General features: G+C 50.0%; 2 protein-coding genes across 2 annotated transcripts in view; both read left to right on the forward strand.

Annotated features, from left to right (window-relative positions):
• The first annotated feature begins 3,058 nt into the window (after positions 1–3,058).
• RBP5 (retinol binding protein 5) lies at positions 3,059–34,301 on the forward strand. The gene is made up of 4 exons (XM_077467140.1): positions 3,059–3,286; positions 14,317–14,495; positions 30,694–30,795; positions 34,159–34,301. The coding sequence occupies exons 1-4, from the start codon at positions 3,214–3,216 to the stop codon at positions 34,210–34,212; spliced, it is 408 nt and encodes a 135-aa protein (XP_077323266.1). The 5' UTR covers positions 3,059–3,213; the 3' UTR covers positions 34,213–34,301.
• Positions 34,302–65,615: 31,314 nt separating this feature from the next.
• LOC143956968 (complement C1r-A subcomponent-like) overlaps positions 65,616–71,741 on the forward strand; it is a 105,230-nt gene continuing 99,104 nt past the window's right edge. The window contains 1 exon segment of the mRNA XM_077467143.1: positions 65,616–65,713. Coding sequence (XP_077323269.1) covers positions 65,712–65,713 — 2 coding nt within the window. The 5' untranslated portion in view covers positions 65,616–65,711.

Below are 71,741 nucleotides of genomic sequence, written 5' to 3' on the forward strand. Positions count from 1 at the left end.
GCCTGCACTCTGGGAACAATATGAACAATATGGTAACAATATGAAAAAAGTGAATGTGACAGCGCTGCATTAACAGATGAGGCCACGAGGTAGGTAGCATAACTAGTAGAGGTCGAGCCTGGCGGTGGAACCCTTTCGCAACAAGTGAGATCTGTTTCATGGAAATTGTATCAATGCTTTTATTTTTTCAATAAATGTAAGTTTAATTTTTATATAATGCTGTCCAAATACACCAAGGTGTATTGCCGAGGTGGGCATAGAAGATCTGGTTCTGCCAAGTGGCCACAGCTCAAGGAACACCTAACGACCTTTTGAGGAACCCGCGGGGGGGGGGGGGGGGGGAGCGGCGCAAAATCGCTGCTAAAATGAGCAGGGCATTATCGCTAACAGCTGGTGCTTTATTGTGAAAGTAGCCTTAGGCCAGGTTCACACTGCTGCGGGGGGAGATCCGGATGTGATTCGCACCGCAAATCACATCCGATCTCCGTAGCGATGCGAGTTCAGCCATACAGATAGTATACAGATAGTATACAGATAGTATACAGATAGTATGGCTGAATTCGCATCGCTCCCGCAGGAAAAACTCGCACGGGACGCTTTTTTTGGTCCGCAACAGAATCGGATCGCATGGGGGTTCACACCATGCGATCCGATTCCTGTGCGAGTCAGCAGATCGCACTGCGATATGCGGACGGATCTGGGGGTGTCATTAACATATCATTGACACTCCCAGCCGTCCGCATAGGGCAGTGTGAACTGCCGGCGGGAGGTATGCGATGCGGGAAAACGCCGCGGATTCGCGGTGTTCCCGCATCGCAGCGGTGTGAACCCGGCCTTAGAGAGTAAAAAACAGCCTGCGCTCGGGAAAGATGAGACTCCCCATAAGTACTAAAGATGACAATGCTGTCCAAATACACCAAGGTGTATTGCCAAGGTGGGCATAGTAGATCTGGTTCTGCCAAGTGGCCACAGCTCAAGGAGCACCTAGCAACCTCTTAAGGAACCCTAGGATTCCATGAGACCTTGGTTGAGAATTGCTGTCCTAAATTGACAATCCCTGGTATAGGAACAACCCAATAGTAGTACCCAACAATGGCCAAAAAAGCTCTGACCTGTTTTTTGGGAATGGAGCAAGGCCAAGTCTGACAAGTCACCTTAATCTGGGGTTTCACCAAACTCCTACCTACAATGTATTGCCGAGGTGGGCATAGTAGATCTGGCTCTGCCAAGTGGCCACAGCTCAAGGAGCACCTAGCAACCTTTTGAGGAACCCTAGGATTCCATGAGACCTTGGTTGAGAATTGCTGTCCTAAATTGACAATCTTTGGTATAGGAACAACCCGATAGTAGTACCCAACAATGCCCAAAAAAGCTCTGACCTGTTTTTTGGGAATGGAGCAAGGCCAAGTCTGACAAGTCACCTTAATCTGGGGTTTCACCAAACCCCTACCTACAATGTATTGCCAAGGTGGGCATAGTAGATCTGGTTCTGCCAAGTGGCCACAGCTCAAGGAGCACCTACTGACCTTTTGAGGAACCTTAGGATTCCATGAGACCTTGGTTGAGAATTGCTGTCCTAAATTGACAATCCCTGGTATAGGAACAACCCAATAGTAGTACCCAACAATGCCCAAAAAAGCTCTGACCTGTTTCTTGGGAATGGAACAAGACCAAGTCTGACCATCTGCCAATTGGCCACAGCTCAAGGAGCACCTAGCAACCTTTTGAGGAACCTTAGCATTCCATGAGACCTTGGTTGAGAATTTCTATGCTAAATTGACAATCCCTGGTATAGGAACAAACCAATAGTAGTACCCAACAATGCTCAAAAAAGCTCTGACCTGTTTCTTGGGAATGAAAGGCCAAGTCTGACCAGCCACCTTAATCTGGGGTTTCACCAAACTCCTACCTACAATGTATTGCCGAGGTGGGCATAGTAGATCTGGTTCCACCAAGTGGCCACAGCTCAAGGAGCACCTAGCAACCTTTTGAGGAACCTTAGCATTCCATGAGACCCTGGTTGAGAATTTCTGTCCTAAATTGACAATCCCTGGTATAGGAACAAACCAATAGTAGTACCCAACAATGCTCAAAAAAGCTCTGACCTGTTTCTTGGGGGTGGAACAAAGCCAAGTCTGACAAGTCACTCTAATCTGGGGTTTCATCAAACTCCTACCTACAATGTATTGCCAAGGTGGGAATAGTAGATATGGTTCTGACAAGTGGCCACAGCTCAAGGAGCACCTAGTAACCTTTTGAGGAACCCTAGGATTCCATGAGACCTTGGTTGAGAATTGCTGTCCTAAATTGACAATCCCTGGTATAGGAACAACCCGATAGTGGCACCCAACAATGCCCAAAAAAGCTCTGACCTGTTTCTTGGGAATGGAATAAAGCCAAGTCTGACCATCTGCCAAGTGGCCACAGCTCAAGGCGCACCTAGCAACCTTTTGAGGAACCCTAGGATTCCATGAGACCTTGGTTGAGAATTTCTGTCCTAAATTGACAATCTTTGGTATAGGAACAACCCGATAGTGGTACCCAACAATGCCCAAAAAAGCTCTGACCTGTTTTTTGGGAATGGAGCAAGGCCAAGTCTGACAAGTCACCTTAATCTGGAGTTTCACCAAACCCCTACTTACAATGTATTGCTGAGGTGGGCATAGTAGATCTGGTTCTGCCAAGTGGCCACAGCTCAAGGAGCACCTAACAACCTTTTGAGGAACCCTAGGATTCCATGAGACCTTGACTGAGAATTGCTTTCCTAAATGGAAGATGAGACTCCCCATAAGTACTAAATGCTGTCCAAATACTCCAAGGTGTGTTTCTAATGTAGGCACAGTAGTGCTGGCTCTGCCAAGGGTCCACAGCTTAAGGAGCCACTAGCAACCTCTTGAGGAAACGTAGGAACCTTGGTTGAGAATGGCTGTCCTCAGTGGACGATCCCTGGTGCAGTGCTCCTCCCGGGTAAGGCAGAGGTTAATATTGTTGTTATTGTGGTTGGTATAATCAGAGATTATATTGCGGCATGGGCCTGACTGACACATAATGGGGATTACTGGGAACATTAAAGGCAGGCGGAGAGAGAAGATCAGTCACTCAGCAGAAGACGATACGTTGTCTACACGGACACAGTCCGGGCCAGAAGATGAGTTAGAGCGCACCGGTGGAAGATAACCAATCATCCCGAAGAAGACGGACTTGCCTCACACCATGGCCGGGGACCTGACCGGAAAGTTCCAGCTGATAGCCCAGGAAAATCTGGAGGAATATCTCAAGGCGTTGAGTAAGATTTTTCATTTTCAGCAGCTTAAAGTTCAAGTCAAGAGGAAACTTTTCACAAGAAAAAAAAGGTTTTGCCTATAAATACACTTTAAAGGAATCCTGCCGGGAGGGAAAACGTGAGCCGCCACGGCTGCCTTATCAGAAAAATGCTGCTTTTCTGGCTGGTATCAGGCATCGGGAATTCACTTCAATACAACTTGTTACATTGTTGCAAAGATAGAAAGTATTAAAAACAAAGGCAGCCGTGGCAGTAGGAGGTCAGTATTAGCAATAGATTCATATAGTCAGTAGCAGGTCTTTCGTTTCACAGAAAATAGGCGCAGGTCAGTGGTGGTGGTTTTTTGTTTAGGGGGGGTGCGACAAACAACCACCCCCCCCCCCCCCGTGGAACCCCAACCCCCTCCCCCCTCACTGTCTGCCGGTCCACTGGCACTTACCCCATCTAGGTGTCTGGCACATCGGGCAGTGGCGGGGATCAGGCATCGGCGGGCACATCAGGCAGCGGCGGCGTTCGGGCAGCATTGGGCACATCAGGCAGTGGCGGGGATTGGGCATCGGTGGCCACATTGGGCAGTGGTGGGGATCAGGCATCGGCGGGTACATCAGACAGTGGCGGGGATCAGGCATCGGTGGGCACATCGGACAGTGGAGGGGATCAGGCATCGGCGGGCACATCAAGCAGCGGCAGGGATCGGGCAGCGGTGGGCACATCGGGCAGCGGCAGGGATCGGGCATCGGCGGGTACATCAGACAGTGGCAGGAATCAGGCATCGGTGGGCACATCGGATAGCGGCGGGGATCAGACATCGGTGGGTACATCAGGCAGCAGCGGTGATTGGGCAGCGGTGGGCACATTGGGCAGCGGCAGGGATTGGGCATCGACGGGCACATCGGCAGCACCGGGGATCGGGCAGCAATAGGCACATTGGGCAGTGGCGGGGATCAGGCATCGGCTGGCACATCAGGCAGCGGCAGGGATCAGGCATCGGGGGGCACATCGGACAACGGCGGGGATCAGGCATCGATGGGCACATCAGGCATCGGTGGGGATCGGGCAGCGGTGGGTACATTGGGCAGCGACAGGGATCGAGCATCGTAGGGCACACCGGGCAGTGGCGGGGGATCAGGCATCAGCGGGCACATCAGGCAGCGGCAGGGATCGGGCATCAGCAGGCACACAGGACAGTGGCAGGGGATCAGGCATCGGCGGGCACATCGGGCAGCGGTGGGGATCGGGCATCAGCAGGCACACAGGGCAGTGGCGGGGGATCAGGCATCGGCGGGCACATCAGGTATCGGTGGGGATCGGGCATCAGCAGGCACACAGGGCAGTGGCGGGGGATCAGGCATCGGTGGGCACATCAGGCAGCGGTGGGGATCGGGCATCAGCAGGCACACAGGGCAGTGGCGGGGGATCAGGCATCGGCGGGCACATCGGACATCGGCGCGGACATTTCTGCCGTATGTCTCCTCCTCTCCTCCTAGGCATCCAATAGGATCACCTGTCTTTTCAGCCAGTCAGGTGATGGGTATCACGATTGGCCGGGAGAAGGATCAGTGTTGCAACAGCAAATATTCATTCTCAGTTGTAACACCTGGGTGGGCTCCGAGCGCAATGCTCTGCGCCACAAGCCCACCCCATTTTTGCCTTTGGTTCTAATCAGGTGCTTCAAAAAACACCACCCACCATTGCTGTAATTCATGCGCCCGGCATCCTGAAAGGGGCCGGACGCATAAATTGGGGGTGGCGGCCGTGGTGGTTGCTGATAGAGGGGGGGTGGCACCCCTAACAGACGGGCCACCACTGGTGCAGGTACTCCCCCCTTCCAAGTCACCCTTTGACTCTTGCACCCCACCCACGTCTGAGCACCGTCCCTTGGATCCACCCTCTACCCACCTTCCAGAACTGCCCCATTTACAGAAAACAGAACCAAGTATCATTTTGTAATGAAAAGTAATTCGTATGGTATTTGTTAGCCCCCAGAGCAACAATAGATCCCCCACAGGAACAATAGAATCCCGTCTGCCAGGAACAAAAGATCCTTTCCTTAAAAGTAAATCTCTTCAAGCAACAATCCCCCCCCCAGCAACAATAGACCCCCTGCAACAAAATACCAGCACAGCAACAATAGATTCACCCCAGAAACAAACCCCCCACCAGCAACAATAGATTCACCCCAGAAACAAACCCCCCCACCAGCAACAATAGATTCACCCCAGAAACAAACCCCCCCCACCAGCAACAATAGATTAACCCCAGAAACAACCCCCCCCCCCCACCAGCAACAACTGATTCACCCCAGAAACAACCCCCCCCCCCACCAGCAACAGTAGATTCACCCCAGAAATAAACCCCCCCACCTCCATCAGCAACAATAGATTCTCCCCAGAAACAAACCCCCCCTCCACCAGCAACAATAGATTAACCCCAGAAACAACCCCCCCTCCACCAGCTACAATAGATTCACCCCAGAAACAACCCCCCCACCAGCAACAATAGATTCACCCCAGAAACAAACCCCCCCCCTTCCACCAGCAACAATAGATTCACCCCAGAAACAACCCCCCCCCCCACCAGCAACAACAGATTCACCCCAGAAACAACCCCCCCCACCAGCAACAGTAGATTCACCCCAGAAACAAACCTCCCCCCTCCATCAGCAACAATAGATTCACCCCAGAAACAACCCCCCCCACCAGCAACAATAGATTCACCCCAGAAACAACCCCCTCCCCCCACCAGCAACAATAGATTCACCCCAGAAACAATAGCCCTCCCCCCACCAGCAACAATAGCTCTCCCAGCAGCCAGGAGCTTTAGATCCCTCCTTCAACAGTAGATTCCTCCGGGGCAACAATTGGCCCCACCAGCAACATAAGACCCTCTTAACAACAATAGACCACCTTCCAGATATTCCCAGGAACAATAAATACCCCAGCAGCCACCATCAATAGACCCCCCAGCACCCCGCCCCCAACCCCTTGTCATTACATACATTTAATGCTGGATGTGCCAGAACTGCATTCCCCCCACGTTCCCTCTCGCCCCCCCCCCCCCCCCCCCAAAAAAAAGAAGCCCTGATCTGTAATTCTTTAGAATAAACTTATCAGGGATAATGGCCATTCTGCCATTTACAATCTGCCCCTGAAAATGCTTGTTGCCTGGCTTTCCTAATTTTTTTTTGACTACTTGAAATAAAATAAGGTAATAAATGTTTAGCCATGAGACCCAGCAACTTGCTGACTCAGCAAGACCCACAGGCAGTTTTCAACTCACCAAGAAGCCAAACCCAATGCCGTTATTCCATTTGGGAACATTTCAGAAGAAGGTGTTTTGTCTTCTGTGTTTCTAAGAGGTGAAAAGACAATCCTGTTTAGATTTCTCCTTCCTTTGTCAGTTAAAATAGAAGTAGGGATTGTATCCTAAATGGAGATATAGGAAGGGGCAAAAGAAAGCACAGGCACATAATACGTCAAAATGTTACAATGAAATGTTTAATTGATTAATTAATAAAGGCTGAGCCTATATTCTGATGGGGCTGATCTATAAATTGGAAATGTATATTTATTATGCTAGTTATTACACATTGATGGACTCCAGATACAGAGAGAAGGACTTCCTTTGGGGAGAAACAAAACCTAATGAAGAATAGATGGAGCCCCCTGAGGTTCAGTCAGGGGGCTCCTCACAAATTTACTTTGCCAGGATAAGTTATCCTGGATGATTAATAGAGATCTGTTGATTTCTCCCCAAGTTTGGCCTTGTTGCACTTTTCTCTTCTACCACTAGGTGGCCGGGTACTTGGTGGTACTGAGAAGGACAACCCAAGGTCAGCTTATTATGGGTATATGGGGTATCTCAGCCAATGGGCAGGGGTTTTCTTGAATCCCTTGGCCTGCTGGGAGAACCTATATATTTGGGTGGAGTCAGGTGATCCGGGTTCTGTGCCACCTGGACGGCTGTCTGGGTGGACGTGTGTTGTATTGCCCCGGGCTGCTAGGCCGGAGATTGGGCCTATCCTGGGGACATCTGGCTGTCTGGGGGCCTATCCAGAAGCAAGAGAGCAGCGGAGGGTTGGGATTGCAGCTTGCAGTCCAACCAGAAGTCACGGTTCTGCCGGCCGGAGAACCAGTTGTGGTCGGAGGTAGAGGGGGAAGCTGTCGCCACTAAGGGACCAACCACCTTGTTACTGGAGATCACAGTAAGTAAGCTGAGGCCAGTACCAGAGCCAGACTTCTGGGACCGGTAAGAAGTGGGAAAAGAAACTGAAGCAGTATTCTCACCGAACGGGCACGGTGAAGAATCGGGAAACTTCAGGCGGTGATCAAGCCAGGGAGCCAACCAGCAGAGGTGAGGCTTGCAGAGAAGCCTTGTGTGTCAAGCCAGGACCCAACCAGTGGAGGTGAGGCTTGCAGAGCAGCCTTGTGTGTCAAGCCAGGGACCCAACCAGCAGAGGTGAGGCTTGCAGAGAAGCCTTGTGTGTCAAGCCAGGGACCCAACCAGCGGAGCTGAGGCTTGCAGAGCAGCCTTGTGTGTCAAGCCAGGACCCAACCAGCAGAGGTGAGGCTTGCAGAGCAGCCTTGTGTGTCAAGCCAGGGACCCAACCAGCGGAGGTGAGGCTTGCAGGACAGCCTCGTGTGTCAAGCCAGGGACCCAACCAGCGGAGGTGAGGCTTGCAGAGCAGCCTTGTGTGTCAAGCCAGGGACCCAACCAGCAGAGGTGAGGCTTGCAGAGCAGCCTCGTGTGTCAAGCCAGGGACCCAACCAGCAGAGGTGAGGCTTGCAGAGCAGCCTTGTGTGTCAAGCCAGGGACCCAACCAGCGGAGGTGAGGCTTGCAGAGCAGCCTTGTGTGTCAAGCCAGGGACCCAACCAGCGGAGCTGAGGCTTGCAGAGCAGCCTTGTGTGTCAAGCCAGGACCCAACCAGTGGAGGTGAGGCTTGCAGAGCAGCCTTGTGTGTCAAGCCAGGGACCCAACCAGCGGAGGTGAGGCTTGCAGAGCAGCCTTGTGTGTCAAGCCAGGGACCCAACCAGCGGAGGTGAGGCTTGCAGAGCAGCCTTGTGTGTCAAGCCAGGGACCCAACCAGCGGAGGTGAGGCTTGCAGAGCAGCCTTGTGTGTCAAGCTAGGGACCCAACCAGTGGAGGTGAGGCTTGCAGAGCAGCCTTGTGTGTCAAGACAGGGACCCAACCAGCGGAGGTGAGGCTTGCAGAGCAGCCTTGTGTGTCAAGACAGGGACCGAGCCGGTCAGTGTGGGTAAAGCTTAAGAGGTATCTAGAGTGCCAAGCTAGGGACCCAACCAGCGGAGGTGAGGCTTGCAGAGCAGCCTTGTGTGTCAAGCCAGGGACCGAGAAGGCCAGTGTGGGTAAAGCTTGAGAGGTATCTAGCATGCCAAGCTAGGGACCCAGCAGAGAGGTGGGGGTGAAGCTTGAGGAAGATACCACCGTGAAGATTAGAGGAGCTCAAGGGATTCAGTGGAAGTAAATCAGAGGGTCTAGTGAGAGTGAGAGACCAGGAGCTCAGTGTATGGGAAAACTACAAGGGGAGAAGTTGTAGCGAAGGTGAAAGAACTGTTAAGCTCTGTGTTAGGAAGTGCTAAAGACCGTTGCCATAGGAGACAGCATTCCTGCACGTGCAGATGTGGCTTCTTGTTGGAGGCCTTTCCCTGCATGGCTGTCCTCCTATTGAAGTCTCAGCGTCTGCCAATTGAACTTGCAACTATACAAGGGTGTCCTGGCCCTAACCCTCTCTCCCCCCCAAAAATACAAAAAGGACTGTTAAGAGAAATAAAACCTTTTTTGCATCCAAGAAGTGTCTGGCGCCCAATAACTTTATCCATCTTGAACCCACAATGCCTCACAACCCACCACATAAAGAATGATGTCAGCTGTCTCTGGCCCTGGAGGTTCTCATCAGACTGAAGGAGGCCTGGGCCCTTGCTACACAGAAAAAAAAACTACTATAATGTATATTTTTATATCTTGTCATGGTCTGTGTGGCCAGGGAACCTAGTGGGGGTGTGTGCATTGTCTCCATGCCTTGTACCATAAGGTGCCTCTTTTTTTTATCTCAGAAAGTTGGGTGGTATGGGGGCAGAACGCACTGGCATCTTCACTAAAGTGTAAAGACATCCAAACCAAAGAAAAGTCGGCAACAAGGTGAAAGTAAAAGTTCTTTTTTATTAATTACAATTAGCAAAATGTTCCATAGGACAACCAACACGGATGAGTTTCATGAGCTATGAATAAGGTCTTCATAGACTGAACCGCGTCAGTGTTGGTTGTCCTACTGAACATTTCGCTTCTTGTGATTAATAAAGAAGAGGGATTTCTGCTTTGGCCTTGTTGCTGACTTTTTGTGGTTTGGGTGTCCATAAACAAGTGGATGGAGACTGATAGTCTGGCATGGTGATGGATAACCTTTGGCCTGGGAACTGTCGGATTTGGGTTGTAGCACCCAACTTTGGTCTTGATCTTTACTCAAGACTTTGTCCCATCACTGTGTAGGGCTGCATAGGACCACTGTAATGTGGACCAAGCTTCTCTGCCTTTTGGTCTAGACCAAGTGTAGCATCCATTTTTCTTCAGTGTCCAGTATGGGTGATCCATCGTCAGTCTGGCTGGAATGGCCGGCTGTATAGCACCCCTGTTGGCATGATGGCGGTCTTGAGGGACCTTCCTCATGGTAAAGAAACTGAATTAGGTACCCACTTGGTAAGGCGGGGGTCGGAGCCCAGCGGCTGCTGATTTGAGTGGTGCTACTTGGCCTGGTTGAAGACTGGAAAGGCAGAGAGCCCACGGAGTCAAGTACCCTCTGGGAAAGGTGACCCAGGGGTATTAAAACTATGGATTTGGAATCTCACTGTGTAAAACTACATTAGGCCGTGACACCACCTACATTTTTTTTTCTGCAATTTGCCTCATGGGGACTTTGGGCCAACACCAGAGCAATTTTGTTATCAAGGCCTTACCATTGTCTAGCACATTGGCGCTTTTTTTCTTTTTTCACTATTTTAAGTGTCTTTTTTCACTCCACAAGGTAGGGTGCGGGCTTGTAGGTCTCTAGGGGGATGATGTGTGGTCCTTAGGTTCCTTCCTCCCCTGTTTGGGGCAAGTCACTCTTCTGGAAACCCCTAACTTAATACTTAATGGTCAACTTCGGCTAGTCATGTGAAGACGATCCTCCCAGCTCTCTTGGTTAAGGTGGACCAGAATGCCTTGCCCTATCAGGAGTAGGGAAGGGTGTGGGTCTTTAGGTCTCTAGGGGGAGATTGTGTTGTGCTTAGGTTCCTTCCTCCCCTGCCTGGGGCAAGTCCCTCTTCTGGAAACCCCTAATCTAGTACTCAATGGTCGACTTTGGCTAGTCATGAGAAGACGATCTTCCCAGCTCTCTTGGTTAGGTGGACCAAAATGCCTTGCCCTATCAGGAGTAGAGGAGGGTGTGGGTCTTTAGGTCTCTAGGGGGAGATTGTGTGGTGCTTAGGTTCCTTCCTCCCCTGCCTGGGGCAAGTCCCTCTTCTGGAAACCCCTAATACCCCTAGTACTCAATGGTCGACTTTGGCTAGTCATGAGAAGAGGATCCTCCCAGCTCTCTTGGTTAGGTGGACCGGAATGCCCTGCCCTATCAGGAGTAGGGGAGGGTGTGGGTCTTTAGGTCTCTAGGGGGAGGATGTGAGGTGCTTAGGTTCCTTCCTCCCCTGCCTGGGGCAAGTCCCTCTTCTGGAAACCCCTAACCTAGTACTCAATGGTCGACTTCGGCTAGTCATGAGAAGACAATCCTCCCAGCTCTCTTGGTTAGGTGGACCAGAATGCCTTGCCCTATCAGGAGTAGGGGAGGGTGTGGGTCTTTAGGTCTCTAGGGGGAGGATGTGTGGTGCTTATGTTCCTTCCTCCCCTGCCTTAGGGCAAGTCCCTCTTCTGGAAACCCCTAACCTAGTACTCAATGGTCGACTTTGGCTAGTCATGAGAAAACCATCTTCCCAGGTCTCTTGGTTAGGTGGACCAGAAGGCCTTGCCCTATCAGGAGTCTAGGGTCAGGGAAAGGTCCTTCCTCTTCAGGAGGGAACCAAAGTCACACCAAGGGGCTGAGGAATTAAACAGCTTTTTCTCACGTTTTGAAGTAGCAGTACCCCAGAAAACACAACTTTCAAACTCGGGTATGGGAGATGCTGCACCCGTGGTACACGTACACGAGGTGCATCAGGCATTCAAGTCCGTTAATGTTAGGAAATCAACGAGTCCAGATGGGGTCCCAGGGAGGGTTATTAAGGCCTCTGCCCACCAACTTGCAGGGGTCTACACTAATATATTGATTTGATCGTTATCATTGGCTGCGGTTCCAACCTGCTTAAAATCTTCTGTTATTACTCCGATACCCAAAAAAGCAAATATAGATACAGTAGCTTGAAGCACTACGGGCCTTTTGCACTCACCTCGGTAATAATGAAGTTCTTTGAGGGACTGGTTTTACAACGTATCAAAACAGCCTTACCAGGTAGTTTTCACCCTCACCAATTTGTGTACAGAGCCAATAGAAGCACCAAGGACGCTGTTGCTCTTGCACTACACGTGGCTTTAAGTAATTTGGAACACACTGGCAACTAAGTAAGAATGTTGTTCATTGACTAGAGCAGCCTTTCTCAACCTTTTCAACACAGAGGAACCCTTGAAATAGTTCTCTGGTCTCGGGGAACCCCCTGCTAAAAATTAGAAATCTACAACTCATGATACATTAGTGTGATGGCCAGTGGGAAGAATGGTCCTTACACTTGTGGTCATTGGGAAGAATGGTCCTCGCACTTGTGGTCAGTGGGAAGAATGGTCCTCACACTTGTGGTCAGTGGGAAGAATGGTCCTTTACACTTGTGGTCATTGGGAAGAATGGTCCTCACACTTGTGGTCATTGGGAAGAATGGTCCTTACACTTGTGGACATTGGGAAGAAAGGTCCTCACACTTGTGGTCATTGGGAAGAATGATCCTTACACTTGTGGTCATTGGGAAGAATGGTCCTTTACACTTGTGGTCATTGGGAAGAATGGTCCTTTACACTTGTGGTCATTGGGAAGAATGGTCCTTACACTTGTGGTCAGTGGGAAGAATGGTCCTTTACACTTGTGGTCAGTGGAAAGAATGGTCCTCACACTTGTGGTCAGTGGGAAGAATGGTCCTTACACTTGTGGTCATTGGGAAGAATGGTCCTCACACTTGTGGTCATTGGGAAGAATGGTCCTTTACACTTGTGGTCATTGGGAAGAATGGTCCTCACACTTGTGGTCATTGGGAAGAATGGTCCTTACACTTGTGGTCATTGGGAAGAATGGTCCTTTACACTTGTGGTCATTGGGAAGAATGGTCCTTACACTTGTGGTCAGTGGGAAGAATGGTCCTTACACTTGTGGTCAGTGGAAAGAATGGTCCTCACACTTGTGGTCATTGGGAAGAATGGTCCTCACACTTGTGGTCAGTGGGAAGAATGGTCCTCACACTTGTGGTCAGTGGAAAGAATGGTCCTCACACTTGTGGTCATTGGGAAGAATGGTCCTCAAACTTGTGGTCATTGGGAAGAATGGTCCTCACACTTGTGGTCATTGGGAAGAATGGTCCTTACACTTGTGGTCATTGGGAAGAATGGTCCTCGCACTTGTGGTCATTGGGAAGAATGGTCCTTACACTTGTGGTCATTGGGAAGAATGGTCCTCACACTTGTGGTCATTGGGAAGAATGGTCCTTACACTTGTGGTCATTGGGAAGAATGGTCCTCACACTTGTGGTCATTGGGAAGAATGGTCCTTTACACTTGTGGTCATTGGGAAGAATGGTCCTCACACTTGTGGTCATTGGGAAGAATGGTCCTTACACTTGTGGTCATTGGGAAGAATGGTGCTTACACTTGTGGTAATTGGGAAGAATGGTCCTCACACTTGTGGTCATTGGGAAGAATGGTCCTTACACTTGTGGTCATTGGGAAGAAAGGTCCTTACACTTGTGGTCATTGGGAAGAAAGGTCCTTACACCTGTGGTCATTGGGAGGAATTACCTCCTTACAGAGAGCTAAAAAGGTCAATGGAGTCAGTAGGAACTTATCCGAGCCGCAGAAATGGCCCAAAGCTGAAGGAACCCCTACAACCTCTGGAGGAACCCTAGGGTTCCACGGAACCCTGGTTGAGAATCACTGGACTATAGTTTGGCTTTCAACACCTTTGTCCCAGATTTACTGGCGGAGAAGATGTTGAAGCTGAATTTTCCCCTCATCCCTTTGTTCTTGGATAAAGGACTTCCTGGTAGACTGTCCATAGATGGTCAAACTTGGTAGGCATGTTTCTTCCCAGCGTGTGGATAGCACAGGTGTACCACAACGTTGTGTACTGAGCCCCCTTCTTTACTCTCTATACACTTGTGATTGTATTCTGCGCTTTCCTACAGAGACTATCATCAAATTTGCAGAAGATACCACCATAGTAGGTTGCATCACAAGAGGGGATGAGAAGGGAAGAGGTGGCTAATCTAGTGGAGTGGTCTGACATGGTTCCACTCTATATATCAGAGGAGAGTTGGAATGGGTTCCCGTTTTTAGGTTTTTGGGTATTAATATTTCGGAAAATCTATCCTGGTCATTGAACGTGATCGCTGTTACCAAGAAGTCTCATCAACGTTTATATTTTCTTAGACTTCTCAGGAAAAGTGGCCTAGGAATGGCTCTTGGAGTCCTTCTATCGCTCCTCCATTGAGAGCTGACAAAGTATTTATCTTATCTTGATTTACTAAAGCTGGAGAGTGCAAACTCTAGTGAAGCTCAATCTAGAAGCCAATCAGCTTCCAGTTAGAAGCTGATTGGCCACCATGCACAGCTGCGCCATATTTCTCACTCTCCGGTTTTAGTAAATCAGCCCCCCAAGTCTACTTTTTTTCCACATTCACCTTTTTTGGTCCAGTTGGTGTTTAGTTATTGTAATGTGGACTGAGCGCTAAAGTTACTGCACCCCAGAGAATCTCAGGTACCCCTAAATTAAGTCCGACTTTGTCTCTCATTCTAGATGTTAATATGGCCTTGCGGAAAATCGTGCTTCTGCTGAAACCGGAGAAAGAATTTGTGGTGGACGGGAACCACATGAAAATCAAGACGCTCAGCACCTTCAAAAACTACATCATGGACTTCACCTTGGGCGAGGAGTTTGAAGAGAACCTGGCCATCATTGATGGGCGAATCTGCAGGGTAAGATACACGGGAGGGGACCATTCACACCTTCTACGAAGATGATAGTTGGCCAATCTGCCTAATTCTTGAAAGATTAGTCAACAATCTCATTTTTAGTAGATGGTGGAGGACGCCTCCTGACCAACTCCTCTCAAGTGGATTGCCGTACTGACTCCGCCTCCAGAAACCCCACCTCTCAGAAGGCGGGCTCTGTGAAATGTGTGACACAGCAGTGCCCACTCACAGGGCATAGTGACCAGTGCCGCCGGGACAAGGTCATCTAGAGCCCTGGGCAAACATGCCAAACTGCCCCCCCCCCCAAGATGTATGAGTATTATATGTCAGCAAAAATTCCCCCCCAAAAAATGTAACACAAATCTGCTTGCTTACCCCCTAAGCATTAATTCCCCCCCTCCCAAGAACAAATCTTTGTCCCCCCCAAAACAAAGGCCCCCCTCAAAAAAAACACTCCTCCTAGCACAAATCTTCTACCCCTCAAATGTCCCCTCCAAGTACACATCCTCTCCCCCCCATCCCAAATCCCACATCCCAGCACAAATAAATTTCCCCCCAATTCCCTCTCCTAGCACAAACGCCCCCCCCCCCCCCAAAAAAAATAGTTTCCCTTACTAGCACAAATCTCCACCCCTCCCCCCCACCATATCACCTCATCTAGCACAAACTCCCCAAATCCCTCTCCTAACACAAATCCTCTTCTCCCATCCCCCTCCCAACACAAATCCCCCCAAATCACCCAGCGCTTTCACCCAAATTTACCCTCCTAGAATGATTCATACCCCTTACCACCGCCCCTCCAAACACAAATCCCCTCCCCTCCAATCTCCTCACAGCACCCCCCCCACCTCACATGATGTGCCACAGAGCCCAGGGCAGCCGTCCCTCCCGCCCGCCCCTTGCTCCTGCCCTGGTAGCGACTACGGGTCCCACAATTCAGGGAAGTAAATGTACAAAACTTCAAGATGCTTCAGATTAATAGAAGGAGAAAGAAACAATTCCAATACAACATGGGAATGGGGATATGATTTTATATTGTGACCAAAGATATACTCAGCACTGCACATGATTAGGCTCTTTATGAATATTAGCAGTGGCGGCCCATAATGCAGGGCGCACGGGCACCACCCCCCTAATCCATGCGTCCGGCCTCCTAGTTTACATGAAGGACGCACAGGCACCACCCCCCTAATCCATGCGTCCGCCCCCCAAATCTACATGAAAGATGCACGGGCACCACCCCCCTAATCCATGCGTCCGGGCCCCTAGTTTACAAGAAGGACGCACAGGCACCACCCCCCTAATCCATGCGTAAGGCCCCCAAATCTACATGAAAGATGCACGGGCACCACCCCCCTAATCCATGCGTCCGGGCCCCTAGTTTACATGAAGGACGCACAGGCACCACCCCCCTAATCCATGCGTCCGGCCCCCTAGTCTACATGCAGGGCGCACGGACACCGCCCCCCTAATCCATGCGTCCGGCCCCCTAGTCTACATGAAGGACGAACAGTCCCACCTCCCTAATCCATGCGTCCGGGTCCCTAATCTACATGAAAGACGCATGGGCACCGCCCCCCTAATCCACGTGTCCGGCCCCCTAGTCTACATGAAGGACGAACAGTCCTACCCCCCTAATCCATGCGTCCGGCCCCCTAGTCTACATGAAGGACGAACAATCCCACCCCCCTAATCCATGCGTCCGGCCCCCTAGTATACATGAAGGATGCATGGGCACCGCCCCCCTAATCCATGCGTCCGGCCCCCTAATCTACATGAAAGACGCACGGCCACCACCCCCCTAATCCATGCGTCCGGGCCCCTAGTTTACATGAAGGACGCACAGGCACCACCCCCTAATCCATGCATCCGGCCCCCTAATCTACATGAAGGATGAACGGTCCTTCATGTAGGGCCTGTGATGGTGTGGGGGATGGGATATCACCGGTTCAGGCTGGTGGTGGGGGTGTAATGGTGTGGGGGATGGGATATCACTGGTTCAGGCTGGTGGTGGGGGTGTAATGGTGTGGGGGATGGGGTATCACCGGTTCAGGCTGGTGGTGGGGGTGTAATGGTGTGGGGGATGGGATATCACTGGTTCAGTCTGGTGGTGGGGGTGTAATGGTGTGGGGGATGGGATATCACCGGTTCAGGCTGGTGGTGGGGGTGTAATGGTGAGGGGGATGGGATATCACCGGTTCAGGCTGGTGGTGGGGGGTGTAATGGTGTGGGGGATGGGATATCACCGGTTCAGGCTGGTGGTGGGGGTGTAATGGTGTGGGGGATGGGGTATCACCGGTTCAGGCTGGTGGTGGGGGGTGTAATGGTGTGGGGGATGGGATATCACCGGTTCAGGCTGGTGGTGGGGGTGTAATGGTGTGGGGGGATGGGATATCACCGGTTCAGGCTGGTGGTGGGGGTGTAATGGTGTGGGGGATGGGATATCACCGGTTCAGGCTGGTGGTGGGGGTGTAATGGTGTGGGGGGATGGGATATCACCGGTTCAGGCTGGTGGTGGGGGTGTAATGGTGTGGGGGATGGGATATCACCAGTTCAGGCTGGTGGTGGGGGTGTAATGGTGCGGGGGGTGGGATATCACCGGTTCAGGCTGGTGGTGGGGGGTGTAATGGTGTGGGGGATGGGGTATCACTGGTTCAGGCTGGTGGTGGGGGTGTAATGGTGTGGGGGATGGGATATCACCGGTTCAGGCTGGTGGTGGGGGTGTAATGGTGTGGGGGATGGGGTATCACTGGTTCAGGCTGGTGGTGGGGGTGTAATGGTGTGGGGGATGGGGTATCACTGGTTCAGGCTGGTGGTGGGGGTGTAATGGTGTGGGGGGATGGGATATCACCGGTTCAGGCTGGTGGTGGGGGTATAATGGTGTGGGGGATGGGGTATCACTGGTTCAGGCTGGTGGTGGGGGTGTAATGGTGTGGGGGATGGGGTATCACTGGTTCAGGCTGGTGGTGGGGGTGTAATGGTGTGGGGGGATGGGATATCACCGGTTCAGGCTGGTGGTGGGGGTGTAATGGTGTGGGGGATGGGATATCACCGGTTCAGGCTGGTGGTGGGGATGTAATGGTGTGGGGGGATGGGATATCACCGGTTCAGGCTGGTGGTGGGGGGTGTAATGGTGTGGGGGATGGGATATCTCCGGTTCAGGCTGGTGGTGGGGGTGTAATGGTGTGGGGGATGGGATATCACCGGTTCAGGCTGGTGGTGGGGGTGTAATGGTGTGGGGGGATGGGATATCACCAGTTCAGGCTGGTGGTGGGGGTGTAATGGTGTGGGGGATGGGATATCACCGGTTCAGGCTGGTGGTGTCATGTAATGGTGTGGGGGATGGGGTATCACCGGTTCAGGCTGGTGGTGGGGGTGTAATGGTGTGGGGGGATGGGATATCACCAGTTCAGGCTGGTGGTGGGGGTGTAATGGTGTGGGGGATGGGATATCACCGGTTCAGGCTGGTGGTGTCATGTAATGGTGTGGGGGATGGGGTATCACCGGTTCAGGCTGGTGGTGGGGGTGTAATGGTGTGGGGGATGGGGTATCACCGGTTCAGGCTGGTGGTGGGGGTGTAATGGTGTGGGGGATGGGATATCACCGGTTCAGGCTGGTGGTGGGGGTGTAATGGTGTGGGGGATGGGGTATCACTGGTTCAGGCTGGTGGTGGGGGTGTAATGGTGTGGGGGATGGGGTATCACCGGTTCAGGCTGGTGGTGGGGGTGTAATGGTGTGGGGGATGGGATATCACCGGTTCAGGCTGGTGGTGGGGGTGTAATGGTGTGGGGGATGGGGTATCACCGGTTCAGGCTGGTGGTGGGGGTGTAATGGTGTGGGGGATGGGGTATCACTGGTTCAGGCTGGTGGTGGGGGTGTAATGGTGTGGGGGATGGGATATCACTGGTTCAGGCTGGTGGTGGGGGTGTAATGGTGTGGGGGATGGGGTATCACCGGTTCAGGCTGGTGGTGGGGGTGTAATGGTGTGGGGGATGGGATATCACTGGTTCAGGCTGGTGGTGGGGGTGTAATGGTGTGGGGGATGGGATATCACCGGTTCAGGCTGGTGGTGGGGGTGTAATGGTGTGGGGGAGGGGGTATCAGCGGTTCAGGCTGGTGGTGGGGGTGTAATGGTGTGGGGGATGGGATATCACCGGTTCAGGCTGGTGGTGGGGGGTGTAATGGTGTGGGGGATGGGGTATCACTGGTTCAGGCTGGTGGTGGGGGTGTAATGGTGGGGGGGGTGGGGTATCACCGGTTCAGGCTGGTGGTGGGGGGTGTAATGGTGTGGGGGATGGGGTATCACTGGTTCAGGCTGGTGGTGGGGGTGTAATGGTGGGGGGGGTGGGGTATCACCGGTTCAGGCTGGTGGTGGGGGTGTAATGGTGTGGGGGATGGGATATCACCGGTTCAGGCTGGTGGTGGGGGTGTAATGGTGTGGGGGATGGGGTATCACCGGTTCAGGCTGGTGGTGGGGGTGTAATGGTGTGGGGGATGGGGTATCACCAGTTCAGGCTGGTGGTGGGGGTGTAATGGTGTGGGGGATGGGGTATCACCAGTTCAGGCTGGTGGTGGGGGTGTAATGGTGTGGGGGATGGGGTATCACCGGTTCAGGCTGGTGATGGGGGTGTAATGGTGTGGGGGATGGGGTATCACCGGTTCAGGCTGGTGGTGGGGGTGTAATGGTGTGGGGGATGGGGTATCACCGGTTCAGGCTGGTGGTGGGGGTGTAATGGTGTGGGGGATGGGGTATCACTGGTTCAGGCTGGTGGTGGGGGTGTAATGGTGTGGGGGATGGGATATCACTGGTTCAGGCTGGTGGTGGGGGTGTAATGGTGTGGGGGATGGGGTATCACCGGTTCAGGCTGGTGGTGGGGGTGTAATGGTGTGGGGGATGGGATATCACTGGTTCAGGCTGGTGGTGGGGGTGTAATGGTGTGGGGGATGGGATATCACCGGTTCAGGCTGGTGGTGGGGGGTGTAATGGTGTGGGGGATGGGATATCACCAGTTCAGGCTGGTGGTGGGAATGTAATGGTGTGGGGGGATGGGGTATCACCGGTTCAGGCTGGTGGTGGGGGTGTAATGGTGTGGGGGATGGGATATCACCGGTTCAGGCTGGTGGTGGGGGTGTAATGGTGTGGGGGATGGGATATCACCGGTTCAGGTTGGTGGTGGGGGTGTAATGGTGTGGGGGATGGGATATCACCGGTTCAGGCTGGTGGTGGGGGTGTAATGGTGTGGGGGATGGGATATCACCGGTTCAGGCTGGTGGTGGGGGTGTAATGGTGTGGGGGATGGGATATCACCGGTTCAGGCTGGTGGTGGGGGTGTAATGGTGTGGGGGATGGGATATCACCGGTTCAGGTTGGTGGTGGGGGTGTAATGGTGTGGGGGATGGGATATCACCGGTTCAGGCTGGTGGTGGGGGTGTAATGGTGCGGGGGATGGGGTATCACAGGTTCAGGCTGGTGGTGGGGGTGTAATGGTGTGGGGGATGGGGTATCACCGGTTCAGGCTGGTGGTGGGGGTGTAATGGTGTGGGGGATGGGATATCACCGGTTCAGGCTGGTGGTGGGGGTGTAATGGTGTGGGGGATGGGATATCACCGGTTCAGGCTGGTGGTGGGGGTGTAATGGTGTGGGGGATGGGATATCACCGGTTCAGGCTGGTGGTGGGGGTGTAATGGTGTGGGGGATGGGATATCACCGGTTCAGGCTGGTGGTGGGGGTGTAATGGTGTGGGGGATGGGATATCACCGGTTCAGGTTGGTGGTGGGGGTGTAATGGTGTGGGGGATGGGATATCACCGGTTCAGGCTGGTGGTGGGGGTGTAATGGTGCGGGGGATGGGGTATCACAGGTTCAGGCTGGTGGTGGGGGTGTAATGGTGTGGGGGATGGGGTATCACCGGTTCAGGCTGGTGGTGGGGGTGTAATGGTGTGGGGGATGGGATATCACCGGTTCAGGCTGGTGGTGGGGGTGTAATGGTGTGGGGGATGGGGTATCACCGGTTCAGGCTGGTGGTGGGGGTGTAATGGTGTGGGGGATGGGGTATCACTGGTTCAGGCTGGTGGTGGGGGTGTAATGGTGTGGGGGATGGGGTATCACCGGTTCAGGCTGGTGGTGGGGGTGTAATGGTGTGGGGGATGGGGTATCACCGGTTCAGGCTGATGGTGGGAGTGTAATGGTGTGGGGGATGGGGTATCACCGGTTCAGGCTGGTGGTGGGTGTGTAATGGTGTGGGGGATGGGGTATCATCGGTTCAGGCTGGTGGTGGGGGGTGTAATGGTGTGGGGGATGGGATATCACCAGTTCAGGCTGGTGGTGGGGGTGTAATGGTGTGGGGGATGGGATATCACCAGTTCAGGCTGGTGGTGGGGGTGTAATGGTGTGGGGGATGGGGTATCACCGGTTCAGGCTGGTGGTGGGGGTGTAATGGTGTGGGGGATGGGGTATCACCGGTTCAGGCTGATGGTGGGAGTGTAATGGTGTGGGGGATGGGGTATCACCGGTTCAGGCTGGTGGTGGGGGTGTAATGGTGTGGGGGATGGGATATCACCAGTTCAGGCTGGTGGTGGGGGTGTAATGGTGTGGGGGATGGGATATCACCGGTTCAGGCTGGTGGTGGGGGGTGTAATGGTGTGGGGGATGGGGTATCACCGGTTCAGGCTGGTGGTGGGGGTGTAATGGTGTGGGGGATGGGGTATCACTGGTTCAGGCTGGTGGTGGGGGTGTAATGGTGGGGGGGGTGGGGTATCACCGGTTCAGGCTGGTGGTGGGGGGTGTAATGGTGTGGGGGATGGGGTATCACTGGTTCAGGCTGGTGGTGGGGGTGTAATGGTGGGGGGGTGGGGTATCACCGGTTCAGGCTGGTGGTGGGGGTGTAATGGTGTGGGGGATGGGATATCACCGGTTCAGGCTGGTGGTGGGGGTGTAATGGTGTGGGGGATGGGATATCACCGGTTCAGGCTGGTGGTGGGGGTGTAATGGTGTGGGGGATGGGATATCACCGGTTCAGGCTGGTGGTGGGGGTGTAATGGTGTGGGGGATGGGGTATCACTGGTTCAGGCTGGTGGTGGGGGTGTAATGGTGTGGGGGATGGGGTATCACCGGTTCAGGCTGGTGGTGGGGGTGTAATGGTGTGGGGGATGGGGTATCACCGGTTCAGGCTGGTGGTGGGGGTGTAATGGTGTGGGGGATGGGGTATCACCAGTTCAGGCTGGTGGTGGGGGTGTAATGGTGTGGGGGATGGGATATCCCCGGTTCAGGCTGGTGGTGGGGGTGTAATGGTGTGGGGGATGGGGTATCACCAGTTCAGGCTGGTGGTGGGGGTGTAATGGTGTGGGGGATGGGGTATCACCGGTTCAGGCTGGTGATGGGGGTGTAATGGTGTGGGGGATGGGGTATCATCGGTTCAGGCTGGTGGTGGGGGTGTAATGGTGTGGGGGATGGGATATCACCGGTTCAGGCTGGTGGTGGGGGTGTAATGGTGTGGGGGATGGGATATCACCGGTTCAGGCTGGTGGTGGGGGTGTAATGGTGTGGGGGATGGGATATCACCGGTTCAGGCTGGTGGTGGGGGTGTAATGGTGTGGGGGATGGGATATCACCGGTTCAGGCTGGTGGTGGGGGTGTAATGGTGTGGGGGATGGGGTATCACTGGTTCAGGCTGGTGGTGGGGGTGTAATGGTGTGGGGGATGGGATATCACCGGTTCAGGCTGGTGGTGGGGGTGTAATGGTGTGGGGGATGGGGTATCACCAGTTCAGGCTGGTGGTGGGGGTGTAATGGTGTGGGGGATGGGATATCACCAGTTCAGGCTGGTGGTGGGGGTGTAATGGTGTGGGGGATGGGGTATCACCGGTTCAGGCTGGTGATGGGGGTGTAATGGTGTGGGGGATGGGGTATCACCGGTTCAGGCTGGTGATGGGGGTGTAATGGTGCGGGGGATGGGGTATCACCGGTTCAGGCTGGTGGTGGGGGTGTAATGGTGTGGGGGATGGGGTATCATCAGTTCAGGCTGGTGGTGGGGGTGTAATGGTGTGGGGGATGGGATATCACCGGTTCAGGCTGGTGGTGGGGGTGTAATGGTGTGGGGGATGGGGTATCACCAGTTCAGGCTGGTGGTGGGGGTGTAATGGTGTGGGGGATGGGGTATCACCGGTTCAGGCTGGTGATGGGGGTGTAATGGTGTGGGGGATGGGGTATCACCGGTTCAGGCTGGTGGTGGGGGTGTAATGGTGTGGGGGATGGGATATCACCGGTTCAGGCTGGTGGCGGGGGTGTAATGGTGCGGGGGAGGGGGTATCAGCGGTTCAGGCTGGTGGTGGGGGTGTAATGGTGTGGGGAATGGGATATCACCGGTTCAGGCTGGTGGTGGGGGGTGTAATGGTGTGGGGGATGGGGTATCACTGGTTCAGGCTGGTGGTGGGGGTGTAATGGTGTGGGGGATGGGGTATCACCGGTTCAGGCTGGTGGTGGGGATGTAATGGTGTGGGGGATGGGATATCACCGGTTCAGGCTGGTGGTGGGGGTGTAATGGTGTGGGGGATGGGGTATCACCGGTTCAGGCTGGTGATGGGGGTGTAATGGTGTGGGGGATGGGGTATCACCGGTTCAGGCTGGTGATGGGGGTGTAATGGTGCGGGGGATGGGGTATCACCGGTTCAGGCTGGTGGTGGGGGTGTAATGGTGTGGGGGATGGGGTATCATCAGTTCAGGCTGGTGGTGGGGGTGTAATGGTGTGGGGGATGGGATATCACCGGTTCAGGCTGGTGGTGGGGGTGTAATGGTGTGGGGGATGGGGTATCACCAGTTCAGGCTGGTGGTGGGGGTGTAATGGTGTGGGGGATGGGGTATCACCAGTTCAGGCTGGTGGTGGGGGTGTAATGGTGTGGGGGATGGGGTATCACCGGTTCAGGCTGGTGATGGGGGTGTAATGGTGTGGGGGATGGGGTATCACCGGTTCAGGCTGGTGATGGGGGTGTAATGGTGCGGGGGATGGGGTATCACCGGTTCAGGCTGGTGGTGGGGGTGTAATGGTGTGGGGGATGGGGTATCACTGGTTCAGGCTGGTGATGGGGGTGTAATGGTGTGGGGGATGGGATATCACCGGTTCAGGCTGGTGGTGGGGGTGTAATGGTGTGGGGGATGGGGTATCACTGGTTCAGGCTGGTGGTGGGGGTGTAATGGTGTGGGGGATGGGATATCACCGGTTCAGGCTGGTGGTGGGGGTGTAATGGTGTGGGGGATGGGGTATCACCAGTTCAGGCTGGTGGTGGGGGTGTAATGGTGTGGGGGATGGGATATCACCGGTTCAGGCTGGTGATGGGGGTGTAATGGTGCGGGGGATGGGGTATCACCGGTTCAGGCTGGTGGTGGGGGTGTAATGGTGTGGGGGATGGGGTATCACCAGTTCAGGCTGGTGGTGGGGGTGTAATGGTGTGGGGGATGGGGTATCACCGGTTCAGGCTGGTGATGGGGGTGTAATGGTGCGGGGGATGGGGTATCACCGGTTCAGGCTGGTGGTGGGGGTGTAATGGTGTGGGGGATGGGATATCACCGGTTCAGGCTGGTGGTGGGGGTGTAATGGTGTGGGGGATGGGGTATCATCAGTTCAGGCTGGTGGTGGGGGTGTAATGGTGTGGGGGATGGGATATCACCGGTTCAGGCTGGTGGTGGGGGTGTAATGGTGTGGGGGATGGGGTATCACCAGTTCAGGCTGGTGGTGGGGGTGTAATGGTGTGGGGGATGGGGTATCACCGGTTCAGGCTGGTGATGGGGGTGTAATGGTGTGGGGGATGGGGTATCACCGGTTCAGGCTGGTGGTGGGGGTGTAATGGTGTGGGGGATGGGATATCACCGGTTCAGGCTGGTGGCGGGGGTGTAATGGTGTGGGGAATGGGATATCACCGGTTCAGGCTGGTGGTGGGGGGTGTAATGGTGTGGGGGATGGGGTATCACTGGTTCAGGCTGGTGGTGGGGGTGTAATGGTGTGGGGGATGGGGTATCACCGGTTCAGGCTGGTGGTGGGGATGTAATGGTGTGGGGGATGGGATATCACCGGTTCAGGCTGGTGGTGGGGGTGTAATGGTGTGGGGGATGGGGTATCACCGGTTCAGGCTGGTGATGGGGGTGTAATGGTGTGGGGGATGGGGTATCACCGGTTCAGGCTGGTGATGGGGGTGTAATGGTGCGGGGGATGGGGTATCACCGGTTCAGGCTGGTGGTGGGGGTGTAATGGTGTGGGGGATGGGGTATCATCAGTTCAGGCTGGTGGTGGGGGTGTAATGGTGTGGGGGATGGGATATCACCGGTTCAGGCTGGTGGTGGGGGTGTAATGGTGTGGGGGATGGGGTATCACCAGTTCAGGCTGGTGGTGGGGGTGTAATGGTGTGGGGGATGGGGTATCACCGGTTCAGGCTGGTGATGGGGGTGTAATGGTGTGGGGGATGGGGTATCACCGGTTCAGGCTGGTGATGGGGGTGTAATGGTGCGGGGGATGGGGTATCACCGGTTCAGGCTGGTGGTGGGGGTGTAATGGTGTGGGGGATGGGGTATCATCGGTTCAGGCTGGTGGTGGGGTGTAATGGTGTGGGGGATGGGGTATCACCGGTTCAGGCTGGTGGTGGGGGTGTAATGGTGAGGGGGATGGGGTATCACCGGTTCAGGCTGGTGGTGGGGGTGTAATGGTGTGGGGGATGGGATATCACCGGTTCAGGCTGGTGGTGGGGGTGTAATGGTGTGGGGGATGGGATATCACCGGTTCAGGCTGGTGGTGGGGGTGTAATGGTGTGGGGGATGGGGTATCACCAGTTCAGGCTGGTGGTGGGGGTGTAATGGTGTGGGGGATGGGGTATCACCGGTTCAGGCTGGTGATGGGGGTGTAATGGTGTGGGGGATGGGATATCAACGGTTCAGGCTGGTGGTGGGGGTGTAATGGTGTGGGGGATGGGATATCACCGGTTCAGGCTGGTGGTGGGGGTGTAATGGTGTGGGGGATGGGATATCACCGGTTCAGGCTGGTGGTGGGGGTGTAATGGTGCGGGGGATGGGGTATCACCGGTTCAGGCTGGTGGTGGGGGTGTAATGGTGTGGGGGATGGGGTATCACCGGTTCAGGCTGGTGATGGGGGTGTAATGGTGTGGGGGATGGGGTATCACCGGTTCAGGCTGGTGGTGGGGGTGTAATGGTGTGGGGGATGGGGTATCACCGGTTCAGGCTGGTGGTGGGGTTGTAATGGTGCGGGGGATGGGGTATCACCGGTTCAGGCTGGTGGTGGGGGTGTAATGGTGTGGGGGATGGGGTATCACCGGTTCAGGCTGGTGGTGGGGGTGTAATGGTGCGGGGGATGGGGTATCACCGGTTCAGGCTGGTGGTGGGGGTGTAATGGTGTGGGGGATGGGGTATCATCAGTTCAGGCTGGTGGTGGGGGTGTAATGGTGTGGGGGATGGGGTATCACCGGTTCAGGCTGGTGGTGGGGGTGTAATGGTGTGGGGGATGGGATATCACCGGTTCAGGCTGGTGATGGGGGTGTAATGGTGTGGGGGATGGGGTATCACTGGTTCAGGCTGGTGGTGAGGGTGTAATGGTGTGGGGGATGGGGTATCACCGGTTCAGGCTGGTGGTGGGGTTGTAATGGTGCGGGGGATGGGGTATCACCGGTTCAGGCTGGTGGTGGGGGTGTAATGGTGTGGGGGATGGGGTATCACCGGTTCAGGCTGGTGGTGGGGGTGTAATGGTGCGGGGGATGGGGTATCACCGGTTCAGGCTGGTGGTGGGGGTGTAATGGTGCGGGGGATGGGGTATCATCAGTTCAGGCTGGTGGTGGGGGTGTAATGGTGTGGGGGATGGGGTATCACCGGTTCAGGCTGGTGGTGGGGGTGTAATGGTGTGGGGGATGGGGTATCACCGGTTCAGGCTGGTGGTGGGGGTGTAATGGTGTGGGGGATGGGGTATCACTGGTTCAGGCTGGTGGTGGGGGTGTAATGGTGTGGGGGATGGGATATCACCGGTTCAGGCTGGTGGTGGGGGTGTAATGGTGTGGGGGATGGGGTATCACCGGTTCAGGCTGGTGGTGGGGGTGTAATGGTGTGGGGGATGGGATATCACCGGTTCAGGCTGGTGGTGGGGGTGTAATGGTGTGGGGGATGGGGTATCACCGGTTCAGGCTGGTGGTGGGGGTGTAATGGTGTGGGGGATGGGGGATGGGATATCACCGGTTCAAGGGGGGACCTAATAAAGGGGCTGGTGAGTGAATATACAATATATTATATAAAAATATAAAGATAGAACAATACAAATTCATGTCTTCTTTTTATATAATGTATACATATAATGAATGTGTGGATATTTGTATCTATATTATATTATATATATTGCCATACATCTCATGCCGCGCTCGCTCTGCACACATCTATGGAGAGCCGTGTAAGAAAACGACCTTCCTGTGGAATATAAATATACATCTTTATCAATATAATATCCCCTCCCCCTCCCCCACCCCCCATTATATCCTTCCAGAGCAACAAGACTGCACTGCAATCCTTCCCTTGTACTACACTGACCCCTGCTGGCGACGATCAGAAATCCCTCCGGAGTCCTTTTTTTTATAAAGGGCGGAATTAATATCTGGCCATCTTTTCATTGGAAGCATCGTTCCCCATTGTGCCATCTACAGATATAGAATAGCAACCGATAAAAAGCCACACACACGTTACAATCTGATTGTACGATCCCCTTTAGATCCGTCAAGCGCAGGGCCTGGTGGCCTGCCCGACTGGATACAAATCGATTGGACTAGGTGAGTCATTACATCGTTTTGATGGATCTAAATTTGAATGATTGGCCAGATTGTAGCAATCATGTAATGACCCACCTCGTCCAATCAATTTGTATCCAATCGGGGCACTTGGGGTCACCAAGTTCTCCATCAAATCTGAGAATAATAAATATTGTCTAAATCCATTCATCGTGAGTCTTCTTCCCGGGATTTCGGTGATCTTTGTGTATTTCCCCCCAGATCTGTGCCGTCATCCAGTGTGATAAAGACCGCCCACAGCTGCTCCCTATCCTTGAGATGGGTGACTGGTCTTGTCTCCGCCCCTCCTGTAGTTTTCTGTAGTGGGTGGAGCCTGTTGGGCCCCTCCCACAGCTGCTCTCTCTCCTTGAGATGGGTGACTGGTCTTGTCTCCGCCCCTCCTGTAGTTTTCTGTAGTGGGTGGAGCCTGCTGGGCGCCTCCCACAGCTGCTCTCTCTCCTTGAGATGGGTGACTGGTCTTGTCTCCGCCCCTCCTGTAGTTTTCTGTAGTGGGTGGAGCCTGTTGGGCCCCTCCCACAGCTGCTCTCTCTCCTTGAGATGGGTGACTGGTCTTGTCTCCGCCCCTCCTGTAGTTTTCTGTAGTGGGTGGAGCCTGCTGGGCGCCTCCCACAGCTGCTCTCTCTCCTTGAGATGGGTGACTGGTCTTGTCTCCGCCCCCATCCTGTAGTTTTCTGTAGTGGGTGGAGCCTGCTGGGCCCCTCCCACAGCTGCTCTCTCTCCTTGAGATGGGTGACTGGTCTTGTCTCCGCCCCCATCCTGTAGTTTTCTGTAGTGGGTGGAGCCTGCTGGGCCCCTCCCACAGCTGCTCTCTCTCCTTGAGATGGGTGACTGGTCTTGTCTCCACCCCCATCCTGTAGTTTTCTATAGTAGGTGGAGCCTGCTGGGCGCCTCCCACAGCTGCTCTCTCTCCTTGAGATGAGTGACTGGTCTTGTCTCCACCCCCATCCTGTAGTTTTCTGTAATGGGTGGAGCCTGCTGGGCGCCTCCCACAGCTGCTCTCTCTCCTTGAGATGGGTGACTGGTCTTGTCTCCGCCCCCCTCCTGTAGTTTTCTGTAGTGGGTGGAGCCTGTTGGGCCCCTCCCACAGCTGCTCTCTCTCCTTGAGATGGGTGACTGGTCTTGTCTCCACCCCTCCTGTAGTTTTCTGTAGTGGGTGGAGCCTGCTCGGCCCCTCCCACAGCTGCTCTCTCTCCTTGAGCTGGGTGACTGGTCTTGTCTCCGCCCCCATCCTGTAGTTTTCTGTAGTGGGTGGAGCCTGTTGGGCCCCTCCCACAGCTGTTCTCTCTCCTTGAGATGGGTGACTGGTCTTGTCTCCGCCCCCCTCCTGTAGTTTTCTGTAGTGGGTGGAGCCTGCTGGGCGCCTCCCACAGCTGCTCTCTCTCCTTGAGATGGGTGACTGGTCTTGTCTCCGCCCCCATCCTGTAGTTTTCTGTAGTGGGTGGAGCCTGCTGGGCCCCTCCCACAGCTGCTCTCTCTCCTTGAGATGGGTGACTGGTCTTGTCTCCGCCCCCATCCTGTAGTTTTCTGTAGTGGGTGGAGCCTGCTGGGCCCCTCCCACAGCTGCTCTCTCTCCTTGAGATGGGTGACTGGTCTTGTCTCCACCCCCATCCTGTAGTTTTCTATAGTAGGTGGAGCCTGCTGGGCGCCTCCCACAGCTGCTCTCTCTCCTTGAGATGAGTGACTGGTCTTGTCTCCACCCCCATCCTGTAGTTTTCTGTAATGGGTGGAGCCTGCTGGGCGCCTCCCACAGCTGCTCTCTCTCCTTGAGATGGGTGACTGGTCTTGTCTCCGCCCCCCTCCTGTAGTTTTCTGTAGTGGGTGGAGCCTGTTGGGCCCCTCCCACAGCTGCTCTCTCTCCTTGAGATGGGTGACTGGTCTTGTCTCCACCCCTCCTGTAGTTTTCTGTAGTGGGTGGAGCCTGCTCGGCCCCTCCCACAGCTGCTCTCTCTCCTTGAGCTGGGTGACTGGTCTTGTCTCCGCCCCCATCCTGTAGTTTTCTGTAGTGGGTGGAGCCTGTTGGGCCCCTCCCACAGCTGTTCTCTCTCCTTGAGATGGGTGACTGGTCTTGTCTCCGCCCCCCTCCTGTAGTTTTCTGTAGTGGGTGGAGCCTGCTGGGCGCCTCCCACAGCTGCTCTCTCTCCTTGAGATGGGTGACTGGTCTTGTCTCCACCCCCATCCTGTAGTTTTCTGTAGTGGGTGGAGCCTGCTGGGCGCCTCCCACAGCTGCTCTCTCTCTTTGAGATGGGTGACTGGTCTTGTCTCCACCCCCATCCTGTAGTTTTCTGTAGTGGGTGGAGCCTGCTGGGCCCCTCCCACAGCTGCTCTCTCTCCTTGAGATGGGTGACTGGTCTTGTCTCCACCCCCATCCTGTAGTTTTCTGTAGTGGGTGGAGCTTGCTGGGCCCCTCCCACAGCTGCTCTCTTTCCTTGAGATGGGTGACTGGTCTTGTCTCCACCCCCATCCTGTAGTTTTCTGTAGTGGGTGGAGCTTGCTGGGCCCCTCCCACAGCTGCTCTCTTTCCTTGAGATGGGTGACTGGTCTTGTCTCCACCCCCCTCCTGTAGTGGGTGGAGCCTGTTGGGCCCCTCCCACCACTGCTCTCTCTCCTTGAGATGGGTGACTGGTCTTGTCTCCACCCCCATCCTGTAGTTTTCTGTAGTGGGTGGAGCCTGCTGGGCCCCTCCCACAGCTGCTCTCTCTCCTTGAGATGGGTGACTGGTCTTGTCTCCGCCCCCATCCTGTAGTTTTCTGTAGTGGGTGGAGCCTGCTGGGCCCCTCCCACAGCTGCTCTCTCTCCTTGAGCTGAGTGACTGGTCTTGTCTCCGCCCCCATCCTGTAGTTTTCTGTAGTGGGTGGAGCCTGTTGGGCCCCTCCCACAGCTGCTCTCTCTCCTTGTGCAGGGTGACTGGTCTTGTCTCTGCCCCCTCCTGTTTTCTGTAGTGAGTGGAGCCTGCTTGGCCCCTCCCACAGCTGCTCTCTCTCCTTAAGATTGGGTGACTGGTCTTGTCTCCACCCCGCCTGTAGTTTTCTGCAGTGGGTGGAGCCTGTAGACAAGTGTCATTTCTTCAGTGTTGTCACATGAAAAGAAAAGATTTCCGCAAATGTGGGGGTGTACTTACTTTTGTCAGATACTGCATATGTATATATATATATATATATAATGTATACTGTAAATATAAAATGTTTGGGGGTAATTTTCTCGTGATAAATACCGATTTCAACTTTTAAACATAAAGTTCCAGAAAAGGGGCGGGACTTCCGGTGGATATATGGGGAAATGTCCATGTATTGTAGCGATGCACTGCGTTTTTTTTTTTTAGGTATCCCCCAACTCTCTAGTTACCCTTTTACCCCCCTCTCTCTCTCTCTCTCTCTCTATCAGACCACCGTGTTTTGGGAGGGTAACAAGCTGGTGTGCGTTCAGAAAGGCGAGGTGCCGAATCGCGGCTGGAAACAGTGGCTGGAAGGCGACTTGCTGCACGTGGTGAGACCAACTTTATACAAGACATTAAAATAATCCTTTACTATATTTCTACCTAAAGATTCCGAGAACCCTTGAGAGAAGAGAGTTGGGAAAATTCCTAGAGAAGAAAAGAAAGAAAAAAGAGTTTTGGGAGAGGAAGATTAGGAAATGTGAAAAAGGGGTAAAGGCGAGATTGGTAAGGAACAGGATTTGGGGGGAGCTAGGACATAATACTGGGGGGGGCTACACATGTTTCAGGCTGGAGGGATTCAAGGCTTGGAAAGGTGAAGGTTGGCCATGGTTCCCACATTAAGGGGTAAAGGCGAGATTGGTAAGGAACAGGATTTGGGGGGACTAGGACATAATACTGGGGGGCTACATGTGTTTCAGGCTGGAGGGATTCAAGGCTTGGAAAGGCGAAGGTTGGCCATGGTTCCCATATTAAGGGGTAAAGGCGAGATTGGTAAGGAACAGGATTTGGGGGGAGCTAGGACATAATACTGGGGGGGGCTACACGTGTTTCAGGCTGGAGGGATTCCAGGCTTGGAAAGGTGAAGGTTGGCCATGGTTCCCACATTAAGGGGTAAAGGCGAGATTGGTAAGGAACAGGATTTGGGGGGACTAGGACATAATACTGGGGGGCTACACGTATTTCAGGCTGGAGGGATTCAAGGCTTGGAAAGGCGAAGGTTGGCCATGGTTCCCATATTAAGGGGTAAAGGCGAGATTGGTAAGGAACAGGATTTGGGGGGAGCTAGGACATAATACTGGGGGGCTACACATGTTTCAGGCTGGAGGGATTCAAGGCTTGGAAAGGCGAAGGTTGGCCATGGTTCCCATATTAAGGGGTAAAGGCGAGATTGGTAAGGAACAGGATTTGGGGGGACTAGGACATAATACTGGGGGGCTACACGTGTTTCAGGCTGGAGGGATTCGAGGCTTGGAAAGGCAAAGGTTGGCCATGGTTCCCATATTAAGGGGTAAAGGTGAGATTGGTAAGGAACAGGATTTGGGGGGACTAGGACATAATACTGGGGGGCTACACATGTTTCAGGCTGGAAGGATTCAAGGCTTGGAAAGGCGAAGGTCGGCTATGGTTCCCATATTTTTCAAAATGTTGTTTGTGAATCATTTGAGATACCAGATAATTTCTCATTAACCAGTATCACGTTCATCCACTCTTTGACCACGCGGAAACAGTTCATGGGCTTCTTCCAAGCTTTGGCAATCACTTGGGTAGGGTTCAAAATGAAGTTATGTTGCCAGTTTCTGTTGAAGCATGAAAAGACCCGTGACTGTATGGTGCAGAAGAAGCCATCTTTGCACTCTCTGGGACAACTATGTGGAATAAGGTTTGGAAGAGGCCAAACTTTTGGATCTTTAATGACTTTCAGTCCCTGTGACAATGCCCACCATGACTGATAGTGGAGGTAATTCTACAGACAGCCAATAGTTGGCAGGTTATTTAACCTTCATCTACTCTAAAATTAAAATAAAAGGTTTGGCTTTAGATGCACTCTTACGACATTAGCCCAAAGCTTCATCTTGGTAGGAAGAGGAGAAGGTTACATGTTCCACCATACCTGACGGTAGTAGATATCTCCAAGGGTTTCATTGCACGTGATTTCCCCACCACTGATACTCAACTCCTCTCCTCTTCATCGCGTCCATTTAAACCCTTGGAGATATCCCTTACCTCCAAGTATGGTGGAGCATGTAACCTTCTCCCCTTCCTACCAAGATAAAGCACTGGGCTAACTGTGTGGGATAAGGTTTGGAGGAGGCCAAAGCTTTTGGATTTCTCATGACTTTTGGTCCATGTCATGGTCACCATGACTAATAACAAGGATAATTCTACCCAGAAAGGGACACAGACAGCCAAAAGTTGGCAGGGTTTATAACCCTTCTCTACTTTAAAATTAAAAAAATAATGACTTTAATGACCTTAGCCCAATGCTTCATCTTGGTAGGAAGGGGAGAAGATTACATGTTCCACCATACCTGAAGGTAGTAGCTATCCCCAAGGGTTTCAATAGACGTGATTTCCCCACCATTGGTACTCATCTTGTCTGTTCTCCATCACATCCATTAAAACCCTTGGAGATATCCCTTACCTCCAAGTATGGTGGAACATGTAACCTTCTCCTCTTCCTACCAATATAAAGCACTGGGCTAACTGTGTGGAATAAGGTTTGGAGGAGGCCAAAGCTTTTGGATTTCTCATGACTTTTGGTCCCTGTCATGGTCACCATGACTAATAACAAGGATAATTCTACCCAGAAAAGGGACACAGAGAAAATAATTGTCAGGGTGTATAGCCCTTCTCTACTCTAAAATGAAAAGATTTGGCTTTAGGAAGGCTTTAATGATCTTGGCCCAATGCTTCATCTTGGTCGAAAAGGGGAGAAGATTATATGTTCCACCATACCTGAAGGTAGTAGCTTTCCCCAAGGGTTTCAATGGACGTGATTTCCCCACCACTGGTACTCATCTCGTCTGTTCTTCATCACATCCATTAAAACCCTTGGCGATATTCCTTACCTCCAAGTATGGTGGAGCATGTAACCTTCTCCCCTTCCTTCCCTTCTCTACTTCTTTACCCTTCTTTACTCTAAAATGAAATGAAATTGAAAAGATTTGTCTTTAGGAAGGCTTTAATGATCTTGGCCCAATGCTTCATCTTGGTCGAAAGGGGAGAAGATTATATGTTCCACCATACCTGAAGGTAGTAGCTTTCCCCAAGGGTTTCAATGGACGTGATTTTCCCCCCACTGGTACTCATCTTGTCTGTTCTTCATCACATCCATTAAAACCCATGGCGATATCCCTTACCTCCAAGTATGGTGGAGCATGTAACCTTCTCCCCTTCCTTCCCTTCTCTACTTATCTACCCTTCTCTACTCTAAAATTAAATTACATTTAAAAGATTTGTCTTTAGGAAGGCTTTAATGATCTTGGCCCAATGCTTCATCTTGGTTGGAAGGTGAGAAGGTTACCTGCTCCACCATATCAGGAGGTAGTGGATATCTCCAAGGGTTTCAATGGACGTGATGGAGAGCAGAGGAGATGAGTACCAGTGGTCAACTATGTGGAATAAGGTTTGGAGGAGGCCATAACCTTGGAATTTTTCATGACTTGGCTTTAGGTTACACTTTAATGACCTTAGCCCAATACTTCATGTTTGGAGGAAGGGAAGAAGGTTACACGTTCCACCATACCTAAAGGTAGTGGCTATCTCCAAGGGTTTCAATGGATGTGATGGAGAGCAAAGAAGATGAGTATCAGTGATGGTGGGCTTTCAAGAGAACGTATCACTTGCCATGATAACCTGTAAGTCTTAAATTATGAAGTGTGCTACCCAATGACATGATGTTCTCTTTACAGGAACTCACAGCTAGGAATGTGGTGAGCACACAGACCTTCCGGAGGGTCTCGTGAAGAGGACCTGAACCACTACCTCCGTTGTTTTTAATGCATTTATGGATAATTGGCTCTGGAATTGTATATTAAAGTCTAATTTTACTCTATCTGGTGTATCTTCTTTATGATCTGCAAAAAGACCTCAAGAATGAACTAACCCAAGTCCTTATCTACCTTTCCCACAACTAGTAGACTTCTAAAGCCCAAATCCAGCCATGTGGTTCTTTTTTTTTTTTGGAGAGAGCAGGGAAGAGTTACAATGTCTATCTGTTTTTCAATAGTCTTTGAATCTGTTGGAGAGATATTCCCTCACTTCCTGTTTCTGTGATACCAGAACAAGACATAGGAGGGTGCAGTTGTCACCTGAACAGGATGGGGCAGATGTCAAAGAAACATTGTCAGATGAAGACTGTCTAAAAACGGGGTTTGTGTGTTTTCACTGGAGATACTTCCGAGCATTTCATGTATACTTACCAAAATCTCAGCCCTGACAACAGTCTGCCTCAAGCCAATGACAGGGCAGCCTCACTCAGACCCCCACCCACTTGTGGAAGTAACCTACTCACACCCCACCTGTAATTATGTGGGGACCACACATTCATAGTTAAGTTACTCTGCATGAGCAGAAACTCAAACAAAGGTCATGCTGTGATCCCAGGACACAGCCCGGGACACGGCACCATCAGGGCAGAAGGCCAACATGCAGGGCATTCCTGGCAGATTCAGGCTAGCTGACATTTATGCTTCCTGTCCTGACAGGAAAAGAGAGCAAATCTCTTTTTTAAGGAAATTAGATGGAAATTAAAACCTGAGAGAGTCTAACCCTACCCTGCCCATCTATGTCCCCAATGGGAAGGTTTCCCCTCACTTCCTGTTTGAGGAAAAGCTGCCACTGGGACGGAAAGGGGACAGGAAATACAAAAGTAGTCACCAAAGCATTGAGGGAGGGTTAATCACCCAAAAGTGGTGTACTCTGTCCAATGACCTCTATCAAGTCAGGGATTTTTCATCATCCTGGAGAGATTAAATGTAGTGTGGTCTGTTCTGTCTCTAGGACAGAGAGCTAAACCTTCCTGCTCCATAAACCCCAGATACCATATTTCTTTGATCTTAGATTTATTGGAACAAGCCAGGTGAAATTAGAAATTGATAAAATACACTTCGATCAGTACAATTTTGTGTGATGGTGAGAAATCGAAGAAAACACGCCTTCCTGCCCCTGAAGATTCTTAAAATGGAAGCTGAGTCACTTCCTCTAGAGGATTCTCCCAGAATGCACTGGCCCCTAACAACTTTTTCGACACATTCTAAGGGAATACAATAAGTAACTTCTACAAACAGCAAAGCTATACCAGAAAGGGAACAGTAGGTGGCGCCTGCGCTCTGCATATAACTAGCTTGGTGTACATCTAGAAAACTCAAGATGTTATTTCAAGCACATAAACATAAGTAAGCTGAATTGAAGCCCGGTGGGCAGAACATGGCCAGGACGGGTCCTTGAGAGGGGTTCCCCTATGGATAGGAGGCGGTGCACCCCCTGAAGCAGCCACCAGGAGCTGAAGAATCAGGCACATGGCTCTTAGAACAATTAAAATGGAAGCTTTTCAGATTTGGAAAAAATATACACACAATTCTATTTATTTTACAGTATGTTTAGTTTACTAATATATTAAAAACAGCACTCCAGCTAAAAATAAAAAAGCTTATTTTAAAAAAATCGAACAAAAAAAATAGCAAAGACGGCTTTTGCTTCAATAGTCACCCCCAATCCAGAGAGTTGCCTGCCACTAGATGTCCTCAGTCTGATGGCCAGCATCATTCAATTCACTTCCTCTGAGCCCAGGTCATCCTGGACCTCTCCCCTAGCCTGTGATTGGACAGTGAATGGAGAAGCAGCACAACTATGATCTTACTGCCACTAGATGTCCTCAGTCTGATGGCCAGCATCATTCAATTCACTTCCTCTGAGCCCAGGTCATCCTGGACCTCTCCCCCAGCCTGTGATTGGACAGTGAATGGAGAAGCAGCACAACTATGATCTTACCATATACTTTCTCCAACCCCATAAACATCAGAGGCAAAAGAGGGCCTGTGCCACGAAGGTGAGATGTATCCAAAAAAATCAGAAAAAAGTCCAACAACTTGATTGTACATAAATATGTGCAATAAATAAAATATATAAATAATTTGCATATTGTAAATAAAACATCATTAAAATCACAAAAAAAATAGTTGCCCGATGTGGTTGTATATAGTTGGCGCATATGTATCATTCCAATACGGCATGATGGATCGACGCGTTTCTCCATAGGGAGTGGATCCCGAAGAAGTGAGAAAGTGGGTGCCCTCCGGGTGTTTGACGAACTACAAGTCCCATGAGGCATTGCAAGGCTGACAGTTACAAGCATGACTTCTAGACATGTGCAATTTTTTTTTTTTCGACAAATTCGTTAATTTTGGAAATATTCAAATTAACGAAAAAAAAAAACCCTTTAACAAATTGTTCCAAAATTCGAAAATCCAAAAATTTGGAAATTCGAAAATCCCAAAAAACGAAAATTTGAAAATCTGAAAAAAAAAGAACGAAAATCCAAGAATTAGAAAACTAGAAAATCTGAAGTAATAACTAATTAACTAATACTAGCGATTACTACCAATTAATTTTATAGGTATTGGAATTTCCTTTCAAATTTGGCTGTTAGTGAACGTAACGAATACAAATTGATCAGAATTTACGAATTATCCGAAATAACGAATGCCGCGTCTAAACGAATGGAACAGAACGGAATTATTAATAATAAATAACAATAATAAAAACTTTTTATTATTACTTATTATTATTAATTAGTTGCGTTCCATTCATTTAGATGCGGCATTCGTTATTTCGCATAATTCGTAAATTCGGATAAATTTGCATTCGTTACTTTCACTAACAGCCAAATTTGAAAGGAAATTCCAATACCTATCATTTAATAGTTAATTATTATTAGTTAGTTATTATTTCGGATTTTAGCATTTTTTGGATTTTCATTCTTTCGGATTTTGTTTCCGCTTTTTCGGATTTCTAAATTTCCAGATTTTTAATATCCTGATTTCCGAAAGCACTCGAAATAACAAATTTCGATCATAACCCCTTCTTGACCCCTTTACAGTCTGGCTTTCGGTCGCAGCACTCCACGGATTCTGCCGTACTAAAGCTCACTAACAATGTACTAACTGCTAAAACCAACGCCCACTACTCCATACTCCTGACCTCTCTCCAGTCTTTGATACTGTTGACCCCTCCGCTCCTTCTCAATAAACTCCATTCCCTTGGTCTCCAAGATTCTGCTCTATCCTGGTTCTCCTCGTACCTATCACAGCGCTCCTTCAGTGCTCTACAACTTTGTCTCCTCCTCTCCATTTCCTTTTTCTGTAGAGGTCCCCCAAGGCTCTGTTCTTGGACCCCTTAGGGTTAGGTTTATCTACACCTCCTCCCTTGGTCACTTGATAACCTCCCATGGCTTCCAATACCACTTATACGCCAATATACAACTTCTATTCTAGACTCTGACTTGTCCTTTCAGCCTCAAATCCAATGGTTGTCAAAAGCTTGTAGACTTCACCTCCGTAACATCTCGAAAATTCACCCCTTCTAAACAAATGGAACCCCCAAACTCCTCATTCACTCCTCTTCAGTCTATCATGAGTGCTGCTGCCAGGCTTAGCCACCTTACCAACCGCTTAGTGTCTGCCAACCCTCTCCTCCAATCCCTACACTGGTCTCCATTCAGTGTCTGACAACCCTCTCCTCCAATCCCTACACTTGTCTCCATTCAGTGTCTGACAACCCTCTCCTCCAATCCCTACACTGGTCTCCATTCAGTGTCTGACAACCCTCTCCTCCAATCCCTACACTGGCCTCCATTCAGTGTCTGCCAACCCTCTCCTCCAATCCCTACACTGGCTCCCAATCAGTGTCTGCCAACCCTCTCCTCCAATCCCTACACTGGTCTCTATTCAGTGTCTGCCAACCCTCTCCTCCATTCCCTATACTGGTCTCCATTCAGTGTCTGCCAACCCTCTCCTCCAATCCCTACACTGGCTCCCAATTAGCGTCTGCCAACCCTCTCCTCCAATCCCTACACTGGCTCCCAATCAGTGTCTGCCAACCCGCTCCTCCAATCCCTACACTGGCTCCCAATCAGTGTCTGCCAACCCTCTCCTCCAATCCCTACACTGGCTCCCAATCAGTGTCTGCCACCCCTCTCCTCCAATCCCTACACTGGCCTCCAATCAGTGTCTGCCAACCCTCTCCTCCAATCCCTACACTGGCTCCCAATCAGTGTCTGCCAACCCTCTCCTCCAATCCCTACACTGGCTCCCAATCAGTGTCTGCCAACCCTCTCCTCCAATCCCTACACTGGCCTCCAATCAGTGTCTGCCAACCCTCTCCTCCAATCCCTACACTGGCTCCCAATCAGTGTCTGCCAACCCTCTCCTCCAATCCCTACACTGGCTCCCCATCACCCAGGGAATTCAATTCAAAACACTAACCACAACATACAAAGCCATTCACAACTCTGCCCCGAGCTACATCACCAATCTTGTCTCCAAATATCACCCTCTCTGCTCCTCTCAAGACCTCCTACTCTCAAGCTCTCTCATCTCCTCCTCCCATGCTCATCTCCAGGATTTCTCCAGAGCCTCTCCCATCCTCTGGAACTCGCTACCTCCACCGGTCCCGGCTATCCCTCTACTCTTGCTACCTTCAGGCGATTCCTGAAAACTCATCTCTTCAGGGAAGCCGATCACGTCTCCAACTCATCTCCTACCACTTCCATCGGCTCATCCCCCACAGTTACAACCATTTGTACCACCTGCCCCACCCTACTAGATTGCAAGCTCTTCTGAGCAGGGCCCTCTTAATCCTCTTGTATTTTATTGTATTGTAACTGTATTGTCTCCCTTTTATATTGTAAGGTGCTGCGTAAACTGTTGGTGCAACATAAATGCTGTATAAACATAATAATAATAATAATAAAAATAACAACGAATGACCCGAAAAAAACAAAAAACAAAAAAGAACAAACAAATGAAATGAAAACGAACACATTTTTGGGCAGTGCTCATGTCTAATGACTTCCAAAGGCAGAGGGATGATGGGACTTGTAGTTTGGCAACAGCTGGAGGGCGGCAGGTTGAGCGCCCCATGTGTTATGTTCTCACTTCCTCAGGATCCACCCCTTGTGAAGAAACGCGTCGATCCATCATGCCAAATTGGAATAATACATATGGGCCAACTTTTTTTTATTTAATGATGTTTCAATTGGACTTTTTAGTGATTTTTCTGGACACTTTGTCCTCTTTGTGGCACATTTAGCGCCCCCCCCCCCCCCCCCAGTTGACCTCTTCGGTCTCCAGTGTTTATGGGGCTGGGGGAAGGGTACTGTATAATGTTCAGATAATAGGGGGCGGTGCCCCCAAGGGAAATCGTAGGATGGCTCCGCCCATTACATAATTGGTAACACAGTTATGATCATAAAAACTAGATTAGCTTCAAGGTTGGGACTTGAACCACTTGAGCTCTGGAAGGTTTTACCCCCCCCCCCCCCCCCCCACCCTTCATGACCTGGCCATTTTTCTTTTGCTATTCAGCACTGCGCTACTTAAACTGACAATTGCGCGGTCATACAACGCGGTACACAGATGACAGTTATATCATTTATTTTCACACAAATTGAGTTTTCTTTTGGGGGTGTTTGATCACCTCTGAGGGTTTTTATTTTTTGCGCCATTAACCCCTTGCCGCCCGCCCTATTACAAATTGACGGCGGCAAAGTGGTTTCATAATCCTAACCGGACGTCATATGACGTGATTAGGATTATGAGCCGCTGCGCGCCCCCGGGGGCGCGCATCACGGCGATCGTTGTTGCGGGGTGTCAGTCTGACACCCGGCAACTATGATCTCGGTAAAGAGTCTCCGACGGAGACTCTTTACCACGTGATCAGCCGTGTCCAATCACGGCTGATCACAGTGTAAATGGGAAGAGCCGGTGATCGGCTTTCCCTCACTCGCGTCTGTCAGACGTGAGTAGAGGAGAGCCGATCGGCTGCTCCTCTGACAGGGGGGGTCTGTGCTGATCGATTATCAGCACAGCCCCCCCGAGGATGCCCACACTGGACCACCAGGGACACCACTAGACCACCAGGGAAAAGGTAATAAAAATCCATAATCCTCCCTAGACCACCAGGGTGCCAGTCAGCACAATGGGTGCCAATCAGTGCCCATAATGGATGCCAATCAGTGGCCACAATGGGCATCACTGATTGGCATGCATTATTGTTTGGCACTGATTGGCATCCATTACTATAACACCGATGCTGCCTATGAGTGCCCACCTGTGCCGCCTATGAGTGCCCACCTGTGCCGCCTGAGTGCCCACCTGTGCCGCCTATGAGTGCCCACCTGTGCCGCCTATCCATGCCCACCTGTGCCGCCTATCTATGCCCACCTGTGCCGCCTATCCATGCCCACCTGTGCCGCCTATCCATGCCCACCTGTGCCGCCTATCCATGCCCATCCGTGCCGCCCATCTGTGCCGCCCATCTGTGCCGCCCATCTGTGCCAGCTATCAGTGCCAATTTGTGCCACCTATCAGTGTCCGTCCGTGTCGCCCATCCGTGTCGCCCATCCGTGTCGCCCATCAGTGCCGCCTATCAGTGCCACTTCATTGGTGCCACATTGGTGCCCATCAGTGCCACCTTATCAGTGCCCATCAGTGTAGCCCCATCAGTGCCCATCCGTGAAGGAGAAAATGTACTTATTTACAAAGTTTTGAAACTGAAACAAAAAAAAAACATTTTTTTTTTCAAAATTTTCGGTATTTTTTTATTTGTAGCGCAAAAAATAAAAACTGCAGAGGTGATCAAATACCACCAAAAGAAAGCTCTATTTGTGGGGAAAAAATGATAAAAATTTCATTTGGGTACAGTGTAGCATGACCGCGCAATTGTCATTCAAAGTGCGACAGCGCTGAAAGCTCAAAATTGGTCTGGGCAGGAAGGTGTTTAAGTGCCCCCCCCCCCGGTATTGAAGTGGTTAATACAAAATTACTTAAAAAAAGAACAAAAAACTGTATTTTTTTTTATTTTATGCTATAAAACAAATACAAAAAACAAACGAATTTCTTCATAAATTTAGGCCAATATGTATTCTGCTACATGTTTTTGAGAAAAAAAAAATCCCAATAAGTATATGTTGATTGGTTTGTTATACTGGGATTTTTATTTGTTCATTCTTTTTTTTTTTTTAATACTACTAATGGTGGCGACCAGCGACTTATAATGGGACTGCGATAGTGCAGCGGACGATCTGACGCCGAGTGGGAACTGCCACTGATATCACCGGTGACACTAATACAGAGATCGGTGATAATACTATACACTGTCACTGTACTAATGACACTGGCTGGGAAGGGGTTAACATCTAGGAGCCGATCAAGGGGTTAAATGTGTGACCAACAATATGTAAAGGGTGCTGCCCGTTACTAAAGATCTCTCAGTTTCTTATCCCTGCTTTGCAGAGATGAAAAACTGACAGATCACCCCCCTCAGTACAGAGCTCTGTGTTGTTTACCAAGACAGAGCTCTGGGCTGTGATTGGACACAGCTGATCAGCAGATTCCAGCTGTGAATCATTGGCTGGGACTTGCTGAAAGACTCCACCCTGTGTACAATCACAGCGGGAGACAGGCGGGGGGGGGGGGCATGGGCCCTAAACCTGGAGGTAGGTAGCGACATACAGGTTGGTTGCTTTGACTACAGCCACCCTAAACCTAGAGGTAGGTAGAGACATACAGGTAGGTTGCTTTGCATACAGCTGCCCTAAACCTGGAGGTAGGTAGTGACATACAGGTAGGTTGCTTTCCCTACAGCCGCCCTAAACCCAGAGGTAGGCAGCGACATATAGGTAAGTTGCTTTGACTACAGCTGTCCTAAATCTGGAGGTAGGTAGTAACATACAGGTAGGTTGCTTTGACTACAGCCCCTTTAAACCTAGAGGTAGGTAGAGACATACAGGTAGGTTGCTTTGCATACAGCTGCCCTAAACCTGGAGGTAGGTACTGACATACAGGTAAGTTGCTTTGACTACAGCTTTCCTAAACTTGGAGGTAGGTACTGACATACAGGTAGGTTGTTTCGCCTACAGCCGCCCTAAACCCAGAGGTAGGTAGCGACATACAGGTAGGTTGTTTTGTCTACAGCCGCCCTAAACACAGAGGTAGGTAGCGACATATAGGTAGGTTGCTTTGACTACAGCTGTCCTAAATCTGGAGGTAGGTAGTAACATACAGGTAGGTTGCTTTGACTACAGCTTTCTTAAACTTGGAGGTAGGTAGTGACATACAGGTAGTTTGCTTTCCCTACTCTCACCATAAACCTAGAGGTAGGTAGTGACATACAGGTAGGTTGCTTTGACTACAGCAGCCCTAATTCTGGAGATAGGTACTGACATACAGGTAGGTTGTTTCGCCTACAGCCGTCCTAAACCCAGAGGTAGGTAGCGACATACAGGTAGGTTGTTTTGCCTACAGCCGCCCTAAACACAGAGGTAGGTAGCGACATATAGGTAGGTTGCTTTGACTACAGCTGTCCTAAATCTGGAGGTAGGTAGTAACATACAGGTAGGTTGCTTTGACTACAGCTGTCCTAAATCTGGAGGTAGGTAGTGACATACAGGTAGGTTGCTTTGACTACAGCAGCCCTAATTCTGGAGATAGGTACTGACATACAGGTAGGTTGCTTTCCCTACAGCCGCCCTAAACCCAGAGGTAGGTAGCGACATACAGGTAGGTTGCTTTGCTCGCCCGCAGTACATTGCGGTCACTAAGTGGTTAAATATAAACGATGCATTTCATTACAAAGTATAAGATGTGACGTTCTATTGGACGATTCTCCATGCAGGACGCTCTCCGCAATGGCGGCACTTTCCATGCGTTTTGGGGGGGGGGGTGCTCGTCCTGCGTCTCCATAGATTATCATTCGTAGAGACGTCCGCGGACGTAATGGAGAGCTCGCGGCTCATCGCTCGCCCGCCGCATTCTCCTCTTCTGTAACCACAACAAAGAGATAAAATAACCATGGAAACCCCTTTGGGGAGGTGTACAAGTGAAAGTGGGTGAACGCGTTCCGGATCTGTCACTGCGCACAGCGACTGCGATATTTCTCAGGACAGTTCCGCCTCCCACGTCCCCGGGGCTCCAGAGGCTGAGATGATGCCGTCAGCGTCCAATCAGAGCGTCAGACCAAAGAGTCCAAAGTCTTTTATTATCGGTGTTCGTTCATACCTAGGACACATAAAACAGCCAACGCGTTTTGGGGATTTAACCCTTTTGCTGAGATGCTGGCAGCAGCAAGGGGTGCAAATCTAGCGAGCCAACTGTCTGCTGATAGGTGGCAGCGATGCAGCGGCTGTACCGGAACCCGCGGCTCGTAAGATTGGTGGGGGGGTTCCACAGGTTGTGGGATGTCGCTGTTGGATGAGAGACATTAACAACCAGGAAGGAGACCAGAACCCAGAAGTGGCTACGCGTTTCATCAAGCTTTGATAATGGTAGGTAAGTCCAGTGATTTTTTTTGGGGGTGGGGAACCACTGCTTGGCTGCATTGGATAAGGGACAACAGGAAGCAGACTGAGCTGTGGACTGAAGGAACAAGCTGACCAGAAGTGACATCAGTGCCGGAAACTGGAAGGGGGCGTGGCTACGCGTTTCAGAGCCGCCCAGCTCCATTGTCAAGGCTTGATGAAATGCATAGTCACTCCTCTCCCGTTTCCGGGTCTCCTTTCTGGTTGCTGATGTAATTCGATCCAGCCAAGCAGCGGGACCCCACAACCCCTGGACCTGCCTACCATCACTGTGTGCAGAGTATTGAGCCATGGATGACATACAGCATATTCCCAAAAGTATTGGGACGCCTGCCTTTACACACACATGAACTTTAATGACCCCCCCAGTCTTAGTCCGTAGGGTACAATATTGAGTTGGCCCTTTGCAGCTATAACAGCTTCACCTCTTCTGGGAAGGCCGTCCACAAGGTTTAGGAGTGTCTATGGGAATGCTTGACCATTCTTCCAGAAGAGCATTTGTGAGGTCAGGCACTGATGTTGGATGAGAAGGCCTGGCTCCGCTCTTATTCATCGCACAGGTGTTCTATCGGGTTGAGGTCAGGACTCTGTGCAGGCCAGTCAAATTCCTCCACCCCAAACTCGCTCATCCATGTCTTTATAGACCTTGCTTTGTGAACTGGTCCAAATCATTTGGTGGTGGGGGGATTATGATGGAGGGGGGATTATGGTGTGGGGGGAGGAGGGGATTATGGTGAGGGGGTTGTTTTTCAGGGGTTGGGTTTGGCCCTCTTAAGGCGTCAGCATACCAAGACATTTTGGACAATTTCATGCTCCCAACTTTGTGGGAACAGTTTGGGGACGGCCCCTTCCTGTTCCAACATGACTGGCCCCTTCCTGTTCCAACATGACTGCCTACCAGCGCACACAAAGCAAGGTCCATAAAGACAAGGATGAGTGAGTTTAGGGTGGAGGAACTTGATTGGCCTGCACAGAGTCCTGACCTCAACCTTGATGTTGGACGAGAAGGCCTGGCTCACAGTCTCCACTCTAATTCATCCCAAAGGCGATCTACTGGGTTTAGGTCAGGACACTGTGCAGGCCAGTCAAGTTCCTCCCTCACAAATGCTCAGTGTGGCGCCCTCTGCTGACCATTAAGCCACCAGCAATAGCACTAAGGCCGGAGATGGCCATCGTTGTGCTCTCCAAATCCTACAATCTCCACAGATGGAACGTTCGGCTCGTTATCTAACACTAGCATTGGAAAGAACACACTGCTGACAAGAGCAAGAAGGGTGCTGCTCACCCCTATAAATCAGAAAATCAAAACGAATTCCCCCACCAACGGGATTTTTAGGCAGCAATAAACAATAAGCATAGCATACTATATAAAAAAGATTACTTTATTGTGTGGTAAAAACATAAGCTTCACCCAGGTATTTAAAATAAGAAGATATAACTAGAACCAAGCTTGTACATACAAAAATTACAATGACAATTGGGCATACACTAGGCAGACCTAACTATAAATATACTGTATAAGATTAGTAACAGCAAAAATAAATTTATAGTTCTAACGCGTTTCAACCACTAGGGTCTTCTTCAGAGATAGTCTGTTGATAGAGAGACAAGATACAACTTAATAAGTCTATCGAATAGGATTAGTATTAAACATATTCCAAATTTGTTAGTGTAATTACCCAATATGGTATTGCCGAGAGGTTCATACAAATTATAGTGCTTAATGGTGGAGTTTACCCAGGTTCATGCTTAGGCGTCCTTCACAAGTTACAAAAGATATATGGTCCATGCATCTCGCCACAGAATCCAGCGGTGGGGTGAGGGTCGGAAGCCCAGAGGCGCGGCTCACGAGCGATCACACGACAAAACCCTATGCCCCACAAAGATTGTAGGGAATAGGTGCAAGCGTAGGCAGCCTGCCTGTATGGTAAGTCACGCCTGTGATGAAAATCCCAACATAATCGCAATTAGACATATATATTTTTTTATTATTTTATTTTTATATTTGTTTTTTATATTCTATATTATATATATATAGACCCACATATGGGGTATGGAGATATCTTATATATGATTTGTGTGCATATAAAGGGAATATCCCCAGATATCTATATTCACAAAAAAAAAAAAAAAAAAAAAAAAAAAAAAGGGGGGGAGGGAAGAGGGGAAAAGGAAAACGAAACTCAAAAGCCAAACACGTATTAAAAAGAAGAAACAGAAACAACAGACGTGGTTGAAATCAAAAGAAAACAAACGTGAGAAGACATGTAGTAGAAATGGTGTGTGGGATGACAGCCCGATATTGGGTAACTGGAGTGAAAGAGTGAGTGAATGATGTGGGTGTAGGTGTTATGAAAAGAATTAAAGGGATAACATATTTAAGAAATCAGAGTGACAATGGGAAGAGTGCATAGGGGTGCTAGTGACGGATAAAGGTGAAAATGAAGATGCATGAAAATGCTGATGTTGAGCTAGTGAGAGGTGCCAAAAAAAAAAAAAATAAAAAAAAAAACCATTCAGATGTGATAAATCATGTTTATACTAAAAGTGATAACAGTTACCTGGATAGCTGGGCTGAACAAAAGATTCCCAAAATGGAAAAGGGGAGACAGTAGCTGGGAAACTATCCCGGGAGGAGTGCCAGATACGGTCAATAACTCCTAGTCCATAGGGGCACCCCCATCTAAGAATGAATAGAATGATAAAGCGAGCTAGCTATTAGAAAAGCTAGTTTTTCAGAAGTTTATTTAAGTAAAATGGGGGCATGTCAGCCAGGTTAGCAAATAGTCAAACTTACCAACCAGGGATTCAAAGATACGAGAGTCCTTGTTTGTGTACAGGAGCTGGTGTTTGCTGCCAAGTATACTGTGTTATATAGAGCCCCGGGATTGCATCACAGGCATGGCCGCCCACCCATTGGCTGGTACCGCCCAGTATTGCTTGGCCGCCTAAACAGGTCGACCTCGTGTGAAAGCCCCGGCGTCCCGGAAGGTCGTAAAACGACCCCGAAACGACGTCACTTCCGACGCAAATGCACGACGTGATTGCGTCACGTCCGTCCGTACGAAGGGTCAGACGAACGTGAGGCACGTCCGGAAGTGTTCAGGGACGCCACCGACAAGGAAATACGTGCCTCCAATGGCTGGGCGGGACCAGCCCGCACCAGTCATATAGGGAGACATCTGTGGAGAGAGCCCTGCATGTGCACAGACAGGGGTCCCTCCTACCCTTGTCGGGGAGTCGCGCGAAAGAGGCAAACAGCCCCCCACACACCACCTCCTCCACATAAAAGCTGAAGGGCATTGGAAACAATGTGCGGAGGGACCATAAAAGTGGGGGACAAGCGTAAACCCGGGTCAGGTCAATGTGGGGATATGTCGCTACTGTCCAATACCTCCCCTGGCCCCCAGAACAGGGATGGGGTGAAGGTGTGTGGGTAGAAAGCGGGGAGGGGAAAAAAAAAAAAAAAAAAAAAAAAAAAAGGGGGGGGGGGGGGGGAGAGGGACAGGCGACCGATCCCAACACACCATTAGCTAAAAGAAGCCATTTGCTTAACCAAAGACAAGAATAAAATAACATCTTTTTCAGATTATTACATATACACATATAGTATGCATGTCCCGACGTGCAAACGCATGTCTTTATTCCAGGACAGACAGAGTAAATATATAGCTAAGAGAATATATACACGCAGCAAAAATAAAGTGATAACATAATTATACAATGAATCACAGAAGAATATGATGTTCAGCTGCGAACACTGTACCATGGTACCCTGTTTAATTGTAATCATAATAATTAGAGATTATCAATAATTTATGAGAGGGGCATGGTCAGGGAGTGTTCCTAGACACTTACTAAAGAGTTAGAGAGGAGAAAAAGAGGAAACATAAAGGAGAACGGGCTCACAAAGAAAAGGGGCAGGTACACCCGATTTCTACTGTGTCCTCCCTGAGGAGAACCCCTTTAGGGAGGGAGCAGAAGAGACCGATTCGTTCAGGCCTGGGAAAAAGGTGGCATCCAATTTATGGATCCACATGGTTGATCACACTGAAGGATTCGCTTGGATCCGTGTGACAAATGCGTCCAAGTTTCCTACTCCCTTGTTTAGTCGGGGTGAGGGAAATCCCCGCTTCGGGTTTAGAGAGTTCTGACCAGTTTCCAAATCGGATACATGGTTTTCCCTATTCTTGCCACTGCTTGTCCCATTAGTATTGGTGACGTCAGCCTTCTGGCTAACTTCCATAGATGATAGCATGATTTCCCTGCCTCTCTTATTACATGTCCCATTGCTGCGGACGGGGTCGGCCATCTCATCAAAATATGTATATGGGGGGTCTGATAGTGCCAACACGGCATGTGATGTAGCTTGCAATTCCTTATATGTACTTGAACTTTCTGTTAGAATGTTGTCAGTGATACGTTTTTTGCTATTTCCTTCCGGGGAATCCTTATTACTTCTATTTCTTTTAAATTTGCCCCGAGGTTTCTGCATAGATTTAGCTCCTTCATTGGAGTTGGGCATGGCTTTAAATTTAGTGGTATTTCTTGTAGCGGGATGCGCTTTCCCACTAGTATTATTATGAGCTGGTATATTCGTATTCCATTTATATGCCCGACCTTCTGAGAAGGCAAGCTTGTCCCTCCAATATTTGGCCTCCTTCTTGCCCAAAATGCTCTTATTGTGGGAAGATAAATCGGCACGGAGTTTAGTCCGGGATTCCACAAATAGAGCATGAGAGGCAAACGGTTGTAAGGCCTTTTCTAGGATACAAATCTCCTTGTCTAGGAGTGCAATTTGCCTGGTATACTCTTTGGTGAGGATAACCATCATTTGCTGTGAGCAAGCATTCAAGTTTGCCTCCCATTCAGTTTTACATTCACTGCTAGTTGAATCTATATTGGGAAAGATTTGGACCCGAAGGCCCAAAGGGTTAATTTTCTCTTATCTAACACTTGGCATCTCTGACGGATCCGCAAACATAGAATTATTGAATTATTTATATATCCGGTGGGGGGGGGGGAGGGAGGGGCTGAGCTGCAATCTGGATTCAGTGAGGATAATAAATGATAAATCCGGAGATCGTTGTACATTAAGTGCCATCGAGGTGACGGCGGCTCCTGCCTGACCCTCCAGTGGTCTCATTGGTTACCCTTCATTGGGTACCAGATACAGAAGTAGACTGTCAGCCCTTTCCTCCAATGCCGGAAATACAGACAGGGGCCTCTATGAAGGACTAAAGTTGGCCTTTGCAATACCTTTACAAGTCTGTGATGATGTCAACGTTCTGCTGCAGGCAGGAGGAAGCATTTCCCCCGTCTCCTCTACCTCAGTGATCTCAGACTGCACATTGTAACTGGGGATCAAGTCACAGGGATGTAAGGCTGCAGCAAGGGGCTGATCTGCGTCAGACATTTGTGAACACAGCCGAGAACTGCACAGCTACATCTCTGAGCAGTCATCTGAGTCCATAAGGTAGATGGCGAGCCTGGATGACGTCTGAACAAAGATGGCGCCGTCCTTCTGCAGAGAAAAAGCAGATGAAGCCATTGTCAAAGGGAGTCCTGTGATCTCTGTGAGGGGCAATAAATGCCTGGAAGGGTCACGCCGACACACTGCTGAGCATGTACTAAACAACAAGATACAGTATCTCACAGAAGTAAGTGCGCCCCCCTCAGTCACATTTCTTCTCTCTTTTTCATGTGACAACACTGAAGAAATGACACAGCCATCGTCAATAATCCTCATATTGTGTCTAATTTGTTCATTTTATACGATCGTCAGCTCCATCTAGAGGCCATAATGCAGCATTTTCCTGAAATGCCACAATCAGAAAAAAAACACCCTGTGGCCACTAGATGGAGCTGATGATCATATGAAATGAACATACAGGATCTCACAAAAGTAAGTACGCCCCTCAGTCACATTTCTTCTCTCTTTTCATGTGACAACACTGAAGAAATGACACTTGTCTACAATGTAAAGTAGTGAGTGTACAGCTTGTATAACAGTGTAAATTTCCTGTCCCCTCAAAATAACTCAACACACAGCCATTAATGTCTAAACCGCTGGCAACAAAAGTCAGGACACCCCTAAGTGAAAATCTCCAAATTGGGCCCAATTAGCCATTTTCCCTCCCCGGTGTCACGTGACTTGTTAGTGTTACAAGGTCTCAGGTGTGAATGGGGAGCAGGTGTGTTAAATTTGGTGTCATCGCTCTCACTCTCTCATACTGGTCACTGGAAGTACAACATGGCACCTCATGGCAAAGAACTCTCTGAGGATCTGAAGATAAGAATTGTCGCTCTACATAAAGATGGCCGAGGCTATAAGAAGATCGCCAAGACCCTGAAACTGATCTGCAGCGCGGTGGCCAAGACCATACAGCGGTATAACAGGACAGGTTCCCCTCAGAACAGGCCTCGCCATGGTCCACCAAAGAAGTTGAGGTCACGTGCTCAGCGTCATATCCAGAGGTTGTCTTTGGGAAATAGACGTATGAGTGCTGCCCGCATTGCTGCAGAGGTTGTAGGGGTGGGGGGGGGGGTCAGCCTGTCAGTGCTCAGACCATACGCCGCACGCTGCATCAAATTGGTCTGCATGGCTGTCATCCCAGAAGGAAGCCTCTTCTAAAGATGATGCACAAGAAAGACCACAAACAGTTTGCTGAAGACAAGCAGACTAAGGAGATGGATTACTGGAACCATGTCCTGTGGTCTGATGAGACCAAGATAAAGGTATTTGGTGTCAGATGGTGACAAGCGTGTGTGGGGGCAACCAGGTGAGGAGGACAAAGACAAGTGTGTCTTGTCTACAGTCAGGCATGGTGGTGGGGGTGTCATGGTCTGGGGCTGCATGAGTGCTGCCGGCACTGGGGGGCTACAGATCATTGAGGGGACCATGAATGCCAACATGTACTGTGACATACTGAAGCAGAGCATGATCCCCTCCCTTCAGAGACTGGACCGCAGGGCAGTATTCCAACATGATAACCACCCCAAACACACCTCCAAGACCACCACTGCCTTGCTAAAGAAGCTGAGGGTAAAGGTGATGGACTGGCCAAGCATGTCTCCAGACCTAAACCCTATTGATCATCTGTGGGACATCCTCAGAGGGAAGGTGGAGGAGGGGAAGGTCTCCAACATCCACCAGCTCTGTGATGTCATCATGGGGGAGGGGAAGAGGACTCCAGTGGTGACCTCCATGCCCAAGAGGGTGAAGGCAGTGCTGGAAAATAATGGCGGCCACACAAAATATTGACACTTTGGGCCCAATTTGGACATTTTCACTTAGGGGTGTACTGACTTTTGTTGCCAGCGGTTTAGACATTAATGGCTGTGTGTTGAGTTATTTTGAGGGGACAGGAAATTTACACTGTTATACAAGCTGTACACTCACTACTTTACATTGTAGACAAGTGTCATTTCTTCAGTGTTGTCACATGAGAAGAGAGGAGAAAAGATTTACACAAATGTGACTGAGGGGTGCACTTACTTTTGTGAGATACTGTATGTTCATTTCATATGATCATCAGCTCCATCTAGTGGCCATAGGGTGTTTTTTTTTGTTGTTTTTTTCTGATTGTGGTATTTCAGGAAAATGCTGCATTATGGCCTCTAGATGGAGCTGACGATCGTATAAAATGAACAAATTAGACACAATATGAGGATTATTGATGATGGCTGTGTGAATGATGAGATATTTATACAGAACATTTTTGATAAGTAGAATCCTTTGTGTTCAGACTATTCCAATAAAAAAAAAAACAGAGCTCAGCACAGGGATGGTGGGAAACTGCCATTCCTCTCCTTGACAGCGAGGTGAGAGGTTGCTAGTTCCTTTGCTCCTGTGCTTCCAGAGACCAGGGGTTAGAGTTACTCCTCTGCCCCAGGAAGGATGCTGGATCCTGGGGAGGACCCTGGCGGGGGCCCCCTGGATAGGCCTCAACCTGCGGAAGATTCTGGGCCTGGCCCAAGGAAGGATGAATCTCTGTCTTCCTTTAGACGGAGGATTGTGGAAACGCTGAAGCGGATTGAGAAGGAAGAGGAGAAGTTGGGAGCTTTGAAAGCTGAATTTAAAAAGAAAAAGCAGTTTTGTGCCAAAGTCTTCAGTAAGAAGAGACCGGCTCTGAGGCCTGAATTGAAGGACCTGGAACAAGCTCTGCGGAAGCAGAAAGAATTGGTGAGTTCTCTGAAGGAGAATAGTGGAGCTTTTAAAGAAAAATATAAAAATGAGGAGCGATTTAATCAAATGAGGAAAGGAGCCTCTTCCTGCATGGAGAGCGAGGAGATGGAAGCAGAGAGTGAGAAAGTGGGCCCGGAGGATGAGCCCAGCTCTTCAACATCTCAGACACCTGCTGAACCCTCAATGGCGGAGGCCTCTGTCCCCTTCCCTCCCCAGCAATGTGGAACATCCGTGCAGGAGGTTGAAGGTTCTGACATGTTGGATTTGATCAACAAACTGGAGGCCAGTCCAGATTCAGCTCCCCAGGAAGGTGAGGAGGAGAAGATGGACACCATTCCCAGCCCTGTGGAGGAAAGACCTGTGGAGAGAGCAGCTGCAGGTACTGTGTGTGTGCAGGATGGTGGGATCTTTAATAACAATGGGCCTGCTGAGGGTTGTGGTACTGCAGACAGTCAGCCCAGACCCATAGACAATGTACAGCAAGCAATAACATCTGCTAGTAACTGTCAGCTTCAGTCTGCAGAGAGGTCCATGGACAATACAGTGACTTTGCCTGGACCAGGCACAGCGGCTGTTCCTGTGAATGGTGGAGGTGATGCTGGGAGCAGTAGTACTACAGCTCTCCAGGAGTCTGCAGCAGCCAAGACTGTGACGGCTCCCAGGATTGAAGCTGAGTGTTCGGGGGAGGGGGTGGGTCCTGCTAATCAGAAGACTGCTATCCCAGCTGATTCAGACTCTCTGCCAGCAGGTTTGAATGTATCTGAGGACAAGACTGCAAAAGCTGGAAGAAAAACTTATGCTGGTGTTGCTGCCACAGGATCTGGGAAGGGGGAACTAGCAGGGAAGGAGCATGGGGACGTTTTATCTTTCTCCCTGTTTAAAAGGAGGAATGTTGTACAATTGAAATGGGAAGGTGATGGAAACCCCCCACATAGGAGGGTGGTGGTGGATAAAATCCTGCAGATGGGGTTTAGGCCTGCGGATATCTTCGCCCTGATCAGTCCGGCAGGTTCCTATGAATATGATTTGTCCTTTATCCGTCCCGAGTCTTTGGACATATTTTGGGAGAAGTTTGAACACGTGTGTAGGGGCCTGCCGGACTGGAAAGGGCTCATCCCCAAACTTATTTCCCGCCAGCCCCTCATTAAGATGGTGACAATACTTGTGCGCAATGAATCCATACCCCAAGGGGATCTGACTGTATGGTTGAGGAGGTATGGGGACGTCCTGAGCCCCCTGAGAAAGATTTTGGACGATCGGGGAATATGGACAGGGGGATGGTCTGTGCAGCTGAAACTAAAGGTTATTGATAATGTTGTCCAACATCTGCCATCCTCAGCTTTCCTGGGGAGGGACAGGCTGACCATCTTCTACCCGGGCCAGCCAAAGCTCTGCAATAAATGTGGAGATAAAGGGCATCTTGCATCCTCCTGTCCAGTGATGAAGTGCTCTCTGTGTCAGGGTATAGGGCATTTGGCAAAGGATTGTAATATTATCAGGTGTAATCTGTGCAATGCAGTGGGACATCCTTATAGTCAGTGTCCTGAGGCAATGCACAACAAGCCGGAGCTCATGAGAGAGTTCTTCCGTCTGGACATGGAGGATGCACAGAGCTCATCAGCTGGAGGGCCTGTGATTCCATCGGAGTCTGTGCCCATACCCAATGTGTCTCCCCAGTCTGTGCCAATACCCAATGTGTCTCCCCAGTCTGTGCCAATACCCAATGTGTCTGTGTCTCCCCAGTCTGTGCCCATACCCAATGGGTCTGTGTCTCCCCAGTCTGTGGTTCCCCAGTCTGTGCCAGTACCCAATGTGTCTGTGTCCTCCCAGCCTGTATGTAAAGTTTCAGTTGCCAAGAATGTGTCCAATCCTTCTGTGTCCAATCCTTCTGTGTCCAATCCTTCTGTGTCTTCTAAAATTGCAGAGGCAGCAAGAGGTGCTGAGGCTGGTGCATCAGGTGTGGTGCCAGTCCCCCTCCCCCGACGCTGCAGGGTTCCTATTGCAGATCGTGGGGGCCAGAGGAGTGGGGAAAATAGTGGGGAGGCTGGTCTGGTGGTAGATAAGGGAAGGGAGAGTGGGGGGGAGGGGGTTGAAGGGGAGGGTAGGTGTGGGGAGGCTGGTTGTGGTTTATCCAAAGATGATATGGAGTGGTTGGAGGATAGGAGGAGGAGGGGCAAAAGAAGGAAAAAAAGGGGTTCAGTTCCCTTAAATCCTGTAGTTTTGCCTTTGGAAAATAAGTTTAAGGTCCTGTCGGATGATGATGATGATGAGTGGGACTCGTTCAGTTCAGCGTCCTCTATGGACGATGAGTGCCAGGGCGCAACAAAGCGTGCTGGTTCTCCAGGGAGAGGGAGTAGTCAGGCTAAGAAACGTCTACCTCAATTACCCTAATGGCAGTTCCCACTCCGTTAAAAGTGGCAACCATTAATGTTGCCAGCTTGAGATCAGTAAGCGCTCGTCATATGGCCTTATTTTTGCTCAGCGAGTTTGATGCTGACATTTTGTTTTTACAAGAGACCCATCTGAGTAGTCTGGCTGATATACATCTGGCAAAGAAGGAGTGGAGACGTGGTCCCTCATTTTGGTCTCTTGCGGCCGAGCCTTACAGCGGGGTTGCAGTCCTTTTTTCTGGTATGGTAACGTGCCGGCGGGTAATTGAGGTAGAGATTGGGAGATGCATGGTCTTGGACGTCTCTGTAAGGGGGCAGGACTTGCGCCTGATTAACATCTATGGTCCCCAGACGAAGTGGGACAGGAAATGCCTCTTTACAAAGATTAAGCCTTTTCTTTTTACGGCCCAGCAGGTTATCTTTGGAGGTGATTTTAACACCATTACTAGGTCTAAAGACAGGAGAGGTTTCAGAGATAAGCTGGGCTATGACACCCTTTTTCTCAATGCGATAGTTAGGGAAGCAGGTCTGGTAGATGCGCACATTAAGCGTTGCCCAGACAGCACGGGGTTCACTTTTCAGAGAGGTAGTAGTCAGAGTAGGATAGATAGGTTTTTTTTAAAGGGAGACTCTGCTTTTTCGGCACCTGTGTGCCGGGCAGTGGAGTTTTCTGATCACTGTATTCTATCTGTGACTCTGAATGCCTCAGACATGCCACCTAGGGGGAGGGGTATCTGGAGATTGAATTCGGCCCTCCTGGAAGACGAGAGAGTAAGACAATCCTTTGAGGACTTTTTTCAAGCACAGGTAACGATCCTAGACTTTTGCAACAGCAAGTCAGAATGGTGGGAGCTTGTAAAACAGCGGACTGTTAGGCTTTTCAAGGCCATAGGAAGAAAGAAGCAGCAAGATAAGTATATCACCTACCAGCGTTTGCGGAGGAAACTTGACCGCCTTGTTTCGAATGGAGGAGATTCTGGGGCGATCTCTGAGGTGAAGCTCCTCCTTAGGAGACATGAATATGACCGGCACGCCTCTTTGGTTCAGGAGAGGGATTACGGGAAATACCATTCGCCTGACCCTTACCAGAACTGTAAACAGAGCGTAGCAGTTAAGACGGTCCATGGCCTGAAGGACAGTACGGGCTCTCTGACGAAGTCTAGGTCAGGGATCCTGGAGGTTGTCAGGTCATACTATGCCGATCTCCTGGGAGGAAGGAACCTTGATCGGACAAGGATGTTGGGTTTTTTGGACTCTACACCAGGACTGGAAAGTAATGTTCCTTTGATGAATTTGACAGATGAAATCACTGCAGATGAGGTAGTCCAGGCTATTGATAAACTGGCCATCAAGAAAACGCCAGGGCCAGATGGGTTGACAGCTGAGTTTTATAAATGTTTTAAGACGATCCTGGCTCCCTACCTTGCGGAGGTTTTTAATGGCTGTTTGCAGGAGGGTTCTCTCCCTCCCTCCATGAGGCAATCTGCAGTGATCCTTCTGTCAAAGGGTAAAGATCCTTCGATTATTGAGAATTGGCGCCCCATTAGCCTTCTTAATGTCGATAGAAAGATACTGGCAAAGATTTTTTTCTGGCGATTATCACCAGTGGCAGGCAGTTTGTTATCCCACCACCAGCACTGTTCGGTCCAAGGTAGAAGCACTTTCTCAGCAGTGTTAGCCGTCCGGGAGGCCTTGGAGCGTTGTAGGGCTGCTGGTTGGGGTAAATTTTTGCTGACATTGGATCAGGCTAAGGCCTTTGATCGGGTTAATCATGAGTACTTATGGCTCCTTCTTGGCAGATATGGCCTGGAGGGGGGTTTCATTGATTGGCTTAAGATCTTGTACAAAGGGGCTGAAAGCTTTCCGCTAGTTAATGGTTGGGTCGGGCAGCCCTTTGTGGTTGGCTCGGGTGTGCGTCAGGGGTGCCCATTGAGTCCTCTGTTATATGCATTTGCAATTGACCCCTTCATCAGAAGGCTGGAGAATGGGCCATTGTGTGGGGTACCTTTGGGCATCGCTGGTGAGCCTCCTTTGAAGGTTGTGGCCTATGCTGATGATGTTTCTGTTTTTGTCTCTGGGACTGGGGAGGCGCAGGAGGTGGTCTCAGTGATAACACGGTATTCAGAGGCATCAGGTTCAAAGGTCAACCAGGACAAGTGTGAAGCTTTCTGGATGGGTGTGGAAGGTGAGAGCTTTGTTCTCCCGGATGACTTCCCGGAGCCCCAGCAAAAAATTAGAGTTCTAGGCATTGAATTTGGCCCAGGTGACTATGGTCATGCAAATTGGGTGAACAGGCTGGAGAATGCCGATGCCAAGGTGGCAAGCTGGAAAGGTTGGCAGCTTTCCTTGAGGGAAAAGGTTGATCTGATCAAGACTTACCTGATTCCGATTTTTCTATATGTCAGTTTTGTTTGCGTTTTGCCAGCTTCTCTCTATACCAGGGTCTATACTTGTTTCTTCCAGCTGTTATGGGGGAACAGAATAAACCTTGTCAAAAGGAATGTGACTTACCTTTCTAGGCGGGAGGGTGGTCTAGGGATGATCAACCCTGTAGTCTTTTTCTCTCTGATGTTTGTGAAGTACAATCTTGGTAACATGTTGGCAGAGAGACCGCCTGGGTGGGTTGGTATTTTCCAGTCCTGGTTTAGGCCCTTTCTGCGAGACTGGGAAAATGGTGGGCCAGTGAAAAGCCTGAGGGTCAAGCATGATAAGCTCCCGGCTTATGTTGCCCCGTGTTTGAAAATGCTTCGGCAGTGGCAAGTAACGGCAGGGGAAGTCAGATCTCTTCCAAGGAAACTTCTTGAGAAGCGGATCATGAGCTCTGTTTTTTGCGAGCCACTGGCCCTGAGGGATTGCCCAAGCCTGGTTTTGGGGGTGGGTTTGCGGTTGATTAATTTGGAGAGAATCCCAATGAAGTTTAGGGATCAGGCTTGGCTTGCCTTTCATGGAAAACTATATGTGAAGGGCAACTTGAAGTTTCTTTCCATGAGTGATCGGGGCTGCCCGAGAGTGGAGTGTGGAGGAGTGGTGGAGTCCATGGATCACTTTCTACTTCAGTGCCCTTTTAATATAGAGGTGTACAAGAGGGTGGGGAGGGCTCTGAGTATACCCTTCCTCCCCCATATGAGTTATGCAGAGTGGGTGTATGGGGCTTTCCAGACTCGTCGGGATTATGATTTGGAAACACTTTTTTTAGTTAGTTTAGTAGTCCGTTATTTCACGTGGAGCGCACGGTGTCAGGTATCCTTACGGGGTAAAATCCTCCCTGTGGAAGTGGTGGTGGAGAACATTCTGGGTGAGGTTGGGAAGATTCGGGGTCTTGAGAAAGACAGGTGGCAGCAGGAGGCCTGGATAAAGGCGTGGAGGAATATCAGGGCTCTGTAGCTGCTGCCTGTTGATCTCGGGGTGTGCGGCTTTCTTTGTATTCTTCTTTCACTCCCTTAGATTTTCAGATCCAATATAATTTTGATAAAAGGCTACATGCATGGTGACGGTGATGTTCCTTAGTCTGGCTCTCCCGTAGGTATTATGTTGTGTGCAATTTGTTTTGCACTGTTTATTTTGTTCTTGTTCTTTCTGGTTTGTATAATTGTATTCAATTATTTTGTAAATATGTTTTATTTATTTATTATGTTTTTATTGTATATAAGTTGTTGTTTGTAAGATTTTCAATAAACAAAATTAACCCCTCATAATGGGCACAGCGGGTGTACAGACCCGGGAACTCAGCACAGGGATGGTGGGAACCCCTCATAATGGGCACAGCAGGTGTACAGACCCGGGAACTCAGCACAGGGATGGTGGGAACCCCTCATAATGGGCACAGCGGGTGTACAGACCCGGAACCTCAGCACAGGGATGGTGGGAACCCCTCATAATGGGCACAGCGGGTTTACAGACCCGGGAACTCAGCACAGGGATGGTGGGAACCCCTCATAATGGGCACAGCGTGTGTACAGACCCGGGAACTCAGCACAGGGATGGTGAGAACCCCTCATAATGGGCACAGCAGGTGTACAGACCCGGGAACTCAGCACAGGGATGGTGGGAACCCCTCATAATGGGCACAGCGGGTTTACAGACCCGGGAACTCAGCACAGGGATGGTGGGAACCCCTCATAATGGGCACAGCGGGTGTACAGACCCGGGAACTCAGCACAGGGATGGTGGGAACCCCTCATAATGGGCACAGCGGGTTTACAGACCCGGGAACTCAGCACAGGGATGGTGGGAACCCCTCATAATGGGCACAGCGGGTGTACAGACTCGGGAACTCAGCACAGGGATGGTGGGAACCTCTCATAATGGGCACAGCGGGTGTACAGACCTGGGAACTCAGCACAGGGATGGTGGGAACCCCTCATAATGGGCACAGCGGGTGTACAGACCCGGGAACTCAGCACAAGGATGGTGGGAACCCCTCATAATGGGCACAGCGGGTGTACAGACCCGGGAACTCAGCACAGGGATGGTGGGAACCCCTCATAATGGGCACAGCGGGTTTACAGACCCGGGAACTCAGCACAGGGATGGTGGGAACCCCTCATAATGGGCACAGCGGGTGTACAGACCCGGAAACTCAGCACAGGGATGGTGGGAACCCCTCATAATGGGCACAGCGGGTGTACAGACCCGGAAACTCAGCACAGGGATGGTGGGAACCCCTCATAATGGGCACAGCGGGTGTACAGACTCAGGAACTCAGCACAAGGATGGTGGGAACCCCTCATAATGGGCACAGCGGGTGTACAGACCCAGGAACTCGGCACAGGGATGGTGAGAACCCCTCATAATGGGCACAGCGGGTGTACAGACCCGGGAACTCAGCACAGGGAAGGTGGGAACCCCTCATAATGGGCACAGCGGGTGTACAGACCCGGGAACTCAGCACAGGGATGGTGGGAACCCCTCATAATGGGCACAGCGGGTGTACAGACCCGGGAACTCGGCACAGGGATGGTGGGAACTCCTCATAATGGGCACAGCAGGTGTACAGACCCGGGAACTCAGCACAGGGATGGTGGGAACCCCTCATAATGGGCACAGCGGGTGTACAGACCCGGGAACTCGGCACAGGGATGGTGGGAACTCCTCATAATGGGCACAGCAGGTGTACAGTCCCGGGAACTCGGCACAGGGATGGTGGGAACCCCTCATAGTGGGCACTGCGGGTACTGCAATGAATGGTCCATAGAGAGCTCCTCTTTGTGCATTGTGATCTGTGGCCCCTCGGAGGTCTATGCTCAGATTCCTATGCATGTTCATTCAACTCAAGTGAGCATTTGTGTTCAGCCCTTGTAGAGAAGAGGATTGTCCCTGCATGTTCAGTTCATTACCTCCACCACCTCTTGTGCCCACTAGATGGCAGCCTTGTATGTTGGAATTGTGGAATGTTTTTTGCAACAATTAAACTCTCCAGTATCTTCCTGACTATAACAGGAGAGCTGAAGTATTTAATAAATTTGCCCTATCTTTGTCCCCGGGTGACCCACTCCAAATTGTAAAGTGCCCAGATGGAAAATTGTTGGGGGTTTGTCCTACTATCTTTTGCAATCTTTTTTTCCATAGTCTGATATAGTCTTTGTAACATTTAAACGATGATAGTGTTCCTTCATTTTTTATTTTTTATTATTAAAAGCTCTAATTAAAATAACATCTATCAGCCCCCATACTTACACTATTATATAACAAATGTTATCTAATAAATATAAATATATATATATACACATAAAGGGCACTATACAATATTTATACAAAAAGCCTCTGAAGAGCAAGACTCTGTTATAATTAAAATAATCAGCCACCAATCTTACACTATTATATAACAAATATTGTCCCCCCCATGTATGTACAGTGTATCATTTTGGCGTGTTGGTGTGAGTCCAATGTATTTATTCATTTATGTATTTCATTATTTATTCATTCATTCATTCATTCATTCATGGATTTATTTTCTTTTTCATATTTTTTTTTAACATTTATTTAACTTTATCATTTATTTAATTTTGCTTTTCTGAACTAGAAAGAAAAATATATATATATATACTTCCCATGATGCAAACTGGTAGCTTTTTTAAAGGCAACTTTCTTAAAAGGTTTCCCCTTCTCGGGGAAAGTTGCATATTACAAACACTTAAGGGGGGGGGGTCTATTCATTAAAAAAAAAAAAAAGTTAAAACCCCAGTAATATAGTATATCTAATATACTGTATGTATTTCCTGGGATCTTTTGCGTCCTTAATTTCCTTTTTTTTTTTTTTACATATTCTGATATATTCTTTGTAACATTTAAACGATGATAGTGTTCCTTCATTTTCTTATATTTATTTATTAAGTTCCTTCAGCTCCATATATGTGTGTGTGTATGTGTGTATATATATATATGAATGTTTTGCTCTTGTGTGTGCCCCCGTTTTCTATTTGTTTTTAATTCTTTTATTTTTATAAATAATTATTTATTGTTGCTTTTCTGAACAAGAAAGAGTTAAAAAAAAAAAAAAAACTCCCATTCTGCACACTGGTAGTAGAAGGGAAGTTTGATTTGTAAACCTATTAAAAGATTTAAAATAATTAGTCAAACAAAGTGTAAATGTTAACGAAAAAATTCAAATAGGCTCTAGTCGATTACATTTTTTTTTTTTTTTTTTTTTTTACATTTGTGTATATTGAAAGCTTTGTAAAATGTATTTGTAGCTGTAAAGAAGGGCACTATACAATATTTATACATAAAGCCTCTGAAGAGCAAGACTCTATTATAATTAAAATAATCTATCAGCCACCAATCTTACACTATTATATAACAAATATTGTCCCCCCATGTATGTACAGTGTATCATTTTGGAGTGTTGGTGTGAGTCCAATGTATTTATTCATTTATGTATTTCATTATTTATTCATTCATTCATGGATTTATTTTCTTTTTCATAATTTTGTTTTTCATAATTTTTTTTTTAACATTTATTTAACTTTTGCTTTTCTGAACTAGAAAGAAAAATATATATATATATACTTCCCATGATGCGAACTGGTAGCTTTTTTAAAGGCAACTTTCTTAAAAGGTCCCTTCTCGGGGAAAGTTGCATATTACAAACACTTGGGGGGGGGGGGAGGGGGGGTCTATTCATTAAAAAAAAAAAAAGTGAAAACCCCAGTAATATAGTATATCTAATATACTGTAAGTATTTCCTGGGATCCTTTGCGTCCTTAATTTCCTTTTTTATTTGTTTTTTACATATTCTGATATATTCTTTGTAACATTTAAACGATGATAGTGTTCCTTCATTTTTTTATATTTATTTATTAAGTTCATTCAGCTCCATCTAGTGGCCATCTTTGTTTTTTTTTGTTTTTCTTCTGTAACAATGGCCACTAAATGGAGCTGATGGTCACAGGAAATGCACATATTAGGCACATTAGGGGGGATTATTTGTGACAATTTTGTCAATGCTGATGGGATTAAATATTTTTTTTTCACTATTTTATTTGCCCACTTATGTAATTTCTTGTTAGTACAGCAGAGGGCGGTACAGGACAGGCACTGTTGTTATCAGAACCTTGTGTAAATTGTGTACATTGCCCCTCTGCCCCCCCCCCCTCCCCACCTCTCTCTTCTTTTCCTCCCATCCACTAAAATCTGCAGTTTGCTGACGAACTGTTCATTTCTGGGAATTTAACCGACATAGTGGAAGAGAGCAGAGAATGTAAGTACAAATCTTCTAAGGGTTAGATAATGGCCCCATAAACCCAATTAGAATGGATGAGATGCAACAGTCTGCAGAACAGACTGTTGCATCTTTGTGAAAGTTAGAGTCGGTTCACACAGGGGCGACTCAGATCCGACTTCAGGTCGCCCCCTAGTCGCCTCAAGTCACGTTACATGTAAAAATCAATGTAAGTGAATGAGAGCCGGCCTAATGCACACTACTGATGTCGCTCCGACTTCAGAGGAGTTTCCTGTACTACTTCTATCCAACTTGTAGGCGATTGGTACCCATTGATTTCAATGGAAGTCGCCTCCAAGTCGGATCTCCATCTATATGTAGGCGACTCTCACAGAATTATCAGCTCCCGAGAGGGAACTCCACGCCAAATTTATAAAAAAAAAATTGGCATGGGTTCCCCCTCTGGGAGCATACCAGGCCCTTAGGTCTGGTATGGATTTTAAGGGGAACCCCCCCAGATCCATACCAGACCTTTATCCGAGCATGAAGCCTGGCCGGTCAGGAAGGGCGTGGGGACCTGCGAGCGCCCCCCCCCAGACTGTACCAGTGTGCCCTCAACATGGGGGGGTTGGTGCTTCGGGGAAGGGCGGCCCCCCACCCCAAAGCACCTTGTCCCCATGTTGATGAGGACAAGGGCCTGTTCCCAACAACCCTGGCCATTGGTTGTCGGGGTCTGCGGGCGGGGGGCTTATCGGAATCCAGGAGCCCCCTTTAATAAGGGGGCCCCCAGATCCCGGCCACCCACCCTATGTGAATGAGTAAGGGGTACATCGTACCCCTACCCATTCACCTGGGGAAAAAATGTCAATAAAAAACACAACACAAGTTTTAAAAGTCCTTTAGCAAGCAGCTCCGGGGGTCTTCTTCTGACGTCGGGGGGTCTTCTGACAACTTCTCCGCTCTGTTCAGCCTCTTCTCCCGGTGTCCCGCGTCTTCTACCGGGCTCCTCCGCTGTCTTCTTGCAGCTCTTTTACTAGCGGAGGAGCACGGTCTCCTCCGCCCTCTGTCCTTCTCTCTTCTTCCGATGTTGACCCGGTGTTGTCTTCCGCTGTACTGGCTTGTGCGACGTGTGCGGCGACTTATATAGGTATGGGGCGTGGTCACATATGATGTCACACAGTGACCCCGCCCCTTTATGATGTCACAGTCCCAGCATGTCCCGGGACTGTGACGGTGATCCGCGCTATGCCTGTAGGACCCTTGACCCTATGACGCTGCGTGCCGGCAACGGTTCGCCGGCGCTCTGCGGCAGGGTTGGGGGGTGTTTAAATAGCGGACTATTCCGCTAGACAGACAGGCCGGCAGCTGACCCGGAGGCATGTCAGATTCATGCGCTAGTCACGGTAAGTGCTGCTTCCTTAACCAATATGGTGGTTTCACCCATATGTAATGCAGATCACCTTCCTCCATACATCAGAGCAGATGACCTTCCTCCATACATCAGACCGGATCACCTTCCTCCATACATCAGACCGGATCACCTTCCTCCATACATCAGACCGGATCACCTTCCTCCATACATCAGACCGGATCACCTTCCTCCATACATCAGACCGGATCACCTTCCTCCATACATCAGACCGGATCACCTTCCTCCATACATCAGACCGGATCACCTTCCTCCATACATCAGAGCAGATCACCTTCCTCCATACATCAGAGCAGAGCACCTTCCTCCGTACATCAGAGCAGATCACCTTCCTCCATACATCAGACCAGATCACCTTCCTCCATACATCAGAGCAGAGCACCTTCCTCCGTACATCAGACCAGATCACCTTCCTCCATACATCAGACCGGATCACCTTCCTCCATACATCAGAGCAGATCACCTTCCTCCATACATCAGAGCAGATCACCTTCCTCCATACATCAGAGCAGATCACCTTCCTCCATACATCAGAGCAGATCACCTTCCTCCATACATCAGAGCAGATCACCTTCCTCCATACATCAGAGCAGATCACCTTCCTCCATACATCAGAGCAGATCACCTTCCTCCATACATCAGAGCAGATCACCTTCCTCCATACATCAGAGCAGATCACCTTCCTCCATACATCAGAGCAGATCACCTTCCTCCATACATCAGAGCAGATCACCTTCCCCCATACATCAGACCAGATCACCTTCCTCCATACATCAGACCAGATCACCTTCCTCCGTACATCAGACCAGATCCCCCTCCTCCGTACATCAGACCAGATCACCTTCCTCCATACATCAGACCAGATCACCTTCCTCCATACATCAGACCAGATCACCTTCCTCCATACATCAGACCAGATCACCTTCCTCCATACATCAGACCAGATCACCTTCCTCCATACATCAGACCAGATCACCTTCCTCCATACATCAGAGCAGGTCACCTTCCTCCATACATCAGAGCAGATCACCTTCCTCCATACATCAGAGCAGATCACCTTCCTCCATACATCAGAGCAGATCACCTTCCTCCATACATCAGAGCAGATCACCTTCCTCCGTACATCAGAGCAGATCACCTTCCTCCGTACATCAGAGCAGATCACCTTCCTCCATACATTTTGGGAGTCTCCCACGTGCCTTTTCCCAAACTCACAAAGTGCCATTATGTTTTGTGGTGAAAGTAATGTCTTTCTTCTGGCCATAAAGCCCAACTCTATGGAGCGTACGGCTTATTGCCCTCCTATGTACAGATACTCCAGTCTTTGCTGTTGAACTCTGCAGCTCCTCCAGGGTCACCTTAGGTCTCTGTGCTCCTCTCTGATTAATGCCCTCCTCGCCTGCTCCGTGAGTTTTGGCGTGCGCACGTCTCTTGGCAGGTTTGCGGTTGTGCCATCTTCTTTCCATTTGGTTATGATAGATATGATGGAGCTCCTAGGGGATCATCAAAGATTTGGAGATTTTTTTTTATAACCCAACCCTGACTTGTACTTCTCAACAGCATTGTCCCTTACTTGTTTGGAGAGTTCCTTGTTCTTCATGGCAGTGTTTGGTTAGTGGTGCCTCTTGCTTGGGTGTTGCCGCCTCTGGGGCCTTTCACAAAGGTGTGTCTATGTAATGACAGGTCATGTGACACTTAGATTGCACACAGGTGACATCATTTCACTAATCATGTGACTTCTGAAGGTAAATGGTGGCACCAGAGCTTTTTATGGGTTTCATAACAAAGGGGGGGGTGAATACATACGCACATGACAATTAAAATTTTTTTTATATCTGAAAAAATTGTTTTATGTATATATTCTTCTAATTTTACCTCACCAACTTAGACTATTGTGTTCTGATCATCACATAGAATTCAGATTACATAAACATTGAACTATAGGCTGTAATGTAACAAAATAGGTAAAAAGCCAAGGGGGAGGGGGCGGGGTGAATACTTTTGCAAGGCACTGTAGATTGCAACCAGCCCCCCCCCCCCCCCAGTCAATGATTTACATTGTACAGATTTATTAAACTAAATTCTTTGGAAAAATACATTATTGCCCTTCTGAACCCCCCCCCCCCCCCCCCCTTTCTTCTCCTCCTATCTAAATCTGTTGTTTGCTGCTGAAAAAATTTATTTTTGGAAATTTAACCGGCATATCGGGAGAGAACAGAAAATGTGAGTATTAATCTTCCAAGGGTTAAATATCGGCCTGTGAACACAGAATGGATATAATGCAACAGTCTGCTATTTAAGTTTCTAACAGTTGTGGGATTTCAGGTTCTTTCACAGAATTTTATTTTTTATTTTTTATTATTATATCTGGGAATTTTATACAATAGTTAATTTATATATATATACAGTGCCTTGTGAAAGTATTCGGCCCCCTTGAACTTTTCAACCTTTTGCCACATTTCAGGCTTCAAACATAAAGATATAAAATGTTTATTTTTTGTGAAGAATCACCAACAAGTGGGACACAATTGTGAAGTGGAATGAAATCTATTGGATTTTTGAAACTTTTTTAACTAATAAAAAAATGAAAAGTGGGGCGTGTAAAATGATTGGGCCCCCTTGTGTTAATACTTTGTAGAACCGCCTTTTGCTGCGATTACAGCTGCAAGTCGCTTGGGGGATGTCTCTATCAGTTTTGCACATCGAGAGACTGAAATTCTTGCCCATTCTTCCTTGCAAAACAGCTGGAGTTCAGTGAGGTTGGATGGAGAGCGTTTGTGAACAGCAGTTTTCAGCTCTTTCCACAGATTCTCGATTGGATTCAGGTCTGGACTTTGACTTGGCCATTCTAACACCTGGATACGTTTATTTGTGAACCATTCCTTTGTAGATTTTGCTGTATGTTTGGGATCATTGTCTTGTTGGAAGATAAATCTCCGTCCCAGTTTCAGGTCTTTTGCAGACTCCAACAGGTTTTCATCCGGAATGGTCCTGTATTTGGCTGCATCCATCTTCCCCTCAATTTTAACCATCTTCCCTGTCCCTGCTGAAGAAAAGCAGGCCCAAACCATGATGCTGCCACCACCATGTGTGACAGTGGGGATGGTGTGTTGAGGGTGATGAGCTGTGTTGCTTTTACGCCAAACATATCGTTTTGCATTGTGGGCAAAAAGTTGGATTTTGGTTTCATGTGAGCAGAGCACCTTCTTCCACATGTTTGGTGTGTCTCCCAGGTGGCTTGTGGCAAACTTTAGACGAGACTTTTTATGGATATCTTTGAGAAATGGCTTTCTTCTTGCCACTCTTCCATAAAGGGCAGATTTGTGCAGTGTACGACTGATTGTTGTCCTATGGACAGACTCTCCCACCTCAGCTGTAGTTCTCTGCAGTTCATCCAGAGTGATCATGGGCCTCTTGGCTGCATCTCTGATCAGTCTTCTCCTTGTCTGAGATGAAAGTTTAGAGGGACGGCCAGGTCTTGGTAGATTTGCAGTGGTCTGATACTCCTTCCATTTCAAAATGATGGCTTGCACAGTGCTCCTTGGGATGTTTAAAGCTTGGGAAATCTTTTTGTATCCAAATCCGGCTTTAAACTTCTCCACAACAGTATTACGGACCTGCCTGGTGTGTTCCTTGGTCTTCATGATGCTCTCTGCGCTTTCAACAGAACCCTGAGACTATCACAGAGCAGGTGCATTTATACAGAGACTTGATTACACACAGGTGGATTCCAGTGGCGTAACTAGAATCTTCAGGGCCCCGATGCAAGAAACCATGAAGGGCCCCCCTGAACCCCAGTCAGGGCCCTCTCCTCCAAGTCCGGCGGTGGAACTCCAGGGCGTGGTCACAGGGATGACCTTTGTGAGCCCTGTAGTTCCACCACTGGTATCAGTAGTTTTTTTTTATTAGTTTTTTTTTTACATTTTTAGGTGCCCCATTGGGGGACTGTCCCTAGGCAGGATGGGGTTCCCCGTCCCCAGAAGAGATGAGGTCCTTTTCTCCAGGGCAGATGAAGTTACTGACCCCAGGTGAGAAGGGGTCCCTGTCCCCAGGGGAGGTGGGGGTCCCTGTCCCCACGTGAGAAGGGGTCCAAACCCCAGGGGGAGATGGAGGGGGTATGTAATGGTGTGTGGGGGATGGGGTCCTCTCACTCACCATGACCAAGCTGCAGGCTGCGCACTCATCCATTATGGCCTGGGTTCCATCCATTGTGCTGGACGGGCGATCAACATATCTCCCAGAAAGACCTTTCATCATCTGTGTATGACGGGGGAAGAGGGGGGCTGGCAGACAAGTCTGCAGTGTCCTCCGGGGGGCTCTCATAGGGCTGCACTGCATCTGTGTGCTTAAAGTTTGTTTACCGGGGAGAAGTATGCAGTGCAGTGTGGGCCGGACTCGGGGTGGCGGGACTCTGGCTGGGGAGAACAGACATCGGACTGAGTGGAAATGCATGGAGCAGGAGAGGGGTACTATGAGGAGCCGGCCGAGGACACAGGTCATGCGGGGAATGCACAACTAAAGAGCAGCCAGTGCGATAGTCGAGCATGGAGCTCTGCTAGTCACCCTCCACCTCCAGCCACCCGTGTGCATGGTGCACTGGTACCCCTAGCTACCTATGCTGCTGCCAGCCATATGTAGAGGGGGCTGCATGGGCCCCCTGCATCACAGGGCCCGGTTGCGGTCGCGACTGCTGCACCCCCTATAGTTACGCCCCTGGTGGATTCTATTTATCACCATCAGTCATTTAGGACAACATTGGATCATTCAGAGATCCTCGCTGAACTTCTGGAGTCAGTTTGCTGCACTGAAAGTAAAGGGGCCGAATCATTTTGCACGCACCACTTTTCAGTTTTTTATTTGCTAAAAAAGTTTAAAATATCCAATAGATTTCATTCCACTTCACAATTGTGTCCCACTTGTTGGTGATTCTTCACAAAAAAAAAAAAATGTATAAGTTCAAGGGGGCTGAATACTTTCACAAGGCACTGTGTATATATATATAATTTTTTTATATTTTTTTTAAGTTTAAACATCTATTTTATAAATTGTATTTATTTTTATATGACAGACTTTATGGACTATGTGGTCTTTTTTCTGCCATTACCCTTGACATTTTAAACAGTTGCAGGATTTCAGGTTTGTTTTGGGAAGTTTTTTTCGGATATCTGGGATTTTTATACAATAGGTAATTTATTAGATTTATATAAATAAAAATGTTAAAAAAAGATACAAAAATAAACAACATTTAAAAAATAGGGAAATAGGGAATACTTGATGGACCACTTAGTCTTTTTTTCTACTATTACCTTTGAAGTTTCTAACAGTTGCAGGGTTTTGGAATTGTTCTGGGAATTTTTTTTTTTTTTTTTATTGGGAATTTTATGCAATAGTTGATTTATTTTATGTGTTTTTAAAAATGTAGTAAAAAATACTGCAAACATAAATAACATTTTGAAAAATAGGGACCGCTTGGTCTTTTTTTTTTTATACTACCATTACCCTTAAAGTTTCTAACAGTTGCAGGATTTCAGGATTGTTGTGGGAATTTTTTTTTTTTATATCTGAGAATTTTAGACAATAGTTAATTTATTTTTTATATTGCTGTGGATGGTGGGGTGCAGAGCTGAGGATGGTGGAGTGCAGAGGTGAGCTGTGGATGGTGGGGTGCTGAGCTGTGGATGGTGGGGTGCAGAGCTGAGCTGTGGATGATGGGGTGCAGAGCTGAGCTGTGGATGATGGGGTGCAGAGCTGAGGATGGTGGGGTACAGAGCTGAGCTGTGTATGGTGGGGTGCAGAGCTGAGCTGTGTATGGTGGGGTGCAGAGCTGAGGATGGTGGGGTGCAGAGCTGAGCTGTGGATGGTGGGGTGCAGAGCTGAGGATGGTGGGGTGCAGAGCTGAGCTGTGGATGGTGGGGTGCAGAGCTGAGGATGGTGGGGTACAGAGCTGAGCTGTGTATGGTGGGGTGCAGAGCTGAGCTGTGTATGGTGGGGTGCAGAGCTGAGGATGGTGGGGTGCAGAGCTGAGGATGGTGGGGTGCAGAGCTGAGGATGGTGGGGTGCAGAGCTGAGCTGAGGATGGTGGGGTGCAGAGCTGAGCTGAGGATGGTGGGGTGCAGAGCTGAGCTGTGGATGGTGGGGTGCAGAGCTGAGCTGAGGATGGTGGGGTGCAGAGCTGAGGATGGTGGGGTGCAGAGCTGAGGATGGTGGGGTGCAGAGCTGAGGATGGTGGGGAGCTGAGCTGTGGATGGTGGGGAGCTGAGCTGTGGATGGTGGGGAGCTGAGCTGTGGATGGTGGGGAGCTGAGCTGTGGATGGTGGGGTGCAGAGCTGAGCTGTGCAAGGTGGGGTGCAGAGGTGAGCTGTGAATGGTGAGGTGCAGAGGTGAGCTGTGCAAGGTGGGGTGCAGAGGTGAGCTGTGGATGGTGGGGAGCTGAGCTGTGGATAGTGGGGTGCAGAGCTGAGCTGTGCAAGGTGGGGTGCAGAGGTGAGCTGTGTTTGGTGAGGTGCAGAGGTGAGCTGTGCAAGGTGGGGTGCAGAGCTGAGCTGTGGATGGTGGGGTGCAGAGCTGAGCTGTGGATGGTGGGGTGCAGAGGTGAGCTGTGGATGGTGGGGTGCAGAGCTAAGGATGGTGGGGTACAGAGCTGAGCTGTGTATGGTGGTGTGCAGAGCTGAGCTGTGTATGGTGGTGTGCAGAGCTGAGCTGTGTATGGTGGTGTGCAGAGCTGAGCTGTGTATGGTGGTGTGCAGAGCTGAGCTGTGTATGGTGGTGTGCAGAGCTGAGCTGTGTATGGTGGGGTGCAGAGCTGAGGATGGTGGGGTGCAGAGCTGAGGATGGTGGGGTGCAGAGCTGAGCTGTGGATGGTGGGGTGCAGAGCTGAGGATGGTGGGGTGCAGAGCTGAGCTGTGGATGGTGGGGTGCAGAGCTGTGGATGGTGGGGAGCTGAGCTGTGGATGGTGGGGTGCAGAGCTGAGCAAGGGGGGGTGCAGAGGTGAGCTGTGAATGGTGAGGTGCAGAGGTGAGCTGTGGATGGTGGGGTGCAGAGGTGAGCTGTGGATGGTGGGGTGCAGAGGTGAGCTGTGAATGGTGGGGTGCAGAGGTGAGCTGTGGATGGTGGGGTGCAGAGGTGAGCTGTGGATGGTGGGGTGCAGAGGTGAGCTGTGGATGGTGGGGTGCAGAGGTGAGCTGTGGATGGTGGGGTGCAGAGCTGAGCTGCGGATGGTGAGATGCAGAGCTGAGCTGTGTATGGTGGGGTGCAGAGCTGAGCTGTGTATGGTGGGGTGCAGAGCTGAGGATGGTGGGGTGCAGAGGTGAGCTGTGAATGGTGAGGTGCAGAGGTGAGCTGTGGATGGTGGGGTGCAGAGGTGAGCTGTGGATGGTGGGGTGCAGAGGTGAGCTGTGGATGGTGGGGTGCAGAGGTGAGCTGTGGATGGTGGGGTGCAGAGGTGAGCTGTGGATGGTGGGGTGCAGAGGTGAGCTGTGGATGGTGGGGTGCAGAGCTGAGCTGCGGATGGTGAGATGCAGAGCTGAGCTGTGTATGGTGGGGTGCAGAGCTGAGCTGTGTATGGTGGGGTGCAGAGCTGAGGATGGTGGGGTGCAGAGCTGAGCTGTGTATGGTGGGGTGCAGAGCTGAGGATGGTGGGGTGCAGAGGTGAGCTGTGGATGGTGAGGTACAGAGCTGAGCTGTGTATGGTGTGGTGCAGAGCTGAAGATGGTGGGATGCAGAGGTGAGCTGTGGATGGTGGGGTGCAGAGCTGAGCTGGGGGGTGCACCAGTGACCCCGCCCCTCTGACTCGCAGGGGCTTCCCTATGGCTTTCCCCGTGATGTAAACGGGGTGATCCCACCCCCCTCAGACATCAAGGGGAAAGCCATAGGGAAGTCCCCGTGCGTCAGAGGGGGCGGGGTCACCGGGTGGCCCCACCCTCCGTTATATAAGAAGTGTCAGAAGAACAGAAGCGTTACACGGCGGAAGACTCCCACTGAGGCGGATCGTGTGGATAGATCGGAGAAGAAGCCGGAGCAAGATGCGGAACGAGAAGAGCGGAGGAAGAAGATGAAGAAGATGGAGAAGAAAATGGAGGAAGAAGAACAACACCGAGGGAAGACCAGAAGAAAGAAGATGGAAGAAGAAGCGGAAAGAAGGAGAAATTAATAAAGGACTTGTCAAAAACCTTGTGTTTTTTAACCCTTTTGACACTTTAATGACACAAATTAATTACCAATTCACACGGGGGGGGGGGGGGCAGGATCTGG

This window comes from Lithobates pipiens, unplaced genomic scaffold (genome assembly GCF_037356315.1).
Source record: "Lithobates pipiens isolate NorthernLeopardFrog02 unplaced genomic scaffold, aLitPip1_a1.2 Scaffold_47, whole genome shotgun sequence".
In the NCBI taxonomy this organism is placed as follows: domain Eukaryota; kingdom Metazoa; phylum Chordata; class Amphibia; order Anura; family Ranidae; genus Lithobates; species Lithobates pipiens.

Coding starts and splice junctions, on each gene's coding strand:
- RBP5 (XM_077467140.1), top strand. CDS start 3,214: ATGGCCGGGGACCTGACCGGAAAGTTCCAGCTGATAGCCCAGGAAAAT. Junction 3,287..14,316: donor GGAATATCTCAAGGCGTTGA/GTAAGATTTTTC, acceptor CTCTCATTCTAG/ATGTTAATATGGCCTTGCGG. Junction 14,496..30,693: donor TTGATGGGCGAATCTGCAGG/GTAAGATACACG, acceptor TCTCTCTATCAG/ACCACCGTGTTTTGGGAGGG.